At 35.3% G+C, this 72,089-nt stretch overlaps 5 protein-coding genes and 1 non-coding gene across 12 annotated transcripts; 4 read left to right on the forward strand and 2 right to left on the reverse strand.

Annotated features, from left to right (window-relative positions):
- The first annotated feature begins 20,435 nt into the window (after positions 1–20,435).
- On the forward strand, positions 20,436–21,768 carry LOC110904097 (protein transport protein Sec61 subunit gamma). Its single transcript, XM_022149915.2, has 3 exons — positions 20,436–20,596; positions 20,683–20,800; positions 21,533–21,768. Exons 1-2 carry the CDS (start codon positions 20,503–20,505, stop codon positions 20,796–20,798), a joined length of 210 nt encoding a protein of 69 aa, XP_022005607.1. The 5' UTR covers positions 20,436–20,502; the 3' UTR covers positions 20,799–20,800; positions 21,533–21,768.
- Positions 21,769–21,858: 90 nt separating this feature from the next.
- Positions 21,859–27,033, forward strand: LOC110904096 (pentatricopeptide repeat-containing protein At4g31070, mitochondrial). 3 transcript variants are annotated; one of them, XM_022149914.2, is made up of 3 exons: positions 21,859–25,310; positions 25,932–26,470; positions 26,530–27,033. In XM_022149914.2, exon 1 carries the CDS (start codon positions 23,230–23,232, stop codon positions 25,018–25,020), a length of 1,791 nt encoding a protein of 596 aa, XP_022005606.1. In that variant the 5' UTR covers positions 21,859–23,229; the 3' UTR covers positions 25,021–25,310; positions 25,932–26,470; positions 26,530–27,033. The 3 variants fall into 3 exon arrangements, with proteins under 3 accessions (XP_022005606.1, XP_022005605.1, XP_022005604.1); XM_022149913.2 differs by having other exon boundaries at positions 26,536–27,033; XM_022149912.2 differs by having other exon boundaries at positions 25,932–27,033.
- Positions 27,034–28,185: 1,152 nt separating this feature from the next.
- On the reverse strand, positions 28,186–30,435 carry LOC110904095 (50S ribosomal protein L27, chloroplastic). Its single transcript, XM_022149911.2, has 4 exons — positions 30,277–30,435; positions 29,904–30,198; positions 28,681–28,782; positions 28,186–28,589 (listed from the first exon to the last, which is right to left on the reverse strand). The coding sequence occupies exons 2-4, from the start codon at positions 30,192–30,194 to the stop codon at positions 28,392–28,394; spliced, it is 591 nt and encodes a 196-aa protein (XP_022005603.1). The 5' UTR covers positions 30,195–30,198; positions 30,277–30,435; the 3' UTR covers positions 28,186–28,391.
- Positions 30,436–38,581: 8,146 nt separating this feature from the next.
- On the forward strand, positions 38,582–39,496 carry LOC110907508 (probable methyltransferase At1g27930). The gene has a single exon (XM_022152482.2). It carries the CDS (start codon positions 38,582–38,584, stop codon positions 39,425–39,427), a length of 846 nt encoding a protein of 281 aa, XP_022008174.1. The 3' UTR covers positions 39,428–39,496.
- A 667-nt stretch (positions 39,497–40,163) lies between these two features.
- Positions 40,164–40,244, reverse strand: TRNAL-AAG. The gene has a single exon. It is a non-coding gene; the product is annotated as a tRNA-Leu (tRNA).
- Positions 40,245–58,560: 18,316 nt separating this feature from the next.
- On the forward strand, positions 58,561–62,465 carry LOC110904093. 5 transcript variants are annotated; one of them, XM_022149905.2, is made up of 11 exons: positions 58,561–58,911; positions 59,121–59,175; positions 59,288–59,474; positions 59,555–59,641; positions 59,934–60,079; positions 60,292–60,326; positions 60,408–60,704; positions 60,805–60,856; positions 61,536–61,613; positions 61,710–61,862; positions 61,962–62,465. In XM_022149905.2, the coding sequence occupies exons 8-11, from the start codon at positions 60,818–60,820 to the stop codon at positions 62,277–62,279; spliced, it is 588 nt and encodes a 195-aa protein (XP_022005597.1). In that variant the 5' UTR covers positions 58,561–58,911; positions 59,121–59,175; positions 59,288–59,474; positions 59,555–59,641; positions 59,934–60,079; positions 60,292–60,326; positions 60,408–60,704; positions 60,805–60,817; the 3' UTR covers positions 62,280–62,465. The 5 variants fall into 5 exon arrangements, with proteins under 5 accessions (XP_022005597.1, XP_035839231.1, XP_022005601.1 ...); XM_035983338.1 differs by having other exon boundaries at positions 59,934–60,326; positions 60,533–60,704; XM_022149909.2 differs by lacking the exon at positions 60,292–60,326 and having other exon boundaries at positions 60,533–60,704.
- The last annotated feature ends 9,624 nt before the right edge of the window (positions 62,466–72,089 follow it).

Genomic DNA, 72,089 nt, shown 5'->3' on the forward strand with positions numbered 1-72,089 from the left:
GGAGTTTGCATTCATACATCATCATTGTAATCGTGTTTGAAATAAATTCAATCATTCGGTTCTTTGTGTAAAGATGTTTGATTAAAGTATTACTCTCATTTGATTGTATGAAAAGTTTGTTATCATTTCAATTCCGCTGCACAACTCATCCATTTTCCATTTTAACTTCAAACAAAAATACAATCAAAAGGAAACTCAGATCCAACATTATAACTTTTAAAATAATTTGGAGTTTTGTAAAATAGTTGATAAAAAGAGAATGACTCACATTGCAGATTTAACGAGCAGAGTATAAGCCTACTGATTAGCCTCGATTAACCTAATTTAACACAATGCACACACAAACGGGTTAGTAACTAATACAGCAGTTACGACAATTCACGAGATTAAACCCTCACAACGATTAATACGGTGCAATACTGAATAATTCAACGGATTCACGACGAATAACAGAGCATAGTCCGAATTCGAACAGCACTCAAATATTCAAGTCGAAATCACGACGAATAATCAAAGTATAAGCTCAATTTGAGCAGCACTCAAACAATCGTTGGATAGTTATAATCGATCGGACGTTGAATCGTAATAGCGATCGAGTTATTACCCTGATTGCGGCAGCACTTCGTGAATCGTGTGTGTTTTGGACTGATTCTACTGTAACTCGACGTACACAGAGAATTTTTACGTCGTTTTAATCACAGAATGCAAGTGCCAATGTCGGCTATTTATACTGATTTTTGGACACGATTACGGACCGTAAGCCATATCCCTTACGATCCGTAAGGGATGCAGTCTATTTATAGGGTAGCCAGGTTCGGGACTAGCTATGCTGAGTTGACAGTTTTCAATTTTTAAAATTTGACAACGAGATTTATTGATAATCGTTACTAGAGTTTAACCCCCCTGAGTTTTAGGGGCCCTGATCCTGATTCCGATTGTTCTGGAAATTTTAGGGTTTATGCAGAATTACTTGGGTGTTTAATTAGGGTTTCCTTAATCGACAATTATCATCCTAAGTATTAATTTTAGTGAGAGTTGTTACAGTATTAACCCCAAATGAACTACACAATGTGGACCATCAAATCCACCAACTATTACCCTATAGATTATATGGTTTTTTTATAATATTTTTTGCAGATTTTTTATAAACTTTGCAAAATTATTGTAGAATTTTTTAATATATTTTTGCAGATTTTTTGTGGATTTTTCGTAGATTTTTTTTAGAATTTTTGCAGATTTTTTTTGAATATTTGCAGATTTTTTTATTTTTTTACAAAAAATAATTACTCATATTTTTGCTGATTCTAATTCTATGAGTAATCTAATTTTACTTTGAGAAGAAAAATAAAAAGAATGTATAAATTAGGTAAAAAATTAAAGAGATACAGAAAAGTATCCAAATAGGTAAATATTTTTCAAAGTACCCAAATAGGTAAATACTTTTTGTATCTACACTAGTTTGGGAAAAAAACTCAGCTTATGTTCGTCTTGTGACTCTTCAGTTCGTTTCTAGTGGTCTTTTTTATTCAGGTTTAAACAATTGATAATACTAATTGAGTCTTTAATTCATTATTGGGTTAAACATTGGCTTTTAATGGTTTTAAGTGGGGCTAATAGATGGAAATGGGCTATATATTAGATAGAGTTAAGTAATTAAGCTTAACTAATAAACTATATTTTTTTAGTAAAAGGTATATATAACTTTTTTTCTTAGTAATAAACAAAATTGCAATTGGCAGCAAAAGTGAACACTGATTAATAACTTCTAGTTTGATTTATTAAAATTTTATTTTATTTATGTTGGTTTACTTTGAACTCTTGATTATTGCAATGCAACAGTCAAACATGACATTAGAGATAGGGTGATGGCTATAATTTAAGATTGTCAAAGTCGAATAGCAAATAATTAAAAATATTGAAGGAAATTGAAAATGATAAATCGGTTACAATCACAATAAAGAAAGATATCAGTATCTTTTTACATTCAACAATATTATCTTTATTCATACAACTATATAAAACATTTTCTAGAAATATAATTTCGCTCACAATATATAGCCCCACTACAGGAGTTCTAGGTGGGGCTATATATTATAGATGGAATGGGCTATATTAGGGCTGTAAATGAACCGAACGAACACGAATAAGGCCATGTTCGTGTCCGTTCGTTAAGGAAATTAACATGTTCGCGAACTGTTCATGAACGCATACCGAACATAAGTTTATGTTCATGTTCGTTCGTTAAGGAAATTCAATTGTTCACGAACAGTTCGTGAACACTGATCTCGAACACAAACGAACGGAAAGAAATAAAAATGAACGCAAACGAACATTTAACTTAAAAATAAAAAAGTGAAAACATTGGATATAAGTAGTTAAATACAACCATCAAATGAAAAATCAAAACACAAGAAGTCTACCACACCACCAAACGAAAAATAAACTTATGTTCGGTATGCGTTTATGAGAGGGAGTGGGAATACAACCGCAGGTATGAATACATGGAAAAGATGAGACGTTACTTCGATCAGACTTCAGGTCAGGAGCACCAACCATGTCCACAAGGTTACTTCTCAGCATGGTTGCCCCTTCAGTCTCATCCTTCATCACGCACTGGGGAGGGATCGGGCTCCAGCTTACAACAAGATCCTTCCAACATGCGAGCTACACACATGAGCTTGATGGAGTCTTTATTTCCCCCTTCTCACTCTCACCCAGGTCATGATGCGGGTGGCAGTTTCCATTGATTGTTTCAATCAGGTGCATGTTCCCTTTCCATTTTGTTTTGTGTTTGCATGAGCATAGTGATGTGATGGTGTCCGTTTATTTGTTTTTGTGTGTGTTGCATGTAGGAACATAGTAGTGTGGTACGCTAGTTTGCATTTTCATGTAGTCGCATTTGTTTCAAGTTTCTAATAAAGATGAACTCAAGTTGCTAAATGTCACACATGCTACGTGTTTGATTGATGAATGAATGAGTTAAGTCCTTGAAAAAGTGTTACACATAAATGGGAAATGATGAAATTCTGGCATGCGATACTTAGGCATGAAGTTGATCCGAAAAGAAGGGATAATAGGATTTGTGATGATTGTACAAAAAAAAAAAAAAAAAAAAAAAAAAAAAAAAAACACATTCAAGTAACTGACTTTGTACATGCAAGTATGATTAGGTATACAATTCATTGCATGTTATATCCGGTGAATAAGCATAGGTCCTTTGGCATGGTTAGCCCTTTAAGTTGCTTGATAGAGTACACTTTGCAAGTTAAATAGATAGAAATACCTAATTAAGGGTAATATGCCATATGCTTGTCAAAACATGTTTCACACGTTTACCCATATCCTTCCATTTTTGTGAGAATTTGAGCCTACTCGAGCACATTCTTATATATCATGCTCTTTTCTTTGTAGAGGGTTACCCAAAATTGTACATTATGGTAGAACTAGTGTAGTTATACATTCCAAGATCTTGAACTGAGATTTATGCAAAAGTGATAGAGGCGTTAGGATACCCTTTCTTGATTAAAACCATTTCATTTGATTAACCCACCCTACATTATCCATTAGATCACCAATTCGAGCCTATTCCTTCCATTTGTTAAACCCACAAATATTCACCCAATTTACCATTAAGCCATTTCTACCTCTTCTTTTAACCTTTTTGATGAAATCCGGGTCAACGTCGATAGTTTGTTTAGTTTATTGTGATATCCATCCAAAAAAAAAATGAAAAAAAAAATGTTGCTATGCATGAGAGGTCAATTGACCAAAGTTCATGGTTCCAAAAAAAAAAAGATGAAGATATGTTAGTTCTTAGTTATTGTGTTATGTTGTAGGATCCGGATTTCTTCACCTTTTAGCCATTTGTCCAACATTAATTCCAAAACATTCACCCAAGCCAACCCATGAAGCCCTCTTGATTTGCATTTAGTCTTTTGTTAATAGGTGGCGGTTTGATTTCTGTACTAGCATATGCTAATAATGTTGCAATTGTGGGTTGAGCGTTTCAGAAAAATTACTTTTACCATTTTTACTAGTCCACTAAATAACCCGAGGGGAGTGATACATTGTGAGGAGTGTGAAACCCTATGTATTAACAAGTTGAGGCATATTAGGTTTGATTAGGTAATTCGTACTTATTTGCTTGCTTGGTTGTAAACTCTTGATTGTTGTAAGTCTTGTGGGTTGGGTATGCCTTATGACCTTAGCTTGCATTGGTGAAAACATGTGTGTGTTAAAAGCTGACCATTACCCAAGTGTTGCATTGAAAGTTACTTGACATTTGCATCTCATAAAAATGTACAACATCTATCAAGCCTATTTTGAACTTCTCGGGGAGACGAAGTGTTTTAGAATTGCAAACCAATCTGATCCCATTGTAATCTTCTTTTTCGGGACGAAAAAGATTTAAGTTGGGGAATTTTGATATATGTTTCCGATGTATAATGTTTTTGCATGTCAAGTCTCGTTTTTTTATCATTAAATGCATGTAAAAACAAGTTACTTTGTCAAGTTTATTTGTGCAAGTTTCAGATGATGATTGGAGGAATTTTGGATTGATATAGCATCATGGAACAAAGCGGAAACATGCGGGACAAGAATGGGAAGCAAAAGAGGCAAAGCAAGGTTCAGGTGCCGTAAAATCCGCCCCTGGCCGTATTTTCCGGCCCTTCCTGGCGTTAATTGGGAACGTATCCAGTACTTGGAGCGGAAAATGAATTGGGCAGAGCGGAAATTCCGCCCTACGCCGGAAATTACGGCCTATTACGGTTCTATGACGGTTTTTCACATTTTTGGACGATTCTAAAGGGAGGAGGTCATATTTTTTCATCTATTCTGGACCATTGGAGGCTAGGAGACATCAAGGAACAAGGAATACTCATTCATAAAGTGTTCTAACATCAAGATTTCTCCAATTGCAACCGAAATCGCAACATATCTTCATCAAACATGATCATGTGTGGCTAAAACCCTTGTGATCACAACCAAGGGCTAGGGTTTGTATGCCATTTAGTTCAATTTGAGTTGTTTATCTATGTTGGACATGAATTCATGGTGTTTGTTAGAGATCTATGACATTTGCCAAGTTTTTATGTGTTATTTCATGTGTTGATTGTTCCTAAACGTTGTTTTCTTGAATCACTTCATCTATTTTGAGTTAATTGGTGTTTAATCATTGAATGTCAAGATATATGATTGAAGGTTATGTTAACATATTTATATTTGATGGTGATCATTTTGTGATAGCCTAATTACATCGGTGTTCAATCGTTGTAAGCTTAGATACACAAGTATAGGTCTTTCAATACTCAATCCGCATATGATGTCACAAGATTATGTCTATATAATCTACCAAACCAGATTCGCAAACTTAAATTACTAATTGTGCTATCAAACTTGATACTTGGTTGTGCTCATTGTTATTTTATTGAATTTACAATTGTAGTTAATTCTAATTTCTTAAATCAAAACACAAATCCAATTTTAAGTTTTTACCATGTTTTGCAATCGATTGAGATCTTACACCAACCACTAGCTCTTCGTGGTTCGACACCCTATTTGCCACTACTAATTTAGGGTACTTAGGAGCATATAATCTTCTTATCTTTGATCGGTACTTCGACGTCGATCAAATTTTGGCGCCGTTGCCGGGGAGCACGTGCGCTTGGTGTTTGTTTTTAGTTGATTGCTTTTCTGTTTTTGTTAAATATTGCTAAAAATCCAAAAATATCATAAGTCTTGTATCTTTTTACCCTTTGTTACGTTTGGTGTGGTGATTGCGTAGGTAGGAGTTTCATTGCATGCACACTAGACATTCTGGAAGATCATCACCATTAGCATTTGTTTCGGAGATAGGAAGATTAGAAAGGCATAACCGAATTGTCCATAGAGCAAGGTTGACTTCAAGTCCAATCTCTTCATACATTTCTGATTCTGAAGAAAGCGATACCGAAAGCATAAATATGGCAGGTGGTGAAGGTGATCTACCACTACCCGGAGTAGACACTCATTTCAGGCCGACGATCTTTAGAAACCCATCTCCAATTGTTACACCAGTTTTAAATGGGAGAGTATTTGAAATCCGGCCTCAGTACTTGGCTATTTTACCAACCTTTAGGGGAGTTGCATCAGACGAGCCTTACTCACATTTGATTGACTATGCAGCAATATGTAGCACCATTGGGAAACAAGGCTTTACACCCGAAGAGGTAAAATTACGTCTTTTTCAATTTTCACTCAAAGATAGAGCTAAACAATGGTTTTCAACTTTACCATCCGATAGTATTCGAACATGGGATGAAATGCAAAGAACTTTTCTTGAGGAATACTATCCGATGAGTAAAACTAGTGAAGCTCGAAATGCTATCAAATCTTTTAGTCAACATGTTGGGGAAACATTTCATGAAACCTTCAAACGTTTTAATGAAATGCTTAGAATGTGTCCTCATCATGACATCCCTAAATGGGATTTGGTCAAAATTTTTTATGATGGTTTAGTTACCGAGGATCAAAAAGTTGTTTTTGCATGTAGCGGTGGAACCTTTTTAACTCATGATGAGAATTATGAATGGAACTTTTTAGAAACTTTAAGTAAAGGTTTAAAAATTCAAGCTTCCGCTGATCGAAGTGTTAAACCACATCAAATTAAAGTTGTAAATGACCAACCTAGTAATGAAAGGTTTGATGCATTAGAAAAGAAAATTGATATGGTTTGCCAAAAGTTGGGAAAGGATGTTTCTCTTGTTTCGCAGGTACAAGAGTTATGTGAAATATGTGGAGATATGGGGCATGTTGCTTTTGACTGCCCTATGAATTTTGGAAGTAACGAAGAAGTTAATCAAATACACGGGGAAAGGAATATGAATTCTAACACGTATCATCCCGGATTGCGGAATCATCCAAATTTCCGATATGGCAATCCCACGAATCAAATGAATCCTAACTTTCAAGGATCAAGCCAACAAGGTGGACAACAACAATTCCAGCCTCGTCAACAAAACTTTCAAGGTAACTATCAATGGGGGCAATTCAATCAAGGATTTAATCAAGGTGGGTACCAACAAGGAATACCTCAACAACAAGGGTACTCAAGGAATTTCCAACAAGGTCAAAGTCAAAATCAAGGCCAAGCAAGTTCATCACAAGGAAATGCAAACAGTGAAGGTTCAACCAAGTTAGATGAGATTTTAGGAATCCTAAAAGGGGTGGTGCAAGAACAAGAAGTTCAGGGTAAGACCGTAGGATCTCTAACCCAACAAGTTGGTCAACTAGCGGAAGAAGTAGCTATAAGACGACCGGGAAAGCTTCCAAGTGACACAACAATTGATCCACAACATCAAGGATCATCATCAAAGAGCAACAAAAATGCACACGTCAATGAGGTATGTGTTCTTAGAAATGGTAAGTCTTATGAGAACAATGTTGAAACTCCATCACAATTTGTTGAAGGTGTGGTGGAGGATGTTAGTGACGAATCCGATAATGACCAAGAAATAGAAACTCATGTTACTAAAACTCAACCTCATCAAACTTTTAAAAATTCAACAAATCAAGAGGGTGTGGGTAACGAGTCTACTAAAGTGACGGATAAGGGTGTGGAGACTAATACCGCCCCATATCCTTCCGCTTTAGTAAATCTGGTGAAAGCATCGATTTATGGGAAAAGGGGACCCCAATCTGAGGAAATGTGGGATGTATTTAAGTAAGTCAAAATTAACTTACCGTTGATTGATGCGATTCGTCAAATCCCTTCTTATGCAAAATTTTTGAAAGATTTATGTACTCAAAAACGACAACATAAGTTACCTAAGAAACTCGATTTGACAGCTAATGTAAGTGCAATTTTGTCAAGTTCTCTCCCACAAAAACTTAAAGATCCCGGGGCACCCCTCATTTCCATCCAAGTGGGTGATGTTAGCATTAAACGAGCACTATTAGATTTGGGAGCAAGTGTTAGTATCCTCCCGGGGAGTTTATATGACCAACATGACTTTGGTCCACTTAAGCAAACTGACATTACTGTTGTAATGGCGGATATGTCACCTAAACTCCCTAGGGGAATGCTACATGATGTAATTGTGAAAATTCAAGACTTTTATTATCCCGTTGATTTCTTAGTGCTTGATTCCACATCAAAACAAGTAGATAAACAAGCTAATGTGATTTTGGGAAGACCTTTCTTGGCTACAGCCAATGCTCAAGTTGGTTGTAGGGATGGGACTGTGGATCTCACTTTTGGAAATAGGAAATTAAGATTGAATGTTTTTACTAATGCTACTAATCCTTTTTCTGAAAGTGAATGTTTTGTAGTGGATGTGATTGATGATTGTGTCCAATCCTACACTTCATGTGTAGAGGAGGATAACAACACCAAGGAGAAGAATTTTGTTTATGACAGGGATGCTTTGGAAGAAATTAGAAGCATGATGGATGATGAATGTCCCGAAGTGGTCATGGCAATTGAAGAAAAAAGACCACCTTGGACCGTACAAGTTGAAAGCCTGCCCGATCATATTGATACAAAGCTTAAGCCATCTCTTGAAGAATCACCTAAGGTAGAGTTAAAAGAGTTTCCTAAACATTTGAAGTATGCATTTTTGGGGGAAGGGCAAACATTACCGGTGATTATTGCTTCAAATTTGCAACCCGAGCAAGAGCAAACCTTAGTGGAAGTTTTGTCAAGGTATAAATCGGCTATTGGATGGACCATAGCTGATTTGAAAGGGATTTCACCTTCTATTGTCATGCACAAAATCATCACTGATCCAGATGTCAAACCAAGCCGAGATGCTCAAAGGCGACTCAACCCAAATATGCGTGAAGTTGTTAAAAAGGTAGTTCTTAAATGGCTAGATGCGGGTATAATCTACCCAATCTCAGATAGCACATGGGTTAGTCCAACTCAAACTGTTCCCAAGAAATCAGGTATTCAAGTTGTTAAGAGTGAGGATGGTGAGCAAATCGCTACTCGACCCGTAACCGGGTGGCGAGTTTGCATTGATTATAGAAAATTAAATGCAGCAACATCTAAAGATCACTTCCCACTTCCATTCATTGATCAAATTGTTGAGAAGCTATCCGGTCAGAAATTCTATTGCTTTTTAGATGGTTACTCCGGGTATAACCAAATAGCGATTCACCCGGAAGATCAACAAAAGACTACATTCACATGCCCGTACGGCACATTCGCATTTAGGCGAATGCCGTTTGGGTTGTGCAATGCCCCCGCTACATTTCAACGATGTATGATGAGTATATTCTCTGATATGGTGGGCGAGTCTTTAGAGATCTTTATGGATGACTTTTCGATATTTGGTCATACTTTTGAGGTTTGTCTCGTTGAGTTAGAAAAAGTTTTAAAAAGATGCACCGAGACAAACCTTGTGTTGAGTTGGGAGAAGAGCCATTTCATGGTTCAAGAAGGAATTGTGCTAGGCCATGTGATATCTCAAAGAGGAATTGAGGTGGACCGGGCCAAAGTACAAGTCATCTCTACTCTTCCCCCACCAACAAATGTGAAGGGTGTACGATCATTCTTAGGACATGCAGGTTTTTATAGACGATTTATAAAAGACTTTAGTGCCATTTCAAAACCATTGTGTAATTTACTGCAAAAAGATGCACCGTTTGTTTTTGATGAAGCATGTCTTAAGTCCTTCAATGCATTAAAACAACACCTAGTTGAAGCTCCCATTTTGCAATCGCCCGATTGGTCTTTGCCCTTTGAGATAATGTGTGATGCGAGTGATCATGCAATTGGAGCTGTCCTAAGGCAACGGGTGAATAAAAAGCCCGTTGCAATCTACTATGCTAGTAAAACCCTTTCCGATGCCCAACTTAATTATACGACCACCGAAAAGGAATTACTAGCCGTTGTTTATGCTTTGGACAAATTCAGATCGTACATTTGGGGTAGCAAGGTAATTATATTTTCTGATCATAGTGCTGTTCGTTATTTAATGGAAAAGAAAGATGCCAAACCAAGATTGATCAGGTGGGTGCTTCTGTTGCAAGAGTTTGACTTTGAAATTAAAGACAAGAAGGGTTGTGACAACGTCGTCGCGGATCATTTATCAAGGATACCCGAAATTAAGGAAGACGATACAAGAGAGATCAATGAAGAATTCCCGGATGAGCATTTATTTGTTGTTTCTAAATTACCATGGTTTGCTAATGTTGCTAACTTTTTGGCCACAGGTAAGACACCGGATTCATGGTCGACAAGGCAAGTGAAACATCTTAAATCCCAAGCCAAACAATTTATTTGGGATGAACCGGATCTTTACAAGGTTGGAGCGGATCAAATCATAAGAAGGTGCATACCGGATGAGGAAATTCAAGAAGTCTTGGCCCATGCTCATACATATGCATGTGGTGGCCACTTTAGCGCTAAGAAAACTGGACATCGGGTTCTTTCTTGTGGTTTATATTGGCCTACTATTTTTCGTGATGCCTTTTTGTTCACCAAGCAATGTTCTAAATGTCAACAAGTAGGTGGAATTTCCAAAAGAGATGAAATGCCCATGAATCCCATACTTGTGGTTGAAATTTTTGATGTGTGGGGATTGATTTTATGGGGCCGTTTCCCAACTCTTTTGGAAATTACTTTGTCTTGGTGGCGGTTGATTATGTATCAAAATGGATTGAAGCAATCGCCACTAAAACAAATGATCATGCTGTTGTGTGTAAATTTGTCCAAGCAAATATTTTCACTAGATATGGTGTTCCTCGTGTCATCATAAGTGATGGAGGGACTCATTTCAAAAACTTCAAGTTTGGAAAATTACTCAAACAGTATGGTGTTTGCCACCGAATTGCTACACCTTACCATCCACAAACTAGTGGACAAGTAGAGGTTTCCAATAGACAAATAAAAGAGATTCTTCAAAAAACGGTTCGCCCGGATCGTAAGGATTGGTCCTAACGCTTAAATGATGCTTTGTGGGCTTACCGAACGGCCTTTAAAACACCTATTGGAACCACCCCATACCGGCTAGTGTATGGTAAGGGTTGTCATCTTCCCGTTGAGATTGCTCACCGCGCCTTATGGGCGGTGAAAGCTGTGAATGTTGATTTTGATGCCGCAGGGAAGGAGAGGAAATTGCAACTTTGTGAACTTGAAGAATTGAGGAATGAAGCTTATGAATGCTCTTCAGCATACAAGGCGAGAATGAAAGCGGTTCATGATGCCAAACTAAGGGCAAAGACTTTTGAAATGGGACAACAAGTTTGGTTATACAACTCAAAGATTAAGTTCTTTCCCGGTAAGCTAAAAAGTAAATGGTTGGGTCCTTTCACCATTGTAAGAATTGGGAATCATGGTGAGTTTGAGATTGAAGACAAAGATGGTAAGAAGCAGGTGGTGAATGGTCACCGGTTAAAACCGTTTATCACGATGATTGACAACGAAAGAAAACAATTGGATGTGGTGAATTTTCTCACAAATTCACCATCATATGAAGCCACTTAAGGGCCAGGTATTGTCGGCTGATGACATTAAAATTAGCGCTAAACGGGAGGCAACCCGTTATTTATTTGCATGTTTAGTTCATTTGCATTTGCACTTGCATTGTGTTTCTCATGTGTTGCATCATTTAGAATCACTATCATCACATCATTTTCATGCATCATTTCTGAAAAATAACTAAGTTGGGGAAGGATGAACAGGGTTTTGATTGTCAGTTTGAAGGCGTAGCCAAGACTTGTGCATTGGGACAATGCATGATTAAGTTGGGGAAGGGGTCTCCATTTTCAACACTAAAAAAAAAGAATTAAAAAATAATAATAATAATAAAACAAAAAAAAAATAATACAAACGTTTGTTTAGTAGTTGAAAATGTTGGGTCTTTAGTGCATTTAAAAAAAATTAGTAGTAATAATAATGATAATAGAAATAAACAAATGCAAAAAATGACGTTTTATGCACATAGTCAACATTGGTATGATTATCCTGGCACATTCCACCGAGTATGTTGAGAGATGAAACATAATTTTGTATTTGTCTCACATGTCATAAAAAAAAAACTTTTTGAGAAGCACCAGAATTTACGCCATCTTTGTACGCCCCTCTACTGTCTACGCCCTTTCATCCCACCACCAGACATCGGAAATTACGCCGCATAACGTATTTTACGGCTGGTTTGGTAACTGACCACTTATTTCCAGTTTTCCTTTTTACTCCAACCAAATCTTGCAATTTTGGTATCAAAACACTCGTGTGTACAAGGAGATTCAGTCCTACGGTTTCGTTTTGCAAAAATCATTCACGGATTTGACGATTTAGGCACCAAGGGTTTCATATATTTTTGGGGTTTTTGTGCAAGCTTGCATCTTTTTGCATTCACTACTACACAAGACAACGAAGGTATGTAACTATCCACTCTTTGTTGATTATTTGTATATTATGTTAGACATTGGGGTGGAATTCTTGAGTGAGATTCGTTTTATCTGATTGAGTTAAGAGTTATTAAAAAATTGTGATTGTGGGTGGTACTTTGTTAGATACGTGAGAGATGTAAGTGTGCAATGGATATTGGACTTTGGTTTTTCCATTAAGAATGAAGAGGTTGATAATATGGGCACTGTTGATGGAAAATGGAAAATATAACAAAAATTGGGTCCTAGCAATTACGATATTCCATGTTTGGTCACTATGGAATTATGTTGTGAATTATATGTAGTTCACAATATAAACAGGGGATGCTGGGTTTTTAATGCTAAACAAATGGCTTTGAATTCGTTCATGTTTCAGTTATTACTATGGCAGCTAATGGTAACTTTTACTTTGTTTCGTAGGATCATGGGCAAAAGCAAAGAACTTCCAGGAAAAGAAAAGGCAGGAAAGGGAGCCGCCACATCTTCAAGATCAAATAAACGACCACGGACAGAATCGGGATCAAGGCAACCACAGGGCCCATGTCCAGATTGGCCGAAGAACAAGAAACTACTTGACTTTCCAGAAATGTGGCGTGAACAACTATACCGGAACAAGGTGGCAGAACTTAAACATGAAAGAAAACTCATTGTTGCGGAGAAGACGGGTAGCACGTCGGATTTCAAGCATTATGGGGTGGTTGAATGCTTTGAACGCCTCGGATGGCTTAATGCCTTCACACTTGAAAAGTTTGACCAAAAGCAAATTTATTTGGATGAAATAATCACGTGGATGGCAACCTTGAGAAAGGTCCCGGGAAAAAAGCCACCTACCACTACAAAACTGATTGGAACTGTGGGAGAGACAGAAATTGAGTTATCTTTTAATGCGTTAGATAAGATTGCAGATTTTGACACCGGTGCCATAAACCCAAAAAGACCTTACGAGTATCTATCAACTGAAGTGATTGCTTGTAATGATGATAAGTATAAGGGAGACATGTGGGTGGAGATGCTTCGTGAGTTATTTGATGTTCCTCCAAGTAGACTATCAATCAAGATGACATTGGATAGGAGTGATCTTAGACCGCTTCCAAAGTTGCTTTCTTCTCTCACTTGCTGTAATATACTTCCTCGAACAAGTGATAGATCTCAAATAAGGAATTGCGATGTTCGAGTGTTGCACGCCTTGTGTACCGGATTCCCTACCATGTCCTTTAAACAGTTGGTGTTGCATAACATTTGGCAAGCGCGAATAAGTGGTGATAGAAAGACGATTCCGCATTGCAAATTAATAACCGCATTATTAGTGAACGCTGGTGTAATTACTGAAACTTCTAAAGGCTACAAACCCGGTGTCACTCCTTTCTCTAGAGATCACATTCGTGACACTGAATTTAGATTCATAAAGTCAAAGTTTGTGTATATCTTGGAAGATTATAAGGGTAAACGAACTTATGAAGTGCCTCGTGAGGATCAAAGTGAAGGAGAGGAGGATGATGAATCTGAAACGGAGAATGATGAAGATGTCGAAGAAAGAGAATACGACAGGTTAGAGCGAGGTGGGGATGAGGAGATGCAGGTGGAGAGGCCCCCCGACTTGGGGAAATTGGACCTCATATGAGAGGGAAATGTATGATCAACAAGCCAAGGAAATAGCAGCTGCTGCCAAATGGAGAGCTGCGCAGGAAAATAGTTTGAAGACATGGCAAGAAGAGCAAGCCAAACTGGCCCAAGAAAGGCGGGAGAAACAAGAGGCTTATGAAAAAAGCCGAATTTATGAGAGGGAGTGGGAATACAACCGCAGGTATGAATACATGGAAAAGATGAGACGTTACTTCGATCAGACTTCAGGTCAGGAGCACCAACCATGTCCACAAGGTTACTTCTCAGCATGGTTGCCCCTTCAGTCTCATCCTTCATCACGCACTGGGGAGGGATCGGGCTCCAGCTTACAACAAGATCCTTCCAACATGCGAGCTACACACATGAGCTTGATGGAGTCTTTATTTCCCCCTTCTCACTCTCACCCGGGTCATGATGCGGGTGGCAGTTTCCATTGATTGTTTCAATCAGGTGCATGTTCCCTTTCCATTTTGTTTTGTGTTTGCATGAGCATAGTGATGTGATGGTGTCCGTTTATTTGTTTTTGTGTGTGTTGCATGTAGGAACATAGTAGTGTGGTACGCTAGTTTGCATTTTCATGTAGCCGCATTTGTTTCAAGTTTCTAATAAAGATGAACTCAAGTTGCTAAATGTCACACATGCTACGTGTTTGATTGATGAATGAATGAGTTAAGTCCTTGAAAAAGTGTTACACATAAATGGGAAATGATGAAATTCTGGCATGCGAAACTTAGGCATGAAGTTGATCCGAAAAGAAGGGATAATAGGATTTGTGATGATTGTACAAAAAAAAAAAAAAAAAAAAAAAACACATTCAAGTAACTGACTTTGTACATGCAAGTATGATTAGGTATACAATTCATTGCATGTTATATCCGGTGAATAAGCATAGGTCCTTTGGCATGGTTAGCCCTTTAAGTTGCTTGATAGAGTACACTTTGCAAGTTAAATAGATAGAAATACCTAATTAAGGGTAATATGCCATATGCTTGTCAAAACATGTTTCACACGTTTACCCATATCCTTCCATTTTTGTGAGAATTTGAGCCTACTCGAGCACATTCTTATATATCATGCTCTTTTCTTTGTAGAGGGTTACCCAAAATTGTACATTATGGTAGAACTAGTGTAGTTATACATTCCAAGATCTTGAACTGAGATTTATGCAAAAGTGATAGAGGCATTAGGATACCCTTTCTTGATTAAAACCATTTCATTTGATTAACCCACCCTACATTATCCATTAGATCACCAATTCGAGCCTATTCCTTCCATTTGTTAAACCCACAAATATTCACCCAATTTACCATTAAGCCATTTCTACCTCTTCTTTTAACCTTTTTGATGAAATCCGGGTCAACGTCGATAGTTTGTTTAGTTTATTGTGATATCCATCCAAAAAAAAAATGAAAAAAAAAATGTTGCTATGCATGAGAGGTCAATTGACCAAAGTTCATGGTTCCAAAAAAAAAAAAAAAAGATGAAGATATGTTAGTTCTTAGTTATTGTGTTATGTTGTAGGATCCGGATTTCTTCACCTTTTAGCCATTTGTCCAACATTAATTCCAAAACATTCACCCAAGCCAACCCATGAAGCCCTCTTGATTTGCATTTAGTCTTTTGTTAATAGGTGGCGGTTTGATTTCTGTACTAGCATATGCTAATAATGTTGCAATTGTGGGTTGAGCGTTTCAGAAAAATTACTAGTACCATTTTTACTAGTCCACTAAATAACCCGAGGGGAGTGATACATTGTGAGGAGTGTGAAACCCTATGTATTAACAAGTTGAGGCATATTAGGTTTGATTAGGTAATTCGTACTTATTTGCTTGCTTGGTTGTAAACTCTTAATTGTTGTAAGTCTTGTGGGTTGGGTATGCCTTATGACCTTAGCTTGCATTGGTGAAAACATGTGTGTGTTAAAAGCTGACCATTACCCAAGTGTTGCATTGAAAGTTACTTGAAATTTGCATCTCATAAAAATGTACAACATCTATCAAGCCTATTTTGAACTTCTCGGGGAGACGAAGTGTTTTAGAATTGCAAACCAATCTGATCCCATTGTAATCTTCTTTTTCGGGACGAAAAAGATTTAAGTTGGGGAATTTTGATATATGTTTCCGATGTATAATGTTTTTGCATGTCAAGTCTCGTTTTTTTATCATTAAATGCATGTAAAAACAAGTTACTTTGTCAAGTTTATTTGTGCAAGTTTCAGATGATGATTGGAGGAGTTTTGGATTGATATAGCATCATGGAACAAAGCGGAAACATGCGGGACAAGAATGGGAAGCAAAAGAGGCAAAGCAAGGTTCAGGTGCCGTAAAATCCGCCCCTGGCCGTATTTTCCGGCCCTTCCTGGCGTTAATTGGGAACGTATCCAGTACTTGGAGCGGAAAATGAAGTGGGCAGAGCGGAAATTCCGCCCTACGCCGGAAATTACGGCCTATTACGGTTCTATGACGGTTTTTCACATTTTTGGACGATTCTAAAGGGAGGAGGTCATATTTTTTCATCTATTCTGGACCATTGGAGGCTAGGAGACATCAAGGAACAAGGAATACTCATTCACAAAGTGTTCTAACATCAAGATTTCTCCAATTGCAACCGAAATCGCAACATATCTTCATCAAACATGATCATGTGTGGCTAAAACCCTTGTGATCACAACCAAGGGCTAGGGTTTGTATGCCATTTAGTTCAATTTGAGTTGTTTATCTATGTTGGACATGAATTCATGGTGTTTGTTAGAGATCTATGACATTTGCCAAGTTTTTATGTGTTATTTCATGTGTTGATTGTTCCTAAACGTTGTTTTCTTGATTTCACTTCATCTATTTTGAGTTAATTGGTGTTTAATCATTGAATGTCAAGATATATGATTGAAGGTTATGTTAACATGTTTATATTTGATGGTGATCATTTTGTGATAGCCTAATTACATCGGTGTTCAATCGTTGTAAGCTTAGATACACAAGTATAGGTCTTTCAATACTCAATTCGCATATGATGTCACAAGATTATGTCTATATAATCTACCAAACCAGATTCGCAAACTTAAATTACTAATTGTGCTATCAAACTTGATACTTGGTTGTGCTCATTGTTATTTTATTGAATTTACAATTGTAGTTAATTCTAATTTCTTAAATCAAAACACAAATCCAATTTTAAGTTTTTACCATGTTTTGCAATCGACTGAGATCTTACACCAACCACTAGCTCTTCGTGGTTCGACACCCTATTTGCCACTACTAATTTAGGGTACTTAGGAGCATATAATCTTCTTATCTTTGATCGGTACTTCGACGTCGATCAGGCTATATATTAGATAGAGTTAAGTAATTGAGCTCAACTAATAAACTATATTTTTTTTAGTAAAAGGTATATATAACTTTTTTTTAGTAATAAACAAAATTGCAATTTACAGCAAAAGTGAACACTAATTAATAACTTCTAGTTTGATTTATTAAAATTTTATTTATGTTGGTTTACTTTAAACTCTTGATTATTACAATGCAGCGGTCAAACATAACATTAGAGAAGGTGATGGTTAGAATTTAAGTTGTCAAGTCAAATAGCAAATAATTAAAAACATTGAAGGAAGTTGAAAATGATAAATCAGTTACAAACATTGTTATCTTTATCTCCATCTTGATACAGTAAAATATAATAACCTGTCTTTTTATAAAATGGAATGTACTCGCCAGTATTTCTTGTTGATAAAATATTTTTCAAACGCGTTTCTGGTAACTTGATGTGAAGTTATTAGAAGCCAGCTATGGAACACTGAAGGCTTAAATAAAGTAGCTATAAGTTACCTGAATAAAAGAAGAAAATTATGTTTTTCAGCAATTAGGGTTTACCCATATAATTATATTATTAATGGAATATGGGATTTTAGCCCATTTGTTTAATATTAAAAAATTTGGTGTTCTACAAACTCTGAAATTATTTTCTAATTACGATCCTGATGAATTTTTCCGCTGCAAATTTAATAAACACCGATACCAATCAGGCTCGCGACACCCGCTCCCAGGGTGGGGCCGGGGGTTGCGACAAATGGTCGCACCCGGGCAGTATAAATATTTATTGGAAGCGCAAAACTCATTCGACCCGTTTGCTTATAGTAGCCCATCAATTCAATCACTAGATAGAATGTTGAACGCTCGCTTCCGAGCTACGATGACAATGAAGACCAAAATGTTGTCCACAAAACGCAAATTTTGGATGAAGATAGTGGTAAAGATAAAGAGGAATATAAAATGGAAGACGAAGACGAAGATGTTGGTGAAGCAAGTGAACCGAAAGGCAATGAAGGAAAGATGTAGCGTCAAAATTGGACGAAGAAACAAGAAAATGCATTAGCTAAGACATGGGTTCAGTGTTCTTTAAACAAGAAAAAAAGGTAATCAACAAAAATCGGACGGTTTTTTGAGAAAAATTCTCGAGCATTACAACGCGACGGTCGGCGCAAGTACCCAAACCATTCACCAAGTGTGTTCAAAATGGCTCCCTATGTTGAGGCAGTTCTTCAACGGCCTTTGGCATAAAGCAGTGTAATTTTTATTTTTTAACTTTAGAACTTTATATTTTCTATAACATTATTTTTGTTTAAATTCTTTAGTTTATATTTTTTATAATATGTAGGATCATATACGTGGTAGTGGGTGTGATGATATTGATGTGATGAAAAGGGCTTTAAGAGATTACAAATCAATATCCGAGTGGTTTTCATCATATTGAGGCATGGGAGGTGTGTAGAAAACATGACAAATGAGCCCCAATACCATTGTTGGGTGAAGATAGTAGTAGTTCGGGCCAAAAAAGAAAGTCGTCAGATTCAGGTAACTACCATGCGGGTACATCGGGGATAGAATTCACTAATTCTATACCTGACATAAACATAGACCCTCACCAACAAGACCACAAAAGAAAGATAAGAGAGCCGCAACAACGTCCGATAGCTCAACGGGTTTGTCCGAGAAGCTCGAACTATACACCCTTATGAAAGAAGCAAAACAAGCACAAACGATAAAGTTGGCGAATATAAGAAAGAAACATGAGGAAGACACCATAGCGTTAGTGGCGGAACAACACGAGACGGTGCAACAACTTTTGTATGATCGGGATATGGAGACGTTTACTAAGTCACATAACAATGCTTCACCCGAAATATTGTCGTTTATTCTAGCCCGAAAACACAAGATCGCGAAAAGATATAATTGGCCATTCAACTTCTAATTTTTAGTTTTATCGTTTAAGTTTTTATTTTAATTTAGTATACTGTCTTTTTTATTATAATTATAATGTAATTTTGTTCGTTAAAAAATATTTTAATTTATTGATGCATAGCACCCCCTTACACTCTAATGATACAGCGTCGTATCGTCGTAGATAAGGAAAAAAAAAAAAAAAAAAAAAAAAAACAAGTCAGCGGTCATTAATGTGGTTAGTGGAGAATTTAGCCAATGAGGCGATGCCAGCGAGGAAAGGATGACGAAACCCCCCTTCCACGTCCAACCTCCCAAAAAACCAAAAAGAAAAGGTGTATTGCAAAAAAGGTCTCTCACTATTATACATTAGCAGTTTCAGTCCTTCTATATTTAAATTTGTTGTTTTGTAGTGAAAAGGTAAATGAATCAAATAGACTAGCTAATGAAAAATATTCTTTAAAATTTTAATACTAGGCCTTGGTCTGGAAATTTATGTCACGAACCACTAAGACCACATGACTGTATAAAGTTTAACATGTTAGTATTTGGGTATGTGGGTTCGGGACATAAATGGGTCAACAAACGTGTCTAAACATGTTTAATCTAGTTTACATGTTTATGACACGCGTAACACCTTTAATTTGTCATGTTAGACATGTTAATATGTTGACACGATACATCTATTACCCATCTACAAAACAATGCAGTTTTATTAGTTTACGAAATAATTAAATACGTATTATAACTAAAAATGTATTGCAATTTTGCGGAAACTTTTATTTTATGTGTATCTTATTACTTTTTAATCTTATTAAACATGTCTTGTTATTGAAATGTTTATACTTAACCATGTTACATATTTCATCTCTTGTCATTCGTGTCATTGACCGCGTTACTTTTCACCGTGTTGAACATGTTGTGTCGTGTAATCTGCTTATTTAACATGTTTGTGTTAGTGTTTAAAGAAATGACACATTTAGTTAAGGTTTTCAGTTCATTTTCACTGGTCTTGTTAAATGTGTTTACACCATTTATTAATTTACTAATCACGTTTTTTACTACTTGATAATTCTCATACTCATTAAAAAAATAAAGAGGTTGAAGGTTGCAAACCCCTTGTTAAAGAAAAATTGAAAACCACATGTCTAGGGATGATAAATGTACATATTTGAACAATAAGGGTCAATACGTAACTGAGCGGATTGATTTTGTGTTCAACGCGTATAAGTGACCATCATCTGAAATGAAAAGCCCTAATTATTGTCTCTGCAGGCAGATCTGATTGATAATGGATGCTTTAGATTCAGTTTTCGAGCCATTGAGAGAGTTCTCAAAGGACAGCTACCGTCTAGTCAAGAGATGCCACAAGCCTGATCGTAAAGGTACAACAATCTACACGATTTCACTTTTAGTTTATTCGATTCAATTCCTGATCTTGATCTGTTGTTGTTGATCTGATTGTTTTCAGAATTCTCGAAGGTAGCGGTTCGTACGGCCATCGGTTTCGTGGTGATGGGATTTGTAGGGTTTTTTGTTAAGCTAATCTTCATCCCTATCAACAATATCATTGTGGGATCTGTGTAGAGGTATATTTACAAATGATTGATTTTGATTTGATAGTTGTTAATTATATAAATCGGCTTTTGTTAAGTGTCAACTTGATTAGTAACATAATTTACTTGTTTCAATAGAGGTAATATATAGTATATAGCTAGTAACATGATGTCTGTCTTTTATCACATATGTGTTACATATTTTCATAAGATCTCATGGTGTGGAGGGACATGAGTGTAATTGTGTAAAGTTGGTAGCTTTCTAAGGATTTTGATTGTAGAACTCAGGATCGTTTAGCAGGAAGGAATTACATAAGTATATTGATTGGGTCATAACATGGTAGATGTATTATATATTGTTCTGCATTTTATTGATTGGGTCATAACATATGTGATTTCTGTTGGCAATTGTCTTTCACCTAGAGTTATCTGGTTGCCCGGTTAAAGCGCACAAACTAGACGCTCGGGTTTTTATTTCGCATAAGAGGCATGAGTGGGTGTGTGTAGTTGTTTTCTAGTGAAGAAAATTGTTGCTTGCATATGATGTATTTGGAAGGAATAGTTTGGACATTGACTTGCAGTTTTATTGTGTATGACCACCTTGTGTTCCAAAATCCAAAGTGACATTTAAAGTTTTGTGTTCAGGTTCTTTGCTAGATTATGACATTTTAAATATCGTGTCTCTGCTATGTTGGATCGACAATGCTTCTTATACTGGTTTGGTTGACAACGTGCATTTAACAAGTGTAATTTTGGGCATTTCAGGTCATGCAAGTGTTAAGGAATGCATGGGCATGGAGGATGTGCAAAATCGTTTAAAAAGTGAAGCATGATGTATTGTAGGGAGCTTTTTTGGTTTTCTGTTCTAATAGAATGAGATTTGTTATTTGATACTTTAATGTTGAGAACTCATCTTAGTTTTTACATCTTGTGATCGTTCTTTTCACATGCGCTTGAATGTGCCTCATTGAATGATTGTATGTACCACATGCTTGATGTCATATAGTGACTCTATTGTTTTGCTAGATTGATTATTTCCCATCCTTATGTTTAATCACGCAAAGATAAATGATATAAGATTTAGGTGCTAGACCGCACAAACTAGCACCTAAATCTACTTTGTGTGTTTTCTATGGATACCCCCGGCACCTACTGTGGGTATTCGTTGTCTGGACCCATCCATGGGAAAAACCATTTTATCTCGTCATGTAACCTATCAAAGACGTAACCAATCCACTACAACAGCCCCAACCAACACCGCTGCTACTACTATCACCACCCCTACCGAAACAGCCACTTCCCAGCCTATAAAAACCGAAACAGTCCCCACCCCTATTGCAACTGCCCCTATAAACACCAAAACAGCCCCTGCCCAGCCTACTCAGCAACCTAATCACAAAGCCACCAACCCATTCCATCCCGCTACAGCCTACCAAACCGCCACCCCTTCCCTGCGACATCCAATGACCATCCGCTCACAAGCCAGCATTAAATCCAAACAACCTCTCTCATTCCTCGTTAACACTGCCCCGACTATCTCCCCCATGCCCAAATCTCCCCATATTGCACTTAACGACCCTAACTGGCACTCGGCTATGACCGATGAGTATCGAGCTTTAATAGAAAATGAAACATGGGAATTAGTGCCTCGACCGAAGGATGCCCATGTTATACGTTGCATGTAAATATCATGCTAACGGCTCGCTACAAAGCACGTCTTGTTGTTAATGGGAAATGCCAACAGGTAGACATGTTTGTTAATTGCTAACAATTTTTATCTGTCTCTCGTGTAAGCCTATATAGGCATGTTTGTTTATTGGGTTGTTCATGAATGAAAAATTATGAATTGAATCTGAATTCCTCTCAAGCTTCGTTCTCTTTTCTTTTGGCCAATGATTAACCGTTGAACTACATTACCAATACCACTCAGTCGGGCGAACACATGTTTGTGTGGAAAATATGGATCTTAACTGTGCTTGGCCTGCATAGCAGTGAATTCCACAAGTGTACTCATTGTAGTGATATCTACAGTCATCCTCGATAGGCGCCATTAAGTTTTACTGATTACACTACGTTATTGAGCACGACAAGCGAGTTGGAAAGGATGGCTTAACTCCCAAATTGTGAGGGCAGTCCACAGAAATCTGATTTGTTTAATCGTGATGTCTTAGCTCCATTAAATTAGGCTTGACCAATGGAATAATATATGGCTTACAAGCCCATACTGCATTCTAGAAGTTAATGGAAACTCACCCTGCTCGGGGTTATGTCCAAGGTCGACCCTTGACCGCCATGAGACCGTGCCGACCGTGCCGCTAGTAAGGGTTGGCCAATTTACCACTAGACCAAGAGTTCACAGGACGTTTTTATATATTTTTTTATTCCTTAATCTTCAATATAACATCAACTCAAGACTGAAATATTGAAGATACCAATCTCATGCAAAAGATTTGTTTGAGACAATGAGTATTCTGGTGAAGAGATTCACCTCAGTTGAATCAGATTCCAAACTTATCACAAATATCAAAGATTTGATCTTACAAAGACGACATGTTGAAGCTTTTCAACTCTACCGAAATCAACCCCATTTAACCTCCATTCTTCCTTCACTCATAAAAGCATGTTCGCTCTGTAAAACCCACTATGCCTTCGGTCTTCAGCTTCATTCTCACTCTCTCAAATTGGGCTTTCATTCAGAACTCATACTTTCAAACTCAATCATATCCTTCTACTGTAAACTTCACGATTTTAAGTCTGCCCACAAGGTGTTCGATGAAATGTCTCAAAGAGACTGTGTATCATGGAGTGCCATGATAAATCATTCAGCTCGAAACGGGTATTACGTGGAATCGTTGGAGATGTTTAAAGAGATGTATGAATGTAGGTTTGTAGCCAAACCGGAGTTGATTGCTAGTGTTCTTTCTGTAGCTGCTCGGTGTGGGGGTACAAGGGTGGGGAAAATGATTCATGCGCTTTCGGTTGTTGATGAGAGGTTTGTGAAGTCGGTGTTTCTATCGACTGCACTTGTGGACTTGTATTGGAGGTCTGGAGATTCGTTGTATGCGATCCGTGTTTTTGATGGAATGGTGAATAAAAATGAGTTTTCTTGGACTTCCATGATTGCGGGATATGTTGGAATCTGTGATTATTCGAAGGCTTTTGATTGTCTTCGACAAATGCAGTTGGCAGGCATTAAGCCTAATAGAGTGACACTAATTTCTGTTTTACCAGCATGTGTCGAGTCAAGAGCCATTAATCTTGGATACAGCATTCATGGGTATGCTTTTCGTCATGGGTGTGATTCGGATATACGGCTGTTATCATCTCTAGTTCACCTGTATTCGCAGCACGCTGATTCATTACCTCTTGCAAAACTAATATTTGAAACTATAACACAAAAGGACGTCGTGCTTTGGAGTTCCGTTATTGCAGGCTGCTCTCGGGATAAACAAAATGCTGAAAAGTCGATATCACTCTTTAACCGAATGCAAAAAGAGGGAATTCAGCCCAACGACGTAACCCTATTGGCGGTTCTCACCGCTTGTACTAGTATACCATCAATAAACCTTGGAAGTGGAATTCATAGCTATGTGCTAAAAGCAGGTTTTGATTCTGACTTGCCTGTTACAAACTCTCTTATCAGTATGTACTCAAAATGTGGCTCTTTGAAAGACTCACATCGCGTGTTTCAAGAAACGGGTACACCGGATCGTGTTTCTTGGAGTGCGCTTATTAGCGCGTACGGTGTCCATGGTTATGGCGAACAAGCTTTACAACTATTTACTGAAATGAAAGCAAAAGGAATAGAATATGATTCGATCACTATGCTTGCCGTTTTATCAGCATGTAACCATGCGGGGCTTGTTGAAGAAGGACATAAACTTTTTTCTGAAGTTGTGAAGGATGAAAATTTATTAGTAAATATGGAACACTATGCTTGCTATATTGATCTTCTTGGAAGGGCGGGAAAGATTGAATTAGCTAGTGAAGTATTGAGGACAATGCCTATGAAGCCTAGTCCCAAAATTATGAGCTCTTTGGTGTCGGCTTGTAAAACTCATGGAAGATTAGATGTTGCTGAAACTTTGTTAAGTCGGTTTATAGAATCGGAACCTGGTAATGCTGCTAACCATACGTTGTTGAGTATGATTTATGCTGAATCTGGTAAATGGTTTGATGTGGACGGGATTCAGAGGAATATGAAATCAAGGGGATTGAAAAAAATTTATGGGTTCAGTAGAGTTGAAAATTAAATAAGATTTGTCATGTAAGTATGTAACTAATGTATTTGCAAAAGTCATTTGGTTTCAAATACGTGCATGGTGCAAAAACTACCTCCTACCGACTGCAATTCGCTTTAGAGAGATGCTCGACGTCCCCAAACAAATGTCAGTATAAGCAATACATAAGAAGGCGTTACATGCAATCTTTTTGACCACGTAATGAAGGTTAATAACAACCAAGCAATCTTTTTTTCACGCTACCATCATCACCTGCTGTTGCAGATATCCGTGCCTCCTAACCAAGTGGCTGTTGAAGAGAGGTTAGATGTTTGATTAATCCTATATATAATATATGCTTTCCTTAGTTTTACTATTTCTTAGTAAACATGGACAAGTGCAGTTTATTGAGCTTAATAACTTCATTGAGCTAAATCAAGAGTTCAAGAGGATTCTAGATTTTTGAATAATCTGGTTGGTAGTCAGGTCAGGTAATATTAAAGATGGTAAAATGGGTTGGCATGTTGGGTCATGGGTCAAAAGTGGTAAATCTTAAGTTAACTCAAACCACGCCCCATAAACATAATTTTTTATCATGTTTTTGGAATTTTATAGATAAATAACGGAACTATGTTATCACAAAAATACTAGGTAGTCAAAAGCGAGGGCAGACTCAAAAGTGCATACCGAGACAAATTAAGCTTTGATAATAAAATAATTTAAAAATATGTAAGAAATATAATACTACTTCTGATATTATAAAAAACTAAACTTATTACTTATAATTATCCAAAATTCAACCCTTTACCTTAGAAGTTTCAATTTATCTTTGATGTTTTGTGCCTCTTTTTAGTTGGTTATTTTGCTAGGTTTATACCCTTTCTTTAAAAGTTTATTGATCATAAGCATTGGTCCATTATTGACCCTTATAATCAATTCAGCAGATGTGCAGTGTTCTTTAGGAACTAATGTAGTCAAAGGAAAAATGGATGGTTAATTCGAATGCTATAAAAAAAAGTCAGCAGTGGAGATGGAGTCAATTTGATGGTCAATGATCTAATTGGAATAATGATGTATGCTACTGTTGGAATACGAGTCTAATGCATGAAGTTAAAGTCTAGGTCATCAATTTGGATGTTATTGTATGTTGCCATGCCATCGATCCAGATAGTAGAATTTGCTTCCATGTCACTGATCCATAGTGTGTTTATTGGGAGTTTCAACTCTTCAAATGAAAGAAAGTGAGACGGTTGCAGATTCTCTGTCGATAGTCATGAAGAACGCTAATAAAAAAGAGCTTATGGTGAGGACGTTTCCGATCAATTGGTGGTGGAAAAAGTTCTTCGAAGTCTTCCTCCTCGTTGGGATCATGTCGTTACTGAAATCGAAGAATCAAAAGGTCTATCAAGGGTGTCTTTGATCAACTAATGTGTCATGACCCACAAGAGAACCGATAAAGTTGCTTGTAGAGTCCCTATGTCAGGTAACAACACATTTCCGATGAGCATAATTACATAACAAGGTCTAGTAATATTGTTTTAGCTGCAGTAAATGAGGAATCACTATTATGGCATCTTCGTTTCGGACGTCTTCATGAGCATAGTTTGAAGAAACTAAGTGACAAAGGGTTGGTCGCTGGTTTACCGAAGATAGCGTCTTGGTCGGTGTGTGAAGGTTGCGTGATGGGGAAACAAACTTGTTGGCCATTCACTCGACATGCATGGTGAACATCTAAAGTCTTGGAGTTGGTACACTGATACGATTTACGAACCCAAACAATCTAGTTCCTGCTCCACATCAGTTTCGGACCCCACCTTTTGACCCGGGACCAAGTCAGTTTTAATTTAGGAAGTGCGGGGTAACCGACGAAGTCAGAAAGTGGGGACAAATGTTCCCAACATATCTTAGTTTTAAGTATTGATGTTTTATGTTATTTTTCTCCGTCTTGTTTTTATCGAAGTTGTTAAAGTTATTGGAGATTTACCCATCTCGAACAAGGTTTTCCTTTGTAATCTTTTTAGTGAAGTTAATTTCAGTTTCAGTTTCTATCAGTGGTTCCATTGCCGGGAAATGATGGCACCTTCCACCCGGAGCACCACCGACCCCGATCCCATCGCTGCCCAATTTGCAGCCATTGGCGCCCTCCTTGAAGCTATGGAATCTCTTAAGGATGACATATAGCATCCTTGAAAGCACACTCTTTCTCAGAAAACAAAATCTCGTAGCGATTCCGGCCGATTTGATGATGGCGACACCTCATGGAGGAATCACCATAATTTCTCCCTACAATAAATCGATTTTCCTACCTTTAGTGGCGGGGATCCTTGTGGGTGGTTCTTAAAAGCTGAGAAATATTTTCGGATGACAGACGGAGCCTCGATGCCCTTGGAAGGGGATGCTTTGGATCTGTTTTCGTGGCTTTCTAGGGTCACTTGACCCGTTCAATGAAATTACCCATTTGACCCGTTATATATATATATTATATATACACACAACAATTTACAATGTGGTAGTCGTCTAATGTTAGTTTAACTAAGAGGCTGTTTGTTTACCTTTTAATGAGATTCTTAATGGTTCAGACCTCTTCCTAGTTTAGCATTTAATGGTTTAGACTGTTTGTTTCACGAGCAGATGTCTGAATGGTTCAGACATTTGCCTCTGAATGGTTAAGATTTATACAGAGTCTGAATGGTTAAGACCTCTAATCTGAATTGGTCAGACATTTGTCTCTGAACGGTTAAGCATTATACAGGATCTTAATGGTTCAGACTTTCTTACTGGTTCAGCATTTAATGGTTCAGACCTCTTACTCGTTCAGCACTTACTGGTGGTAGTCGTCTAATGTTAGTTTAACTAAGGCTTTTTTTTTCTTTTGTTTTGGACTTCAGAATTTTAGCTTTATTCATATGATCAGTGTTTAATAGGGGTAGAATTAACGTGGTATACAATTAATTATATTAAAATCACATAATTGTAAGTGGTATTTAAAATTTTAATACTCGTCTAATGATTATAATTGTTAACCATTCTAGGTATTCTTATTATATTTTGGAAAAAGTTTTGTGTCTAGGCTGTCGGCGAAAGTTACAAGTTAACTGTATAGACGAAATGGTTAGAAGAAAGCAGTATAGGTTTTCAACTTTCAGAAAAGATTAATGGTTTCTCATTTTCATACCCTCTAGATTTAGAGTATTTAGATAGTTTTCAGTCACCATAAAAAGCTACAACAAACCACAAATTTATCGTTTACATGTAGGCGTATAAAGATACATAACTTAACATGCCAAGCTTTGCTTCAAGGTAGAAGAATTTCAGTACTTACAGGCAACATCTTGACAAAACATACCAAAAATAAGTGATGCTTGCGAAATATGAAAGAATCCAATATTCAACAGTACTGGGAATCAGCAATCAGGGTTTTCAACAGCCGTTTCGGTGACATCAGTGGCTGAAGCCAACACCAACAGAGGCTCAGCAACACCGCCTTCCCTGAGCTCCTTTCGTGCTTTTCGGCGTTCACGTTGTAACCTGAACGATTCTCTCTTCCTGTTTCTATAACTGTTTGGGTTTTCCGGCTGCACTTCACGTGGGTAAACACTCACCTGTTGTTTTGTATCCATTTAAAAAAACGTCAAATCAAAGTGATTATAACTTATAACAGTTAATCTTCGTGTTTCAGATATTAAAATTCACCTTTTTCCTGTCCGGTCCAAACTTCTCGAATTTGACCAATCCATCAATAAGAGAAAAGATGGTGTGATCTTTACCAATGCCTACATTCTTACCTGGATGTACCTGTAAATTTTGACAAGAAATCAAAAGTCTGAAACTATTGTTTTATGTTTACAAATACATAGCTAACGTGTGATACAAAGGTCTACAAAGATTAACTTAAGCTAGTTTAAACTCACTTTGATGAAAAAACGATAAGCTACTGCTAGTAACAAATGAGCAGTATAGTAACACGTCTCATATCAGTTTTACTACATTAAAGCTCGAAGCAAATCGAGATGACTCGCACAGGCACAGAACGTGCAAATTAATGACATAAAAAATCTTGATTACCGACCACCAAGGCGCCAAATGACGTATGATTTGCTTAATTCCCCATTTCTAAACATCTAATACAGTGCACCAAATTCAAGTTGCCAGAAGGCCCATAACTAAACACTTCAGAACACATACTGTAATGTGCAACTAGATCCAATTATCCAAACAGTCAATTGAACCAACTATGATAGGCTTATAGCCACATAACTTGTTTATAATTCAGTGTTTGATGTAACTTGTAAGAAATTACAAAATATTATCATAGTCACATATGGAAACCTGATTCAGTTTAACATAAGCCAGACTAATCATAGTTGTTTATGGCGAATAGAGACAAATAGCGATAAGGTACCTATATGCTACATAACGAATAGCGATAAATAGCAGGCACTATTTATAAAAAAAATTATATGTATATTATATCAAAATACCCTGGTATATACGCTATTTTACATGTATATTTAACAAAAACCTAAAATCCAGCTATTTTGTAGCCATATTTAATAGCTATTTCATATTTAAAAAAAATAAAAAAATAAACTGAAATCCCGCTATTATGGCTACATACCCTGTAGCGACTCCGCCCTATACGCTACGCTATTCTCTATGGCGACCGCTATTGACAACTATGAGACTAATTCAATCAAATGACAAATTAACCACATAGTTATGAACGAAAATGAGAAATTTAATAAAACTAAGTTTTACACACTGAAATTCCACATTTGTTCCAATAATTCTAATGAAAGTGCAAACTTTATTCAGCAGTTCTGTGCTTTTTTACAGATGTATAATGAATCTAGGGCTTAATTCTAAACTAATTTCACACAATTGCAAAGTAATTTAAGTAATCAAAGCTGAAATACCTTGGTTCCTCGTTGTCGAATGATGATAGCACCAGGCTTGGCAACCTGGTCACCGTAAATCTTAACACCGAGCCTCTGACCTCGTGAATCACGACCGTTCTTGGTACTTCCAGCTCCTTTTTTGTGCGCATTCTGTATCGTTAACGGGGTTTTCACCGGCAGTAAGAATGAAACCTTACGGGCCGTAGGAACAGATCCAAATTCTCCTTTTAAGAAAGAAGATGATGAGCTTGAACCAAACGAGAGGCCTTTGAAAGCCCCAATCAAATTGAAACTAACAGCTGTCGCCATAATTCTGCAAAACAAATGTTGTTTTAAGATGCAATTACTGGTAGAGCAAGTTAGGGTTAGGGTTAGGGTTTGGTGTTCTTACTGGGCGAAAATGAAGAATGTTTGTCTTCAATGGAGGAGGAGTGGGGAAGATGAAGCTGTTGCTACAAGTAGTGTGAAGGTTATGTTGTATCTTATCCTTTATGTATGTGCGTTCATCAACATCAACGTATTTTCGTGGATAAATTCCCTGATCTTGCCACGTTTGCTGTGTAAGATTAAATATATTACGTATTAATATTTAATCTATAGCCATCATAATCATTTACATTATAGAGATCAAAATATATTAGAACCTATTATTTAATTAGTTGGTAATTGTTGATGGACCATATTACCCTTAGTAACTAATTAGGTTTCCTCCTGGGTGCTTATATAAGGAGAGTTATGTGGAGGTTTAAGGGTTACTCAGTTTCACAATTCACAGACCCCATAAGCCATAACATCATCACGAAACCTCCTCTCCATAACCGATACCCCTTTTCGGTTCTCTAAGTCCCCATCATCAGTCAGCACCCTAAGGAGGAACCAGATCAAGATGACAGGCATGTCGAACTCTATTACTGGATTCTCCTCTGCACTATCTGCTGTGACAGGTATGATTTGTATTGTTTTCCTTCATGCACAGAACTGAACCAACATGTGGTATCAGAGCATATGTTGATTAGTCAGTTCTGTTTTCGTATCCATAATTCTGGGATTGAAACTTGGAAAACGGAATTTTTCTTTAAAAAAACCGTATGACCTTAACAGCCGGTTTCGAGTCATAAGAATCGACTCGAAATCATGATTTCGATGAAAAGATTAATTGTTTTGTTCACCGAATTAACTGGATTATAATTTTTAGCCGAAATCTGTTTAGTAAAACTATTAAAATTCAGGTTTCGGGTTCCAGAATTTTATTTTTTATGATTAGGGTTCATCATGTTCATGTGAAAATTCGAAAATTCTGTTATGATTTGGAATAATTTAGGATTAATGGGTGTTTTTCCATGATTGATCTAATTCTATCTTTTAATTTTTATTCGAAACTGTTATTAGATAAACAGTTATTATTTTCGAAATATGTTGATAAAATTAGATCACTTTAAAACAGGAAATAATATCCCATAATCCCTTAGATTTCGAATTTTCAGTTATGTCATCACAATTAACAGCTGTAACAGGAAGTTTCGAGAACATGAGGTTGCTACTCGCAACCATGAGGTTGCTACTCGAGACCACGAGGTTGCTACTCGCAACCATGAGGTTGCTACTCGCAACCATGAGGTTGCTACTCGCAACCATGAGGTTGCTACTCGCAACCATAACGTCATTAGTCGAGACCATGAGGTTGCTACTCGCAACCATAACGTCATGACTCGCAACCATGAGGTTGCTACTCGCAACCATAACGTCATCACTCGCAACCATGAGGTTGCGACTCGCAACCATAACGTGAGTAGTCGAAACCGTAGTTGCGACTCGCAACCATAACGTCATTAGTCGAAATCGTGGTTGCGACTCGAAATCTCATTATTTTAAGCTGTTTAAATGTGAACTAAGGAAAAAAATTTTTTCGGGGCTCCGCCCCGAACCCCGGGCGGGGGCACGCTGTCCCCCGCAACCCCCAGCGAACTCACCGCGGAGTTCGATCCGCGCTAACGGGTGGTTTGCTATTAAATTATTGGTTTTTGTAATTATTTAGTTAATTAATGAGGATCAAATAATGTTTTACAGAAACCAAAATGGCTTTACTTGAATGAGCTTCTGATGCATCATTTCTGGCCAAAGCTGACTTGATGCATCTACTTATCATCCAAGTATTACGAAAAGCTATGTTGTGTGTGCATCATAAGCATGAATGTCTTTATTTCTGGCCAAAGCTGATCTAATTCATTCATAGATGGCATATTCAACAAGTGCATAACTAAAGTGTTTGTCTCAATTTCTGGCCAAAGCTGATTTGTTACAACCACTTTGCACATATGCTTAAATGATTACACTTCTGGCCAAAGCTGTTTTGTCTTCGTTTAAGTAGAATTTTAAGTAGTCTATTATTTTGATGTTAGTAATAGACGTATCACAACCTCTTCACATAATGATCCTTATATTAATGATCCTCAATTAATTTTTGTGATCATTTTGTCTGCCTTATTCTTAGTACCCATAATTTTACTCACTATAATTTTTCTTCTATAAATCTATATCTCATCCACTCTAATTCCTAAGCCTAAAATGTTTTGCTTTATTTAAAGTTTCTATAAGAATTAGCTCTTAAATTAAATCCTTGATTATCTCTTAAGACACGATAACCTTATTGCTCTCTTCTGATAAGGCACTACAGAAGAAAAGTAGAGCATGATGATTAGGATAAATCGAACATGATGTCTCTTATGATAATCAAGAACTCTCTAACATAATTGCTATCACTAAAGTTATTCCAGATTAAGTTTTTCCTAAGACTAGTCTATAATTGTGGAACAATTACAAGAACTCCTAAGGTGCATGTCTTTATTTAACTAATTATAAATTATATGGTTAAGTGGTATATGTGAATATATTATAATGTACAATACCATGACCCGTAAAGTTAAGGGCTTACGCATGGAAATAAGTACATTTTCCAGTACATTACATACTAAGTTTTATTTCTTCATTTGTACAATTTGATGCATTATAAATCAGCTATAACACTCAAAAGTACCAAAGTATAACGAGTGTGTTGATAAGCAACATATGTACATAGAAATAAATGTTTGAAACTGGAAAATAAGATGTTATTCACCTTACAACCACTAAAACCTTAAGAGAGGATTGTTCTAAAGTCCATAGACAAATTACAAGTGTTAATCCCAACGTTAAGGTTCTTCAAGGGAAAATCTCACTGCATAATTATGTCATTAGACTAGGCATAAGCAACGAGACTATCCATTATTCTAAAGAACAGTTGGATAAATTAATTAGATAGAAACTTACTAATGATATTTAAGTCTGATAATTTTAATATTCCAATTAACACATGATTAGTTGACTCTAGTTCCATACGTTTCCTTACCAGAACTCGACAAATAACTAACATGAGAGTTAGTGACAAAATTAAATGTTAAGACTATAAGAACCATAATGAACAGTCTTCCAACAACGCTTTTCGATACCTTATATATTCTGGAGATTAATCAGAATACAGTATCATAATTAAGCAATGTTATGAAGGTTGTGAGGTTTGCATAGTCAACATAAAGTCACACTTATCCTAAACTCTCCTCTTATTTGTTCTAAATATCTGGATAGAAACATTACCAAGATGTAACTAGATGATACCTTATTTTTCACAACCTTTGTCATCATGCTAACGAGAATTTGACAAAAGGAAAATGAGACTTATAAATTTCATCCATTAGAACCAAAATTCATGAGAAATCATGACGTGGTTAATGAGGATGATTATTCATCTAATCTCATTTTAAGTGATTTTAAATCATGACGTTACAGCCCTAAATATTATTTGGCTTAAGGAATAAGTATGGGTCCATCATAAGTCATTCATTGACATTCGTGGAACTTATTCCAAATGGAATATTCAGACATAATTTATTTATCATTTAAAAGACTATTAACTTGTATCTAAATTTTGTCGCATATGGCCTACGGTCTTAGAAGAACTCTATTCATATATGTAGTTAATCAGATTTCTATTAAATATGTCCTTCAAGTTTCTTATGATATCTGGACATTAAAGAAATCAAATAAAGTCTAACATATATGTGATAGGTTCCCACGTCACGTAGCTCATTGAAACTTCTCTTGTAGCATTCTAGAGATATTAAAGATCAGTGGGAGCATTAAGTGTCTTAATAATAACTTGCAAAAGTTGCAAGAGGTGGGGAAGAGTGTCATTAAATTCACACCTCTTGTACAAGACATCGCTCCATCACGACACTGTTCAATCAAACCTTATCTCTTTAAATCTAATGCTACTCTTACAAAAGTTTCATTGTTGCTTAATTGTGGGCGCACTTAGATTTCTTACCTAAACTAACATAATCCTCAACAAGAGAAACTACAACGACTAATGTCATTAATTTGTTTTCTCTATTAGAATTTGTCGGTCGTTAAGTATTGACCCTAAGCATGCTGAGTTCCTAAAGATTTCTAAGGTTAGTGGGAGCAGTCAAAGTCCTTATTATGACTTGCAAGGAATACAAGAGGCGGGGGGAAGAGTGTCGTTAAATTCACTCCGAATTTAACTCCGATTACACCTCTTGTACACTATACTGCACCAACTCTTACAAACTTAGAATGAAAATGATAGCAACCTAACCAAGGGCTAATCCAGATTAAGTAGAAACTTCTAATGAACCCAATAATCAACTCAGGAGGTCATCTAGGTTTAAAAGCCTACTAACTTTGATGATTACACAACCTCCCTAATTGAAGTTGAAATGGATTTTGGAAATGTTTACTGATCCTATCTCTTCTAATTAAGCCATCAGTGTCAGTCAATCTTCTAAATGGAATAAAACAGTTTTTCTAGTAAAACTGATTTTATGTGTTCGTGTAACGTTTGGGTTTTGATTGAATTACCTAAGAGTGTTCATAAATAAATCAAATCCTGATATAAGCGTTAAGACACTAAGAAGCATGATTGATTGTCAAAGGTTATACTTAGGAAGAGATAAATTATCAAAGTTTTCTTTGAGGATCATCACTGTTCTAGTAGATTATAATAGTTTTAAGCTACATTAGATGAACATTAAAACGATTTTCCCTAATAAATGGCTGACACATTTACATGTTCATTAGATAACAACCTAAAGTTTCAAACTGAAGGTTAAAGAACACTTTGTTTGTAAGCCAATAATATCCATGTATGGGTTAATGCAAACATCATCATGTGATGAAAAGCTAACGTAATTATTTTCATCAAGAATCAAGTGGATTAATGTACCTACCTCAAGATGAGTGGGAGCAACTAAAATAAACTTGTCTATATAGATGACATTCTTTGACAAGCATATGTTACATAAGTCAAAGCATTGTTAACACAAACTTTGATATAATAAAACTCAGAGATATCTCTTACGTGATTGATATCATAACATACTGAGATAGACCCAATGGGATATTAGTTTCGTTCCATAAGTTTAACATTAAATGGGTCCTTACATATGTAACAATCAATATTGCTCTCCTTTAGAGGACAATAGGATAAATGAGATTATTTATTTATGCTTCATTAATTAGAAGCCTTATGTAAGTTTAAGTCTATACTCGTTTAGATATTACTCATATTGCAACACACTAGATATGTCTAGATTAATGTGTAGCATCTAATGGAGTATTACAATATCTTTAAAAGAAACGAGAGACTACAATTTAAAGAAGAAGTGAGAATTAAAACCAGTTTATTACTTTAACTTTGAGATATTCAAAGATTATAAAATGCAGTTTCGGGTATATCTTTATGTCAGCAGACAAAACCTATTTCATGGAGGAGTCATAATGCACTGATATTAACAACCTAAGTTATAACGACATAACATGGTCACTAAATGTTGTTGGAAATTTAATCAGTGGACTCATAAGTTTATTAACTCCATATAATGTTTTGAAGAATTAGTGTGATAAAGTCAGCCACCATAACTCCTTGAACAGTAACAGTTCAAGAGGTGCTGCATTAAGTTTCGATACGCAATTAATTATTCGTTTATGAACGAATTGAGGAAACTAAGTTTTGTATCGAATACATTCATGATATGCTTAAGGATCCTATAACTGAAGGGCTATTACCCATAAGTCTTATTAAGAGAGCTCATAGACGGGTATTAATTAATGGCCATGCGCAACCGCATATCGTACTATGAATGACTAAGTATTAGTTAATTTTCCTCAAGTTTGATTTTGTATGTCTGTTAGAATATGTTCAACCGGTATAATGGCATATAGACAAATAAAAGTTACAAATCAAACAAAGGGCTTACGCGTATTTTGATCATGATGATTAGGTTTTAAATTAAGGCTATAGTATGATTAATGGGGGTCCTGAGTCGCATAATGATTCAACGGCTGTATTTTTCTGCTATAGTACTTGTTTAAGGCTAAAATGAGTGTTAACTCCTGATCAGGCTTATCTAATACTCATAGTAAATGATTACTCGGCTAAGTGGGAGAATGTAAGATTAAATATATTACGTATTAATATTTAATCTATAGCCATCATAATCATTTACATTATAGAGATCAAAATATATTAGAACCTATTATTTAATTAGTTGGTAATTGTTGATGGACCATATTACCCTTAGTAACTAATTAGGTTTCCTCCTGGGTGCTTATATAAGGAGAGTTATGTGGAGGTTTAAGGGTTACTCAGTTTCACAATTCACAGACCCCATAAGCCATAACATCATCACGAAACCTCCTCTCCATAACCGATACCCCTTTTCGGTTCTCTAAGTCCCCATCATCAGTCAGCACCCTAAGGAGGAACCAGATCAAGATGACAGGCATGTCGAACTCTATTACTGGATTCTCCTCTGCACTATCTGCTGTGACAGGTATGATTTGTATTGTTTTCCTTCATGCACAGAACTGAACCAACATGCTGCTCTACGGTAACTATGGAAGACCGTCTTATACCGGATACCTATTAGAGGGTGTTTGGTTATGGACATTTGAAGGGTGTTTGGGTAATGGATACCTTTCAGAGGGTGTTTGGTTATGGATATTTGAAGGGGGTTTGGGTATGAATAATGAGTAAATTACCTAAAGAAATTACGGATTCTGTCTTTTATATTTACTAGTTTTTAACATGTTATATCCTTTAGACCTAATCTAATAAAGTTTTTTGGTTGACGATAATTAGATCCCTCACAAACTACATATGATTTCAAAACTTCTTTGAACAATGCTTGTGAACAAATGTGTTTTTTTAACAAGACGTTGCCTCACATTTTGAGGACCCATCTCTTCTAGTTCCTTAATACAACTTTAAAAGATCATGGTGAAGTGAATTCTTCAACTATGCTTTTTCATGTTTAATACTTTGATAACCTTATTACTAACGAATTCACCGATACTAACCAGTCATTACATTATGATCGAACCAAGATCTAAATCATTTTTCTAGTTACTTGAAAATGATAAGATTTTGGTTTCCCCTCTTTAAACAAATCTTGCATTATGAAATCAACGTCGTGCGCTAAATTTTAAGCAAAATCTAGGAAATCTACAAAAAAATTAACCATGTCATAAGCATACTTTCTCCATGATGAATCATGAGAGAAAACAAGTTTGAGTTACTATCTATGAATAAAAGAGAAGCAAACAGTCAGGGGTATAAGGAAGTTCCATTATTACATTTTACTCAACAAACATAAGCATATTTTCAAAGCATATGCTTTGAGCAATTCTTTACTAAAACATAACAGAAACAAGAACGTAGAACGTGTATACCTGATAATCCTGATATTACAGACATAGAGGTAAACATGTTCCTAACTGATTGAGTTTTCATTTAGGGTGTATAGTTAAGTTGGATAAGGTGATCGTGAAGATCACGATTTAGAGAGGGGGGGGGGGACGAATTGGTGTTGATGTTGATGATTGTGTAACCTTTAAATGCTCTCTACTAATCTCTTTATATACATGCAAAGGAAACCGTATGTTTATCTAGCAGGGTAATTACATCCATTGAATAATTACCGTATCATATATATAATACGAATATATTCTTACATATATGCGTACATTCCCCTAACGTGACCAATCTCTTTGCTAAATCTCCCTTTGTTATGATGGATTTACATAAATTTTCGACGACAAAAGTATGATTTAGGTACGTGGAATGAGGACAACAATGAATAGAAGGTGGGAACATAGATCCAAGACACATAAATGGATCATGAGTGATACAGAGGTTGAAAATAGACATGGAAATTAGAATAAAACACCCTCATGTGTGACAATTTTTCCCTACATACAAACACTCGATTCACTCCAAGGACCTAACATGTTACACAAGAGTATGAATATAACTTTTGGACAAAATGACCAAACCCAAACCCACACTCACACTTCTAAGCTCCAACACACTCACTATCAATCTTTGTAATTTTCATAATTGTAAAGTTGTCACTTCTAAGCTCCAACACACTCACTATCAATCTTTGTAATTTTCATAATTGTAAAGTTGTTAATCGTATAAATTATTTTCTACATATGTTGATACAAAAAAATACAATAACAAATCACGATTGGGGGTAATATAATCAATCTTATATATTACTCAATCAAACCCTAATTAACCTCACCTCTCCCACTTCTTACACAACAACACCAATCAATCGTAACTCTTCCTTAAAACAATGAGAAATCGCATCATCATCTCCGAGAAACCACTATTCTTCACCATCCTCATCGTCGTCATAATCACCGGCGGCCTCACCATCACCAGCCTCCACCGCACCGGCGGCACAAACCCCACTTCCATCCTCTGCACATTCGTCAACTCCCACTCCCAACCCAACCCCAAACAACCCCCCACCACCCACATCTCCGCCATCCTCCACTACGCCACCACCCGCACCACCGCCCAACAAACCCTCCCGGAAATCAAAGTCGCCGTCGACGTCCTCCAAACCCTAGCCCCATGCAACCTCCTAGTTTTCGGGATCGGTCACGAATCCGTCATGTGGGCCTCACTTAATCCACGTGGCACTACTTTATTCCTCGAAGATGATCTTAACTCAGTCCATAAAACCCTAAACGACGCGCCTTCTCTGCGCGTGCACCACATATCCTACGACACTCAGTTATCTGATGCTGACTATCTTTTAACCTCGTACAAAACATCCCCAAAGTGTCTCCCTACACAAGTGTACCTTAAAGGGAACACACGGTGCAAGTTAGCGTTGAGCAACTTACCCGAAGAGGTGTATAAGAGGGAATGGGATGCGATTATTATCGATGGGCCGAAGGGGTATTATGGTGAGGCACCAGGGAGGATGATGGCGATATTTTCGGCTGCAGTGATGGCTAGACGGAGAGAAAGAGGGGGGGATACACATGTGTTTGTGCATGATGTTAATAGGAAGGTGGAGAAGGAGTATGCGGAAGAGTTTTTGTGTAAGAATTATTTGGTCACGGCTGAGAATAGGCTATGGCATTTTAGAATACCGCCTTCGGCGAAAGAGAGTCCAACATTTTGTTAGTGTTTGTGTATTTTTGTTTTGTGTTTAGGTGTTGTTTAATGATGAAATAAAGGTTGTAGTTTTGTGTTTGTTATATGAGAAAGAAAAATGATGGTTTAAGTTGGTTAAGATAAGTTTGAAATTTTGTAGGATTGTTTGATGTGTAGGTAAAGACAGTGGCGAGCCTAGAATTTTTTTATGGAGAGGTCGTTTCTAAACATGTGACTTGAATTGGGGTTGGGGTTACTCTTCGTGTTTAAAGCCGGAAATTGGATACTCAGATAACAGCAACAATTTTGTTATTCAACCAAACATGTGACTTAAGGTATATGTGTATATGTAATTGGGGTTGCAAACGATTATACATTAGAGTTGTTTGAAATCACAATCGTTTGAAAAAATTGTCCTAATTGAATCTAAACATAACCTCTTGGATCTATTTTTGACCCTAAAAAAATCCCATAGCCTTCATCTCCGGCATAACGTTTGGATTTTTTGATTGAAAATAAGGTTGTTTCGCGTCTTCCAAATAGACCAACATGTCAAAAACATCACATTTTGAGAAACTCTTTAATTGTCTTTTAGCCAAACTCTTAAACTAAACGAGGTGAAGCTAGAACTCATTTTGAGATAGTCTACCTAATTGTATCAAGTATTGTATGAATATAGACGTTACATGGTGGTGGTAAGTTAAAAGAAATGAAGAAAGGAAAAAATGATGTGAGCTGGTAAAGCGTTTGATTAAAAAAGCAATATTTGTCGAGAGTGGGATTTGAACCCACGCCCTTTCGGACCAGAACCTTAATCTGGCGCCTTAGACCAACTCGGCCATCTCGACTTGATAACTTTTTTCTCTCATCGTAATATATTAACGTAGAACCAAAACCAGTTTAAACCTCACTGTTATCTAACTTTATCACTGCTTTTGTTCTAGGAACCATATATTATAATTAATTCATATAGGGATCAAAAACATTTTACATTGTATTTGCTATTTGCATTAACAGTGGCAGTACCTTTTTATTGGTCGGGCAGTCGCATTGTAGTATTTACTTATACGAACTGTGTATTCGCTACCTTTTTTTTCGGTTGATGTACTAATCCTATAACGATTTGAACTTGCTAAATGATAAGCTAGGCGTTTTTATCAATCAAAATATTTGTTTTAAGTTTTTCTTATGCATGTAACGAACAAACAAATTCCCACCCAAACTATAAAATAATACGTCTCTACATCAGATTAAATAATTTATTACATAGAAATGGTAAGAAAAAATTACACCGTTGGTCCTTGTGGTTTCTGTCAAATTTCAATGTCGGGTACTAATAGTTTTTTTGTTTTAAAAACAGGTATTAACATTCTAATTTGTCACAATGTTTAATACTAAGACCAAACATTGTCACAATGTTAAGTACTATGTCCAAAGTTTGTTAATTTTTTTTGTTAAGTCTTGCTAAAATGACTAAAATGCCCTTTCATAACTAGAGATGATATTTTTCAATTAATTATATTTGACCAAAATAATTTAAAGTAATGTCTTCTGTTTTATTTATATTTTTTTATAAAATTAAATGGATTTGAAGTTTGAGTTTATAAATAGTATACTAGTAAAATAAACTTTTTACCCATGGCATTATAGCCTAGTGGTATCTTGGTGGTGAGATAAGGCCTATGACCATTAGGTCATGGGTTCGATTCCCACAAAGGGGTTTTTCCCAGATTTATTGGGTTTCCTCCTGAATTGGTGTATAGGCATTATATTGCCTAGTGGAGATGGATATGATCGGGTGGTTCTGCTGGTGGCACGATAATACTCCAGTGGTCCGTCAGTGATCCAAATTTGCCGTTCAAAAAAAAAAAGTAAAATAAACTTTTTAAGTTAATCCAAACAATAAACCAGGCTTTTATTTATACTAGAATTAAAAATATAACGGATCGGGAGGATAATGGGAATTTCGAAGTTAAACGGGTAGCGGATAAGCATAATTTGCAGTTTATACGTGACACAAATGAGTTGATAGTTTTGATTATGAAAGTGATAAACATTAACGAAAAAAACGAGTTAAACAGACAAATTTTGCTGATTCGATATGGTCGGAATCCGACGACTTTGCCGCAGAAGACCCCCTGATAGGCGGGTTTTCTTTTTGTTTGATTTAACAAGTTTGGTTATTTAATACATATAGTCCCTGCGGCTTCTAAGTTTTACAAAATGACTAAAATCTTTAATTATTAAAGGGCATTTTAGTCATTTTAGTAAAATTTAACAAAAAAGTTAACAAGGTTTGGCTTTAATACTCAATATTGTGACAAATTAGAACGTTAGATACTGAAATTTGGCAGAAACCACAAGGACCAACGGTGTACTTTTTTCAAATGGTAATAAAGTAGTTAAATAAGATAAAAGCATTAAAGAAAGAACAAAACCTAGATAATATAAAATTATTTTTATTAGGTTTTGTTAAAGTAACGAGTTAATGTCAACCCGTGCGTTTATTAATTTAAGGGTATTATTTAAAAGGTGTAATGTGAAAAGACACAACTACTAAGTTATTCAATGAATGGTACCCGAAGTTACTTTCTTTAGGGTTATATAATGTATCAAACGAGTTAACGTTATGTCACGACCCCCTGACCCCATCTAGCCGGAATCGGTGCCGTGAGCAGTCCAGTGGTACCGGTGATTATTTTAAAAACATTGCAGCGGAAATTTCATCAGGACCGTGAGTTAGGAAAAATATCAGAGTTTAGAAACACCGGATTTTATTTAAAAAGATGGAATAAATTCCATGTTTTACAAAGGTAGCTTTTAATAAAAACAATATTTCTTAATTTGAAAATAAGCCACTTCTTGAAGTCCTTCAGTGTCGGATCCAATCCTTACTCCAATCTATTGTAATTACCTGAAACGCGTTTTAAAAAGATTTTGTCAGCGGGAAATACTGAGTGAATTATTCATTTTACTGAAAACGACACATTTGTTATAATTCACAGTGTTAAGATCTTTTACAATGTTTCTGATATCAACCAACTACCCACAGTACTTTACCACTCGACCCATTGGCCCATATGTCCAATGGTGTCTGTGATTATGGTCATATCACCCAATGGCTGCCCCAATGGTGAAGATTATCAAGTAATGTGCACAATACCCCACATACTGGCTGTAATTTGGTGATTCACATAAACTTAATCACTGTAAGTTATAATTCTGAAAATAATTTGGAGTATTGTAAATAGTCACAAACTGTGATAAAAGAATTTATAAAAAGAGAATAACTCACAAATCAGCATGCAGGATTGAATTAACAAACTTCTTGATTCTACTTTTCCCGATAATTAAGCATGTACTTTATTATTCTGGATCTTCTGATGATTTAATAGTTTGTTTGATTGTAAGGGTGTAGTTGGGAGTGTTTTTGGTAGTTTAACAGAATAGAATACGTATTGGTGTAAAACCCAAATCAAACCCTAACGGTAGTCATGAGATTCGAACCTTAACGAATTTCATAAAAACCGGGTTAATGATCAATACAGCTTTTACGATAATTCACGAGATCAAATTCTCACAATGAATGTCAAAGTGCAATACTTCAACTCATTTATCGTATTAACGACAAACGACAAAGTATAGTACTTCAACTCATTATCGAATTATCGACAACGACAAAGTACAATGCTTCAACTCATTATCGAATTATCGACAACGACAAAGCATAACCCAATGTGGGCGGCACTTAAACATTCTTTGGATATATTGATCGCTCGGAAACTGAATCGTAATAGCGATCGAGTGATTATTGGTTAGAACACCAACGTATAGAGAGAAGAAGAAGAGAAATGAGCAAAGAAAAATGAATCCTAAGCTTCTTATTTATAGCAAGCAAGCAGGCAGCTCAATTCCTGGGACTCAAGTGACGTGCTTGCTAGCTAGCTTGACGTGCTAGCTAGCTAGCTTAGTTATTTTATTTCAGCTGCTTAACTCGTTTTTCTTGTATAACTTTTAAAATATAACGTTTTATAAAATGACGAATATGTCTTTAGAACGAGCATATTTTTATCTACATTTTAACCTAAGTTTCATTAAAAACGGAGTAAGGAAAAAAAATAATATATTTTATTATTAATATTAAACGTTCTTATACGACCTCATATATATCTATTTTTAATAGACCTTACTTAGCTTAATTAATCTTGTTAGCTTAATTAATATTGATTAACTGATTAATTAATCATACTAGACTTAATTAGGGTTTCCTTATTGCATAATTATCATACTAAATATTAATTTTTTAGTGAGGGTTGTTACATCCTCCCCACCTTAAAAAAAAATCTCGTCCTCGAGATTTGAACTATGATATTTTCTTGGGGTTATGTTTCTTCTTTTAATTAAGAGGAATAATGTAGCGTTGAATGGAATCAAAAGATATTTTGAGGGGTATGGACATTTTAAAAATAAAAATGATTTGTTAATGATTATCCGAAAATCAATATTGTTTACTTAAATGGTAATAGATAACAGGATTTAGTGTATTGTAATCTGAGTACATAATTGTACCAAGAATATGACAAATCAAACGAATGACTCATGAATAGGGTTTAACACAGGCTACAGCTCTATTCGGATGCTACAAGGTGTTTGTAATGATTTGAAAGAATTCAATAATGATGACCGAATAAATTCACCGTTTTCGAAATTGTGAGTTTCAAGGAAGCGAATCTAGATATTTCAAAAGATGAGATGTTCAAACGAATGAGATGAAATGGTATAGTTTTTCAAGGTGATTGGGTTTAAGCCAAAAGATATATGATCTATAGATTCTTAAAATGAATGTGAAGAATTTTTTTTTTTTTTTTTTTTGGAATTGGTAAAATTCTTTGTCAGAAGAAGACTTACCTTGATTGGTACCTAAGGAAGACTTAGAATTGACGGGTTCAAAAGGAAATAAAAGCATAAAAATGATTTTTCAAACAGTAAATTATGATATGAGAAATTCAATGTGTTGAGATGAGTGAATTGCAAAGATACACCAAAGGACAATAGAGTTAGTGTATTAGAGTTCCAAATTGTTTTAAATGGTGAAATAATGTGATAGTACCTACTATTAGTGACTATATTTTTCATGCTATGTCCTAGAGATGGAAATATAATAAAAATAAGTTGTTTTGACATGACTAACCATTATATTATATTTTGTAAAGCCAATGTAATATATATTATTTGTTTCGCATTTTTTTACTATATGTAAATGGTTACTACTTTCAAATAAATATTATTTTAGTATTTATTATACTATGTAAAATAACTTATATTTATTATGTAATATAGATTACAAAATACTGTAGTGAAGTTATTACATTTACAAAATATTTTAGTATTATGATTTTGTAAAAGATTCACTATTATTTATAACTTTTAAATGAAAGTTGTGAATAAAAGGGGTAAAAGTATTTGTAAAATATTTTATATAACACTGGGTCAATTCTATGTGATTACTTATTTTTATTTTGAAACCATATAGCGTTGTAAAATGTAGTTACAAATGTTATGGTGACGATTCTTTATGTATTACAATGTTCTTCTAACCCAATGTAGTCGCTGACTACTATATTATTCTTACATGGTTATTTTCTTGCTAGAGTGTTATAGTACATAGTTATCACAAAATATGTGATACATAATTATTTGTATATTTTTATTCGTCCCTCTAATTCTGGTATTGTTTTATAAAAATATGTCTTTTCTTTTTAGTACAAAGTAAAATATTTTTATATATAATTAAAATTTACTAAATAAGTATGATGACTTAATTAACTAGTCATTATCACGGCGGATATTGGTTAGTGCTGCCTTGTTTAAGCATAGGTGGCCAGTCCATGCCTAACTAAGGCTAGGCTATTCAATACATGCCCCTGATAATAACTTTAGTATCTGAAAATAATACTAACACTATTATTATTAATATATTATTACTAATAATAAAACTAATATTAATTACCAATAATAAATGCATAAACTTAAATGAGAATATACTTTAAACAAAATTTTATACGTAAAAATATAATTTCTTTACCTTAATGGTTTTAACAAAATTTTTTAATTACAGAAATACTATATTGTAAGTTTCTATATATAATCAATTAAGTTTATACAATGTTTTTCGATTAATGAAAGGTAAGAAATATCACGAAAGGCTCGATTGGTTGTAAGGACTACGGAATTTAGGACATGAAATGGTGGAGCATTATTATAGCACATAATTGTGTTAAGATTGCTTTTATAAAATAAATCAATAAAGCGGATTCAATATAAATAAATAATTAAATCTTAGATTAGCGTAATCTTTAATTTTGTGAAAATGTCATCACAAAGTGATCGTGATCAAAGAGATGATTTGATGAATTAGAAGACTAAACAAGCATATTATGGTTTTAAGAGAATTGAAGTGCTTGTTAGGATTATTTTGAATATGATGGTTTCAATCCATCATATGGGACTTTGAATTGAGTACGTATTGCGAGCAAGTTAACTGGGTTTGGATAAAACGAGTTTTAATAAGAAAGTTCAAACATGATCACAAAGAAACCATGTTTCCCTTTCAAAAGAAAATCGAGTTTTTCAATAAATTCATTGATTCGATATTAAAGAGTCATTGCTTGGTAAAAACGCGGTTTACAACGCAAAGATCAAGTATAGCGGAACGATATTTGAACTTTTGATAAAACAACAAATTGAAAGGATGCCTTCCTAGGGTCTTATAACTCAAATGAACCACATGCGCAACAAATAGTGCATGTGTATCGTGTGGATTTACACAAGAACGAAATGGATCAATATTTGCTATTATGAAAGAATTCTTTATGGTATGATGACCATTAAAAGAACACGAAAGTCAACTTATTATAGGCAGAAGTTAGAATTGCAACGAAAGAAATATAAGAACTTCTTATCTGAAATTTCGTGTGATAACTATTTGTTAAATAACATTATCAGAGAATGTCGAATGAAGTGAAATGAAATCAGGGATTTGCAAAAATATATGACTTCTTTTGTAGTGCTAATAATTATGACTCAGGTTAGACTATGCACCGATGTTTGTGAAATATTGTTCCAACGTACCTCAGCGACATTTTGATCGTTTGTAAGATCATGTGGCAAAGTGCCGATTTTTGATTTAGGAATTCTTTTACTGATGGAATTAGTGTAGGTATCATCGTGCCTAATTTATATTTTTCAAAGATCTTGCCTTTGGAAGTCGTGTGTGATAAACTTCGACATCTGTGGATGTATAATTTAAGTTTCATGTGTTTTCTTGTGCATTAACTTTACCAGCTTCTTACTGGCGTTAGTAGTTTATGGTAACGTATTGGAAATTCTTATATTTTTGATGGTGTCCCAACTTAATGGGTTTCCAGTATTATTTTGTTGCACGATGTAACGCCCTGCGTTTTCAAACATCCTACATTTAGAAACCTTACGTGAAATTCTATCTTTGGAAATCTTGTGTTCTTATAACCATTCTTTCATCGTAATCGTTGTAAAATACGGGACTTGCTTCGTAAATAAAACTTGTACATTACACTTTTTACCTAGTTAAATCATGTTTTATTTCATATTTCACCTTGTTACAAGTTAGGGGAAACATTGTTGCATATTATTACACAACTTAATTAACAAAATTACTCATTATAATGTTTTAAAAAAATAAAAAAAAAATAAAGAAATATGGCAGCCCAATTCAGCAAAATTCAGCCCCATATAGTTGGGTTTTGTGGGCTAGTTTCAAGGTGTAACCCCTTCTAAACACTTCCAAAGCCCAACCCATTGAAACCCTAATCCTTCCCCCTATAAATACCACATATAACCAGCCTCCCTACCACTTTTGCAACCCTAAAAACTCACAAAACATCCACCAAACCGTAGCTGAAAGCAAGGGTTCGAGTAGATTGACACCCCTTCACGAAAATGAGCATAACTCACTCAATTCTTATCCGATTCACTCGATTCTTTTTCCTACTTGCTTGTATAATCATGGGGTTCGATTCCTAGACTTCTCCTTGGAGAAATCAGACCTGGAAATGCCCCGAAATAGTCCATAAACTTTCTGTTTGTTTTTATGTTCATCAAAAACTTGTTTAAACCTATGCAACTTGTGTCTAACACATCTCATACCTATGTCCTAATGCTTACAACTTATCTCATGGTTGGTTAAGCTTAAAAACAAGGTTGAGACATTTAAAATCAGAGGATTAAACCTCATAAACTTGGTGTTTTGTTTAGGGTTTTTAACCCACAAGTCATGTCAAACTTTGTCTTTGATACATGAGTGATTATGGAACAACTTGGGTTGTCACAACATACAATCCTCACATGATTTGATGATTTCTCTTAGTTAGTGTGTATATTTCTTATTCTTTATTGTATGTTCATGACCCTCCTTGGTTGTTTTTTTTACATCAAGTGTAGTGGTGAACACATAGAGGTGCCTAAATGGAAGACTTGATCTTCCTACCTCCTACATGACTTCTATGACATTTAGAGGTACCAAAATGAAGATTTTAATCTTCTACCTCATGCTTGAACTATTGGACATATATTATATAACCTAAATATATTATTCGAATAATCGAATCTTTGATGATGAACTAGTGTTCATATGTCGGGGTACTAGATTACATCATCCTAGACTATGATAACTTGTCACGATTCTAATGGAACCTTGTTCCATGAAAACATCTAAACTCCTTCGAGTTTCCTAGTGTCAAGAACAAGCATCATATGTACTAAATGATTATTTTCCATGTTATTCTCATATCTTATTTTTATGTTGTTTTAAACACCGAATCTCGACTCTAAACATACTTGAACCTTAACCCTTATACATTCGGACTCTAAATCTCTACTCGTCAACAATTGGATAATCGGAAAACATATGCAAACTTTGTGAGTATACTCGTACTTATCCCCTTTTTACTTTTACCACTTTTGGGGCGTAACATGTTTACTTATTGAAACTTACACAAGAACTTTTGTCTAAACACATGAACATTCCTATAACATGCTTGTATATGTGATGGCTTGATACTTTAAATTTGGGTGATTCTTATGTGTTGAACTTATCATTAACTTCGTACGAGCCAAACCTTGACATATGTAGCGCTATAGGATTAACGACCCGCCTCTACTGAAACTTTGGTTATGTCATGAGCAAGTTGCGTTTTCTTGGTTTGATATGTTATACACATGCCATATTTAATGTTTATCTTGAATCGCATGCTTGCTATGAGGAATTGTTCACATTTTTATCTTATGCTATGTATGTACCAAACTTGTATACTCGCCTTTGCTTTTGCATTGAATTATTTTAAACATGTTACAGGTTGATGAGGACGATGCTAAGAAAAGAAATAGCGTTGATGCCTAGATACACATATAGACGTTAGGGTTTAATATGTTGTATCAAATTTTGTTATGTTATCATGTTGTTTAGTTAAACTTGTTGTATTTGAATTTCTTGTAATGTTGACTATTTGAAGTTATGAAATGAAATGAAATTTGGATTTTCTAAATATTGTCACAAATAGCGTTATGATGTCTCTAGCAATCTTCACACTTCGTCTCATCCCGATGTTTCCGCCATTGGTTGGGGTGTGACAGATTGGTATCAGAGCCATAACTATAGGGAATTAGGAAAAGTAGGAATGATTTAGCCTAGTCTATAGTTTTAGAACCTTATTCGTATGCTTTGCTTGGACTACTACATGATACTTTATTTGTTACTTATATATGCTCTTTTAAACATGTATGTTACTCATGTGTAATATTCGACATGTTATTCTTACGCATTAATGCTTGTTTTATTATGTGTTAACACTTGTTTCGTTGTTCGATTCTTTATGTGTTATTCTTGACATATTTCTCTATGTGTTAATACTTGTTTTATTTCATTATTTAAGTATCATCCTTGATATGCTTTCTTATGTGTTTATACTTGTTTGTGTATCTCCTTCGACATACACTTCCCTCATGCATTTTACTCGATTATTCTAAATCCGACAACACTCATATTGTACAAATGAGACGAATTCACCAAAATAGGCGTGAAACCCACAATTTGGTGAACGACTCTCAATCTACCTATTCTTTTTTTTACACGAGATATCGCGATTAAGCTAGGAGTGAAATCCACATCTTAATGGTAAATCTCAAATTTCAAGTTCTAGTGGACCCTCGTCAACACGTCGAAATTAAATTTTGACCTGACGAGTACCAACCACACTTAGGATACGAAATCGTCAAGTTATGGGTGAAACCCGCACCTTGTCGACTAGTTCCACTCCTTGGCATTTTTTTCATAAATCCCGCCAAGTCTCGAAATTTCGATTGATTTGGGACATGTAGTAACCGGAAGGGTAAATACCGTTAACCGACTTGTCGGCGAGAGTATTTTACCTATTAGGCCAAAACATGCTCCTCAAATTCAAAAGACTTTTCGACCACTTTGGTTAGTCAAAGTTCCGTTTTGGAACACTCCAAACTTTGGTCAAACATGTGTTTCTATTGTTCATTTTATACGATGCAATCTTTCAACCTCGAGTTTACCTTTGATTTCTCTTTTCACACGCACAACATATCGAACCTTTTCGATGCACTTATATACGCATGATTTTCATATAATTTAAATTCATATTCCTTGTAACAACTAGTGGAGATGTATCATCGAGATTGGAGTGACTTCCTTACCTTGACGATTGACTCCACCCCTCTTCCCTTAAAACGACTTCACCAACGAGTTAGGGGTGATTCCCTTACTTAGGTGACCGTTACCCAAAACTTATCTTTCAAAACATTTTATTATGCAAACCCGATCATGTTTTATACCTAAATCATTTATCATTATTCAAAATACCTACTTATACCGATTTCAAAATACATTGTTTATCAAACGTACTTCTTATTCTACCATCCATTTTCACTCAAATCATATACACGAGATTCTTAATCATGTCTTTACCGTTTTACTACACGAATTTCCAAACCTTACGAAATGCTACCTATCAATTTAATCGGTCTAATGAATCTCTTGCCCATGAACTTCACATCTGATTTATTAACTGAAACACGTTCACATTATATCATCATACTAGAGACTTCCACTCTTAATCGAAATCAAACTAACCTTTCTCAATTACTTATAAGACCTCATAGATGTTATATGATCGTTTACCAAATACTCTTTCCAACATCAATAAATCCTTTGTTAAAATTATTTTTAAACAATCACTAAGTTCTTTTACTAAATTTCTTTTCTAAGGGTCGACGTTTTCACAAGAACTTTCAAAGTCCAAAATTTTCATGTTTTGATGCAAATGAAACAAACCCGTTATAAAAAAAAAAAAAAAAAAAAAAAAAAAAAAGCCCTTCTCTACAACGCTTAACTCGTCATCCAAATTTCAAAACACGTGGGCTAGAAGACTTCATGGGGACCGACAATTTTCAACATACGTGAACTCCTTTTTTTTTAAACAAAAGTAGCATTTCAATCATTACAAAATACGTTAAGCATGACCAATGAGTACTTTATGTTCCTTTACATATACAAACTATATTCTACCTTTCAAACCAAGCTCAATCTAATTTTGATTCGACAAACTCAACGTTTTGTTTAAACAACTATACATGCACATCATCATACACATTTTAGTCGATATCTCGCGATAACATCATTTATATCGTTCGTATCTACATACTTAACCTTTTTTTTCTCTACAATGTCTCAACGTACACCATATACGCAATATTTATTTTTCATACCTACACCTATGTTCATACGTTTTATGCTTGTACTCATACACATACTACTTATACGTTTTACGCTTCTGCTTGTACACATACTACTTACACGTTTTATGTTTATGCTCATACATACATGCGTATTCATACTTAAACTTATGCTCATACTTTCATCCTTACTCATGATTCGTACATTCGTACCTATACGCGAGCGTAATCCGAGGGATTCGCTTACGTGGGTCCCATACATGCTTAAACATAAACATGCTTACATACGACATTCTTCTACGTACACATTCTTATTTTCAAATTCATGTATACCTTGATTCATACATAACTAGTACAAGCTATGTGGATCATGCGACAATCAGTATAATCGCGGGTGCACACGGGATTATAGTGATAGGCGTATGAGAACCATTGAGTGTACTACTGTGTATGGTAAGACACGGAACGTAACATGACCCCAAGTAACGAAACGGACGTAATGTGGTTAAAACATGGTGGATACGCCGCTGGTACTTCCTATATATAAGTGTTTTCACCATGTTACCAAACTTTCGTAAAACGTGCCATGAGCAATTCAGTGTGTTGCAGACCTTTTGGACCTAATACAACTTCACGCAACTCACAAACGCATTATATCCGATTATTCATGACGAGACTTCATCCTTAACACACTACGTTCATCTATCCAACACTTATGCTATTCACATACTTGTACTCTTTAAGAGTCATTCGTTCATTCTATACTCGTATTATTTTATACAAAACTCGTTCGCAATCCAGCTTGTTTAAACATTTGAGTCCTAACTTACCTCGTTACCTATAAAATAGCCTCCCTATTCTTGATTCTTGTGAAACTATACTTAGTATACCTCTATTGCTTTATTTAAAGTAACAAACCTTTTCGTTCCTCTCAATAAACAGGTTTTACGAAAGTATGATTTTTTTTATACTATCCTTAAAAACTTCCCCTTGCAAATCTACCTTGACGTTCTCCAAAATTATGTACTTTTCAAAACTTTCAAACTTCCCAAGTTTCAATTCTTAATGATTACCTTTATGCCAAAAACTCTTTCAAGCCTTCCTCTTGAATAAATTTCGGGACGAAATTTCCTAAAGGAGGGGAGACTGTAACGCCCTGCGTTTTCAAACATCCTACATTTAGAAACCTTACGTGAAATTCTATCTTTGGAAATCTTGTGTTCTTATAACCATTCTTTCATCGTAATCGTTGTAAAATACGGGACTTGCTTCGTAAATAAAACTTGTACATTACACTTTTTACCTAGTTAAATCATGTTTTATTTCATATTTCACCTTGTTACAAGTTAGGGGAAACATTGTTGCATATTATTACACAACTTAATTAACAAAATTACTCATTATAATGTTTTAAAAAAATAAAAAAAAAATAAAGAAATATGGCAGCCCAATTCAGCAAAATTCAGCCCCATATAGTTGGGTTTTGTGGGCTAGTTTCAAGGTGTAACCCCTTCTAAACACTTCCAAAGCCCAACCCATTGAAACCCTAATCCTTCCCCCTATAAATACCACATATAACCAGCCTCCCTACCACTTTTGCAACCCTAAAAACTCACAAAACATCCACCAAACCGTAGCTGAAAGCAAGGGTTCGAGTAGATTGACACCCCTTCACGAAAATGAGCATAACTCACTCAATTCTTATCCGATTCACTCGATTCTTTTTCCTACTTGCTTGTATAATCATGGGGTTCGATTCCTAGACTTCTCCTTGGAGAAATCAGACTTGGAAATGCCCCGAAATAGTCCATAAACTTTCTGTTTGTTTTTATGTTCATCAAAAACTTGTTTAAACCTATGCAACTTGTGTCTAACACATCTCATACCTATGTCCTAATGCTTACAACTTATCTCATGGTTGGTTAAGCTTAAAAACAAGGTTGAGACATTTAAAATCAGAGGATTAAACCTCATAAACTTGGTGTTTTGTTTAGGGTTTTTAACCCACAAGTCATGTCAAACTTTGTCTTTGATACATGAGTGATTATGGAACAACTTGGGTTGTCCAAACATACAATCCTCACATGATTTGATGATTTCTCTTAGTTAGTGTGTATATTTCTTATTCTTTATTGTATGTTCATGACCCTCCTTGGTTGTTTTTTTTACATCAAGTGTAGTGGTGAACACATAGAGGTGCCTAAATGGAAGACTTGATCTTCCTACCTCCTACATGACTTCTATGACATTTAGAGGTACCAAAATGAAGATTTTAATCTTCTACCTCATGCTTGAACTATTGGACATATATTATATAACCTAAATATATTATTCGAATAATCGAATCTTTGATGATGAACTAGTGTTCATATGTCGGGGTACTAGATTACATCATCCTAGACTATGATAACTTGTCACGATTCTAATGGAACCTTGTTCCATGAAAACATCTAAACTCCTTCGAGTTTCCTAGTGTCAAGAACAAGCATCATATGTACTAAATGATTATTTTCCATGTTATTCTCATATCTTATTTTTATGTTGTTTTAAACACCGAATCTCGACTCTAAACATACTTGAACCTTAACCCTTATACATTCGGACTCTAAATCTCTACTCGTCAACAATTGGATAATCGGAAAACATATGCAAACTTTGTGAGTATACTCGTACTTATCCCCTTTTTACTTTTACCACTTTTGGGGCGTAACATGTTTACTTATTGAAACTTACACAAGAACTTTTGTCTAAACACATGAACATTCCTATAACATGCTTGTATATGTGATGGCTTGATACTTTAAATTTGGGTGATTCTTATGTGTTGAACTTATCATTAACTTCGTACGAGCCAAACCTTGACATATGTAGCGCTATAGGATTAACGACCCGCCTCTACTGAAACTTTGGTTATGTCATGAGCAAGTTGCGTTTTCTTGGTTTGATATGTTATACACATGCCATATTTAATGTTTATCTTGAATCGCATGCTTGCTATGAGGAATTGTTCACATTTTTATCTTATGCTATGTATGTACCAAACTTGTATACTCGCCTTTGCTTTTGCATTGAATTATTTTAAACATGTTACAGGTTGATGAGGACGATGCTAAGAAAAGAAATAGCGTTGATGCCTAGATACACATATAGACGTTAGGGTTTAATATGTTGTATCAAATTTTGTTATGTTATCATGTTGTTTAGTTAAACTTGTTGTATTTGAATTTCTTGTAATGTTGACTATTTGAAGTTATGAAATGAAATGAAATTTGGATTTTCTAAATATTGTCACAAATAGCGTTATGATGTCTCTAGCAATCTTCACACTTCGTCTCATCCCGATGTTTCCGCCATTGGTTGGGGTGTGACACACGAGTTACGAGGTAGATGATCAAACGAAAGAATGTTTGATATCAAAATTAAAGATATATGCGAAAGATTTCTGATAAAGAAATCTATATACATATGCTTGTGCTTTATTCTTAATTGACTTTTGGAATTCCTTATAGATATACATATCCATATTATATATTTCATATGTTGTAATATACATACCTTTTATATGGTCAATGTATTTATCAGATTCATATTTCCAAAAACCAGTCAGATATTTGGTCATGATACTATTTAGGGAAATCTTGTTACTGGTTTGACATACCATTTATCCCGTCTTATCCGGTTCGCGCTGGAGCGGTAATTTCAGTATATCCGGACAAGCTGGAGAGTCTGCTACTCTATACCCAGTTTTGCCGGAAAAAATTTTCTATTTCCCATAAATAGTATCTTTTCAAGATTTTAAAAGTGTCTCTTTTATTAGGACTTTTATCCAGAATCAAGGAAATTTGTATTCCCAGAACATATCTTTATTCTTGACCAAGTAATACCAATAAACAAGAATAAATAGCAATTAAATGTTATTGCCTGCTAGTCGTTATTCTTATTGAATACCAATTATACTTCTTTATACATAAGTAATTTTATCTTGAGGCTTATATTAAGACAAAATTCTTAAGTTCGAGTCTAAATATCATTCAAAGTGCTATCAGATAATATTGAGTTTCTAACTTTCCGTTTAAGCTTAGGTATTATTATAACACCTATTTGTGTAAACAAGTGGCTTAGCTTATACTAAGGCATCTTTTCTTATGTTCAAGTCTAAATACTATCAGATGTGCTACCAGTTAAGTTAATAGCAATTTCCTAACTCTTATATTTAAGCTTAAGTATTGTTATCACAACACTTATAGGCTTAAAGCAGTGGCTTAGCTCTGATACCACCTTCTGTCACGACCCCCTGACCCCATCTAGCCGGAATCGGTGCCGTGAGCAGTCCAGTGGTACCGGTGATTATTTTAAAAACATTGCAGCGGAAATTTCATCAGGACCGTGAGTTAGGAAAAATATCAGAGTTTAGAAACACCGGATTTTATTTAAAAAGATGGAATAAATTCCATGTTTTACAAAGGTAGCTTTTAATAAAAACAATATTTCTTAATTTGAAAATAAGCCACTTCTTGAAGTCCTTCAGTGTCGGATCCAATCCTTACTCCAATCTATTGTAATTACCTGAAACGCGTTTTAAAAAGATTTTGTCAGCGGGAAATACTGAGTGAATTATTCATTTTACTGAAAACGACACATTTGTTATAATTCACAGTGTTAAGATCTTTTACAATGTTTCTGATATCAACCAACTACCCACAGTACTTTACCACTCGACCCATTGGCCCATATGTCCAATGGTGTCTGTGATTATGGTCATATCACCCAATGGCTGCCCCAATGGTGAAGATTATCAAGTAATGTGCACAATACCCCACATACTGGCTGTAATTTGGTGATTCACATAAACTTAATCACTGTAAGTTATAATTCTGAAAATAATTTGGAGTATTGTAAATAGTCACAAACTGTGATAAAAGAATTTATAAAAAGAGAATAACTCACAAATCAGCATGCAGGATTGAATTAACAAACTTCTTGATTCTACTTTTCCCGATAATTAAGCATGTACTTTATTATTCTGGATCTTCTGATGATTTAATAGTTTGTTTGATTGTAAGGGTGTAGTTGGGAGTGTTTTTGGTAGTTTAACAGAATAGAATACGTATTGGTGTAAAACCCAAATCAAACCCTAACGGTAGTCATGAGATTCGAACCTTAACGAATTTCATAAAAACCGGGTTAATGATCAATACAGCTTTTACGATAATTCACGAGATCAAATTCTCACAATGAATGTCAAAGTGCAATACTTCAACTCATTTATCGTATTAACGACAAACGACAAAGTATAGTACTTCAACTCATTATCGAATTATCGACAACGACAAAGTACAATGCTTCAACTCATTATCGAATTATCGACAACGACAAAGCATAACCCAATGTGGGCGGCACTTAAACATTCTTTGGATATATTGATCGCTCGGAAACTGAATCGTAATAGCGATCGAGTGATTATTGGTTAGAACACCAACGTATAGAGAGAAGAAGAAGAGAAATGAGCAAAGAAAAATGAATCCTAAGCTTCTTATTTATAGCAAGCAAGCAGGCAGCTCAATTCCTTTTCTGGGATTCAAGTGACGTGCTTGCTAGCTAGCTTGACGTGCTAGCTAGCTAGCTTAGTTATTTTATTTCAGCTGCTTAACTCGTTTTTCTTGTATAACTTTTAAAATATAACGTTTTATAAAACGACGAATATGTCTTTAGAACGAGCATATTTTTATCTACATTTTAACCTAAGTTTCATTAAAAACGGAGTAAGGAAAAAAAATAATATATTTTATTATTAATATTAAACGTTCTTATACGACCTCATATATATCTATTTTTAATAGACCTTACTTAGCTTAATTAATCTTGTTAGCTTAATTAATATTGATTAACTGATTAATTAATCATACTAGACTTAATTAGGGTTTCCTTATTGCATAATTATCATACTAAATATTAATTTTTTAGTGAGGGTTGTTACACGTTAACCCGCGCGTTGCGGCGGGATGTTAATTTTGAATGCAGTAGACTTGCATTGATGAAGTGCATTGTGAAGTCATTTTTTGGTTCTATGTTGTAGAAAGATTAATGTGTAGATGTTTTATGACTGTGCAACGAAGGTTACGATGCCCCCTTCTCACTTCTGTGTCAAAGCCCCCTACTTCTCTATTCTACATTAGCTATCACATCATTCACATCTGTCAACAGACCTCTTCAGATGTCCGGGTTATGAATGGTCTAACAAAGTATCTTAAAGTTTAATTAACAACATACCTCTACTGTTCATTTTTATTTAATGTAAATTTTAATATTGTGACAATCAGTAATTAATTGTATATCATTCTAGTGAAAGCGATGATATGTTGATGTTAAATATGCATCTCATCACATTTATATAATATTAAAGACAAATGTCGGTGGCTGTCAAATCAAAAGCCACCGACATTGTTTGTTTATATTAGTATTTGAAAGCAAAGATGTAAATGAATAGATAGTTGGATTAAATGGCTAAGCCATGTGGTCTGCAAGAGTTCCACCTGAGTTCGATTCTTCTCTTTTGACTCTTTAAATGGTTTCCTTCAACTGATTTCTTTTTTTTTTCTTTTCCTTTCACGACAAATTTTTTGCAAACATATCTTTTCCTGCAATATATATTCTCACTTTTTTCTTTTTGTTTTCTCTCTTTTTTTAAACTATTTACCTTTAGTTAAAATCACCTAAACATCTTTTTTGATAATTTTTAAAATGTTTTTCTCCTTTAACAATATAACGAAAATCAAATAAAAACCGCACACCGAAAACGATCGAGTTCACACCCGCCGCAACGTACGGGTCACACTCTCAAACTTTTGATATGAAACACTATTAACCCTCATCTTTAATAAGTTACACATTCACTTCTAACTTTTGGTAATTGACAAATTTGACCGCCAACATTTTCTACTTAATAACTTGACACTTAGTTTTATTTAAATTACTTTTACGACTTTACATTGTAAATGTAACGTGTGATACATTATTATGTTTTTTTATGCCTAACCACGTTAATGTCTAAATTACTTTTACTACTTTACATTGCTGTCAAATGACGTTAATGACACGAACGTAATGTATGTAACACAGTCCAAAACATCACGCCATGTGTGGACACCATACGTTAATGTCATCATCATTACGCGTGTTACCAAGTCACAAACGCGATTTTGCCGCCGCAACGCGCGGCATGGTCAAAATTCTAGTTTATAATACAGGAAACATTTATCTTCTATAATACTATATAATAAATCTCTTAGGTAAAAAAGGTAATTTCCTTAAAAATTTTAAGATGACAATCCAATAGTCATGCCTTTTCCTCTAATTTTTCATCTATTTCTTCTAAAATTGCCCCTGAGTTCACTGTATTTTGCGGTTCTACAATTCTGTTTCTTGACACTTTTATCACATTTAATTCAACCAAATTTAATGCGGAAACCGTAGAGCTCTCTATCAGTTTCAACCATTTCATTGCTATAACCCTAGACGACCAATCGTTCAATCACGCTCTTCGAAACAACGAAGAAATTCCACTGTCACTGACGATTGTTCTTCCTTCACTCGATCGATCATCCTATTTTTTCTGCTACCACGAAACAGATCGGTCCCAGATGATGGTGGTCACCAAACTTCGACTTCGTTTCCTGCTAAAATTGATGGTTTTGACGGCCTCTGGTTGATCGATTTGAGCAGGTGATTTTAATTATTGTTAGATCGTATCCAATTGTTTTCATTCGTTCAGATAAATTAAAGTTCTACAGAGAAATTGTAGTTCTGCACACAAGGTGTTTGATTTAATGCTCGTATGAGTTTTACATATAAATTTGAAGCCAGTTTTGGTTTTGTTGATGCTATATATAGATTCCTATAAAATAAAACAATTACATTGTTTCAATGAACAGGTGGAGCCAGAAGTTCGATTGATTATTCGTGTTCATGGGTGGCGGACTGCATCAGGTAGAACGCAACTTCTTTGACTTCTGATTTGAACTTTTATAATTCTCTGGGTTGCTTAACATTAGATAGTCAAGCATTAATGCATGACTTTTTTGGTCTTTTCCAATTGCAGCTTATGTTGGTTAATATCTTAGGTTCAAACAGAAAGAGAAGAGACTAAAACACAACATCACTGTTTTTAGACTTGGATTATCTTCATGTATTTTGTACGCTAGACCCTAAAATCAATGGTATAAGTTCTCTATAGAGATACGGGTTTAACAAATCCGAATGACACATGGGTGTTGCCATACCTTCAGGTTGTGTATATGATATTGATTCGTTTCTTAACTACTTTTAGTGGCTTGCGCAACCCATTAACACTTCATCTCTTTTGCAGTTTATTGTTGTAGAAATTCGGTTCCAATGTATGTTAAAGTCTCTGCAGTTCACGTCTTCATCTTTTTTGATTCGCCTGCAATTTAAGGTCAGAGATCTTCCTTATATATTTTGTATTGTACCTATTGTTTTGGAGTTGTAGATTTAAGTGGTAATGCTTCACTTTATAGTATTGTTGTATAAATATAAAAGGGGAATTCGAAAAGATTTAATCTTTTGTCTAAAGTGTTTTCTGATGACCAGTTCTTGTTTATTATCTTTTTAACCATTAATTGTCATATTTCATGTCATACCTGACTTGTCATCAATTGTTTTGACTTTCGAATTTGAAAGTTTACACATCCTATTATCAAATCAAGAATTGTCATTAATCGTTTCAGTACTACTACTGTATCTTCTTCGGTTGAAGGATCCAATGGCCAGAATTAAAGCGGAAGTTACAGAGTTTTGTTGCTGATCAAATCACTGATTCTGATACGACGTCATCATTTACGACTTGATCTGCGGTCTAAACTCTACTTTCTGTGTATGAATGAATAATAATCTTCGATTTATTCGGTTGTTATTTGCATATATGACTTGTTTATTTCTTGTTTGACGATATCCAGATGATTGTTATTCTTTTTTTATTATATTACGTTTAGTTGTTTAATAATTGTTTTTTTTTGTATTACGTTTAATAATTGTTTTTTGTATTACGTTTGACACGACGATGGCTATGGATTCCGGCAATGGAAGATGACAAGACATCTTCTCGAGTTCTCGGTCCAATGGTCTATCTTAATCTCTCTTTTCCAGTTCTTGGATGCGTTTATTAGTTGAAAATTTACATCTTTTGGATGGTTTGGAAACAGAGGACAGGGCCGAATCACATTGATATAATCATTGTTACCAACCCGCCCATTCTACCACTTCTATTTCCTTTGCAATTTCCGTGCACGTTTGAGAATACGTCACTTATCTACTCAACCATTGTTAGGTCTTCAACTTGACCCACTCTCAAACACGGATAAAATGGAATCCGTGTATTCAACAACTAAATGTGGTCTTCTAGAGGATTTGAAAATCCCGACGCAATGTCTTCTGATAGAAAGCTGATGAATAATAGCTCCATGGTATTCAGAGACACGAGCCTCTGATCCAACAACCGGGTAATAATAATAGTTTATAATAACATGTACAAAGTATATGCTTATTCTCTCCATTGACTTTTTAAGGATGCCTAATTTGTAACCAATGTTTTTTTAACAGGCTTAATCCTCAAATGGTAAATGATAATACTGCGTATTCTTCGGAAGAACAGGTATACTACATGGCTGTTTATAATTGTCAAAAAGGGTTGGGTTGATCTGAAACATAATAATTAGTGTGCCAAATATGGTTATAAAAATTGTGTTTCTTCAGTAATAATCTTATTTTTGAAGAAGATGATTTAAGGGGTTATAATCATAAAAAATATTTGGACACTTCAAGCTTTTTTTTTATTTTACTCGTTTGAATTGTTTGAGCTAAAACACAACCTGAAGCGACCCGTTTATAATAAAATTTGTATTTCCCATAGGGGTGCAAACGAGCCGAGCCTGAGCTCAAGCTTGATTAACTTATGAAAGCTCGAGCTCCGCTTGGTTTGTAGGTAGAGTTTCAAGCTCGAGCTTGGCTCGTTTATTATTTATCAATTATTTATATTAATTATAATTATTATTTTGTATATAATTTAGTTATATTTTCACAGTTTCATAACTAATAATTATTATTACTTAGATATATATTTAATATATTAATTAAAAATTATATAACTAACGGGCTCGTTTAGGCTGCAAGCCGGCTTGAGCTCGATAAGTGAAGCTCGGTATCAGGCTCGTTTACTAAACAAACTTATTTTTAGGCTTGGGCTCGAGCTCGTTTCGAACCGACTTGAGTAGCTTGGCTCGTTTGCACCCATTATTTTTCTCATACATTTTCTGTAATTGCTAATTTTTTAGGAACACCTTGCACGCTTGAAAGCTCAAAAGGAGGAAATCCAGTATCTTGGACAACAAATTACCTTAGCAAGTGTCAGGGTATGTTTTCTTCTACTTGTTTGCCATTGGTTTATTTGTTGTTTGATTTCATGTATAGAAATAAATATTTTATAACTTTGGATTTGATCGTATCAGGAACGGCAATTATTGAACGAAAAATACACGTTGGAAAAGAAGTTTTCTGAGCTACGGCTGGTTTGTCCAACCGTTGCTTCATCAACAGTGGTTGCTAAAACGGTTGCTATGGATTCAAACCGGTTGAAACTGCTTGTTTTGGAATCTGATAAGGTGAAGAACATCACCTTGTTTTGATAAGGATTGTTTATGTTGATTGTTTTGGCTTGAAAAGTTTAATTATGATTCGCTTTCGGTTTCTGTGAACTGCAGATGGAAGCCTCGGCCAAACATTTACCGATCAAGAAAAGGAGAATCGTATTCATGGATTCGTCACCGTCGCTTAACAACGCTTCATCCTCACAAGGGACTGAAAGTGTTGCGCAAGATGCTAATGCGAAAGCAGACGTGAATTGCCTGCCTGCTGCATCGTTGACGGTTGCTGACTTGCATCAAAGTGAGAGTAATGATAGTAAACTGGATGTACACAAGTGTGTGACGTATAGTAGGAAACGTAATGACCTTGAAGATATAAGTGGCACATCTATAGCGAGAATATGTCTACTAATGAAACTGCCATCAATATGTTAACGGTTGCTGAATCCAGGTTCATATTTAAAAAAAAATATATTCACTGCCAATAAGTTTTGATTCAAACAAGCTGCTGTGTATACATGTTAACAGCTGCTGAATCCAGGTTCACATCTTTCAGTATCCAGCTGCTGTGAATACATGTTTACGTCCTTTTTTATGAATGCTAATAAGTTTTGATTCAAACGAGACATCGGTGAAGCAACTAAGCGTGTAATAACAGTACTTATGGGCCGTATGATCACCAAAGTTATATTGTAAAAAAAACCCGACCCGACCCGAAACCCGTTCTGACCTGGACCCGTTCTGACCCGGACCCGTTTTGACCCGGACCCATTTCGACCCGAACCGAAGCAACCCTTTTTTATAATTGACCCGAACCCGTTTTGACCCATGACCCAACCCAACCTTACCCGTTTGCTAGGTCTACCTTATGGTAATGATCTTTCACGAACATAATATATGTACATAATCCTATATTTCTAAAAAAACAAATAATAGATTTCGAACCTTCAGTTCCAAGTTCTAAACCGTCAAACCGTTAAAACTTAACTATGAACCGGCCCATAAACCGGCCAAACCAACCGACTTTTTTTGGTATGCGAGGTTTGGTCGGCTTCGGCAGTTTATGAAGACCTCTAATTTCTTTATTAGTGTACCTATCTTTGATCCAATAAGCTTCTCTTTGGTTGTAAACACAGATAGAAATGGTTAGTTTACCTTTCTATGATTCAATAAGCTCCTATTTTTTACTTTGGCAAGTTTTGTGTCTTCTAATTGATATTTTGATAACAAATATACAAAATAAGTTTGTTCTTACTATGTTTTAAGCAATGTTTACAAGATCTATTCGGAACACCGAACCGTCTCTTTAATATATAATTCATAGTGGCTCATTTTCAGTTATACGTATATAATTGAAAAAGCAAATTGAATATGAAATCATTCAGGACACCCGCTGCAACGCACGGGCATTCCCACTAGTAATAAAAAAAGCATCACATTTAATCCATAATTATTTCATTTTAATCACTTCCCTTATGAACCTTGTTTCTCAAACCCCGTCGTCGTAAACGTAATGTTGTAAAATGCGGTTTTTAATTCGTACCGGGTTTGATATAAAAACGGTTTAACCGGATATATCAGGTGGTTCAATCGGTACAACGGGCTGATTTGAACCCGTTTTTAAAAAATTGCGTACGCGACAACCCAAGCGGCATGGCAAAAGTAATCTTCCCAACCTCCGTCACACAAATATCTGAAACTCTTACCAAATCAACAACCCTTCACTCTTCACGCCTGTCAGACTCGGCATCCGACGGTTCTCAACAAAAACCGTACGACACTTTCCGACTGATCGACGGAACACGTAATTCGTCTTCTTTTTCCAGCAAACCCACACGAACCCTGTTTTAACATATATTTTAACTAGATTATAACCCCGTGTATTACACGTGTTGAATAAATAAATTTTATATACTAAATAATAAAATAATATATATTTAAAAACCTTCTTTATTGCACGAGTTAAATAAATATAATTTTATATATTAAATAATAAAAAGTTATATCTATAACAACAATATTGTACAGGTTGAATAAATGTAATTTTATATACAAAATAAAAAAAAGTTATATTTTTAAAACCACATGTATTACACGAGTTGAATAAATGTAATATTGTTTACCAAATAATAAAATAATATATCTTTAAAAAACTCCATTTATTACACGGGTTGAATAAATGTAATTTTATATACCAAATAATAAAAAAATACATCTTTTAAAATATGCGTATTACACGGTTTGAATAAATGTAATTTTCTTTACTAAATAATAAAAAATATATATATCCTTAAAAAACCTCGTGTATTGTACGAATTGAATAAATCTAATTTTATACATCAAAAAATAAAATTACGATTTTGGCCTCGTGGTTATATCACTTTTATCTTTTAGCCCAAAAAAGAGAATTTTTTAACATCTATGCCCCCAACGTCTTTTTTTTAACCTTTTTGGCCCTAACGTCTTTTTTTAACCCATTTTGGCCCCTAACATTTAATGGATGGGGTTAGTGTTAGGGTAACATTTAATGGATGGGGTTAGTGTTAGGGGCCAAAAGGGTTAGAAATGAAGACGTTGGGGGCTCAGATGTTAAAAAAAAAATTTGGGCTAAAAGGATAAAAGTGATATAACTACAGGGGCCAAAATCATAATTTTCTCTAAATATTATTATAAATGAGAAGACAATATTAAACTAAATAATAATTATCTATAAGATATTAAATTAAATAATATTTAATAGGAGAGTTCTCTATAATTAATTTGAAAAAATTAAATTAAAATAATAGAGTAATTATCTATAAGAGATGCCTTAATATGATGACAAGTGTCTCAAAAATGATTTCTTTTATTATATAGTATAGATTCCAACTATGATATGAATTGCTTAAATGTTTGTGAGTTTTTTTATTCCAATATCATTATGATATGAAATGTTGAAAAATCTATATATTTTAATTCCAACTATGATATGAATTGTTCAAAAAACCTTGAATGCTTTTGATTTGAGAAAGTAAATTTCAGTTTTGATGATTTTTTCCCCACAACGGTAACTGTCTCTGTTCGTCGTTCCTTTGGATCGGGAATTCTTGAATCCATTATTCGTATTTAATCGATGATCAAAAAGTGATGTTCTTGGTTTTGGTTTGATGACTTCATAAAAAAATGGTTTTGATTAAGTGATGTGATGGTTGGTGCTAAACATTATTGATTGAACCGTTGAATTATGAAGTTGTTTAAGTGATACAATGGTTGGTGTTAAATGCTAATAATATTGTATGAACCGGTGAATTTTGTATTTGATTAAAAGATGCGATGTTGGTGTTATAAGAATTCTTAACTTCCTAGTCGTACCCGCTGGTATTTGTGTATGTAGAATAAGGAAACGACACAACCTAAACTGTATATATCTAGCCCTTTATTTCATATGAAATTATGTTTTTTAAGGTTTGATAGTTTAAAGGGTTGTTTAAAAGTTTTAACTTTTTGTATGAGATGTGATATATTTAGAATTAGTTGGAAGGATTGTGATTTTTTTGTGCATGTATATATATGTATATGAAGTGTTGGGTGTGATATATTTAAAAGTTGTGACTTTTCTGTAAAGAGTGTGATGTATTTAAAAGTAGTGACTTTTGAAAGGGTGTGATCTAAAACATTGTGTCTTAAGTTGATTTTTTATATATAAAATGAAGGGATGTGAGTAAAATGAATTAAAGGGTGTGACTATTAAACAAATGAGACATAACCCAAGTTGCTAATTGTATAAGAGTATAATATAATATAATGTTTCTGAGTTATCTTCCAAGCCCAAGCGTTTAAGTAATGTATCAAACTAGTGAAATTCCCCGCGCTGCGCGGCGGAGAATTTGAACGTTATCGATTCGTTTACACCCGTTCAGTTCGTTATTTATCGGTGTTTTACCTGTAAAAACCGGTACAATACCCGTTGGTTATGAAAATTACAAATTTAGAAGCAGAGAAAATAACGTAAAGTGAAAAGAAGAAGGCATAAATCACGGAAAATATTATTAAGAATAATAGATACTCAAACTTTTATTTAGCAGCAGGTAATAAAAAATTTTATTTCCCATGAAGGGCTTCGAACCCGAGACACTCACTATATTTGAATGTTCATACAACCAACTGAATTGCAAAAGTTTTTCTTAATAGTTTCGCGCAATAATAACTATAATATATACATAAAGTGGAAAATGACAAAAAAAAATGTAAATTTAAATTGAGGGCAAAATTGTAATGTGGCTGGAAGGAGAAAAACAAAACTAATTGCAAAACTGTAAATTTAAACGGGGCAAAACCGTAATTTTGAACCGTTGGCAAAATTATAAATTTTAGTTGTGGGCAAAAGCATAATGTTATTTTGAACTGGGTGTAAGAAAGTAATTTTGAAATGATGGCAAAATCGTAATTTTAAAGCGGGGATAAAATCGTAAATTGGTTGGGCCAATGGGGGAGTTCCAGGTAGTTGCCTCGCACCATGCCCCCATCTTGTGTTTATACTTATACACTGGGGGCAAAATCGTAATTTGGCTGGGAAAGCAAACAAAACCGATGAAAAAATGTAAATTAAAATTGAGTGCAAAATCGTAATTTACCTGTGAGTAAGAAAACAAAACTAATGGCAACACTGTAAATTCAACCAGGGCAAAATCATAAATTTGAACCAAGGGCAAAATTGTAACTTTTCACTGGGGGCAAAAACATAATTTTATTTTGAACTGGAGGTAAAAACGTAATTTTAAACTGATGGAAAAATCATAATTTTAAAGCAGGACAAAATCGTAATTTGACCGGGAAAGCAAATAAAACCGATGACAAAAATGTAAATTTTAAATTGAGCGCAAAATCATAACTTACCTGAGAGGTAGAAAACAAAACTAATGGCGAAAATGTAAATTTAAACGGGGTAAAATCGTAATTTTGAACCGAGGGCAAAAGTGTAATTTTTTCATTGAGGGCAAAAGCATAATTTTATTTTGAACCGAAGGTAAAAGCGTAATTTTAGACTGATGACAAAATCGTTATTTTAAAGCGGGATAAAATCGTAAATTGGTTTGACCCCAATTTAACAATTAATGACATATTTGTAATTTCAATATTTAAAATAATATATAGATACTGTTCATCAAACTTCCAAATTGTTATAGAGTTAAAGTTAATTAATGTTATAGAGTTAATAATTAATTAATTAATTAATTAATAATAATTAATTAATAATTAATTAATTAATTAATGTTTCAAAGTTGTCCTCCAAGCCCAAAGAATAGTTTTTTATTAGATTTTAGATTGGGTCACAAACTAAAACTTTAAAAGCCCATGTGATAGAAAAATTAAGGATAGGTAGTCTTAAATTTCTCTGGTCTTCTTCATTGAAATTCCGAACCTAAAAGTGGCACCCAGTAAAAAGAAGGAATAATTGTGGTCGCAACCTACTAGAAAAATAAATTGTCATCACCTTACCTTATCGGTATCACACGTCACTATTAGACCTTCGTTCAATATGAAATCTTATCAGTCGGAAGATAAACAGACCCCATGTAGCTCCTCTACTAGCATTAATAAAAAATAATTATATGGTAACAAATATGTGCCTTTAACTCATTAGAGAACTAAATTTAATATGATGTATAACTCAAGCTTAACTTGTATTATCATTATTTTACTTTATGTTACTGGTATATAGTTACTTTTGTGTATGTATTTATTTACAATAATTTGTGTATATATAAGGTTGTGAGGTGTGGTTTGATGCTCCCGACCACCCCCATCCAACGCCACATCACCTCCACCTCACACTGTCACACCACTTTCTCCTCCCCCTCTTCAAGGGGGTGGTGTACCCTTTCACCTTTCCCCTTCCCCTCCAGCCAATCAGCGTATGTTATACATGAAAGCGGGCTCAGGGAGACAGTGAAATCTTCTCGTGGACACTAAAGAAAGAATGGGGGCGGTGTTCCCCGTCAGGGAAGGAGGCCACATCGGCTCCTCATGCTCCTCATCGTTAACACACCCCACCGCCTGTTAAAGTCGGGGGTAAATTCCTTTGGGAGTTGAGTCGCTTCCTCATGCCGAACGTCCTGTTTCGAGCCAAGTAGTAATTATAGAACAGGGTCCTGCACACTAAACAACACCATTAGTCTTGTCAAAGGGAAGGGGGTCCCTGTGACCCGACTCTAGTGTGAGAGTAAGATTTCCATGATCATAGAGAAATATTGATTAAGTGAGTTTTTGGGTTAGTTTACCTTAACTGCTATGATAAATGCGCTAGTAATACTAAGGTGGGATTAGTTGGGCATTTAATGCCTGTGTTTATCTTCACATATCTTGGGGTATCAATCAGAGAAAGACGTCTCTGATGATTGATGTATGTGTGTACTTTTTGTGCTGGCGGTCTCATCAAATCTTGAGTAAGCCAAAGGTATGTTATTTCCTCTATTGCTTTCCCTATCAAAGGCATGCACCTCACTTTTTGTGGTGGGGAATTGTCTGGTGTTTATTAAATATGATCTATAATTTCCCTATCAAAGGCATGCAACTCCCTTGGGTAAGCCGAAGGTGTCAACAATACATGGATCAGAAATACTCAAACGATTATTCAGCAAAAGATATCGAAGAATACAACTACTACGACTGAAACAACAAATTCTCACAAGCAGATTATCAACACGATGATCTGCAACACTCGAACACTAAACCTGTTACGACGAAGACAAAAACTCAACAGGAGATCTTCAACAGACGAGCGAATCAACGAGCGACTTAAAAACCCTAAGAGAGAGAATGACCAGAACGATATCTCAGTTGTTATCCACCAAGTGCAACAAAGAAGCTTTAATATACACGGTCAATAAGTCTTCGAATCACTAGTCTCAAGTCTTCACAAGCCCAGTAGGAATAACCCATATCTTCATAAGCCTATGTCACTTCTTTTACAGCACCAAAGCCCACCTGTACATTAAAGAAAAAACACACAACAAAAAGAACAAAACTAAACTAAAAAATAACTTATAAATGATGAAAATGCAGTAACAAAAAAATATATTGTATATCTTTAACACCCCCCCCCCCCCCCCACAATTTCATCATTGAAACAAATCAAACAACTTTAACCTTTTACACAACTCAATATGTGTTTTTATTAATAGACCTTTAGTAAAAATATTTGTCAGCTGATTCACAGATTCTATACTTGAACAATTAATTATCCCTTTAGCTATACAATCTCTTAAGAAAAACAAATCTAATTCAAAATGTTTGGTCCGATCATGGAACACAGGATTCGCTGCAATAGCAAGTGCAGCCGTATTATCACAGTATAGATTAATAGGAATATTGACAACGATTTTAAGTTCACTCAGCAAATTTTTTAACCAAACAACCTCACACGCTGCTGCACACATAGCCGTATACTCAGCCTCAGCTGAAGACCTTGACACTACGGATTGTTTTTTACTTTTCCAGGACACAAGACAGTTGCCAAGAAACACACAAAATCCAGTGACAGACCTCCTGGTACTCAAACATTTAGCCCAATCAGCATCAACATATGCTGTTAAGTTAAAGGCATCTGATTTAGCAAATAAAATTCCTTTACCCAGAGCAAATTTGAGATATCGCAACAAGTGAAAAGCGATTTTTAAGTGGCCTTCAGTTGGGCTATGCATGTATTGACTCAAAAAGTGTACAGCATATGCAATGCCAGGTCTAGTATGCGACAAGTAAATCAATTTTCCTATTAACTGCTGATATCCTGTTGTAACACCCCGTGTTTTCGAACGTCAAAGTCAAAGTCAAAGTTTGACTTCTTTGACTCTATTTAGTCTATTTTCATATTTTGTATTATGTGGAGTAAGTGTTGTCTATCAAAAGAATCGAAATGATCGAATGTTTAATCAATACGACTGCTTATCGACCTTGAATAGTAGGAAGTAACAATGCGATAAAGTTAATCCATCAATAATCAAACAAATCGAATCAATCAAACTCGAAACTCGAATTATGCGAAATTGGTATTATATTACGTGTGTGTGTACCTTATGTGTTACTTGTGCATTTTTACTTTATGTTATGTGTGGTGATCAATCGAATCAATCGAAACTCGAATCGGAACTCGAATTTTGATTTCTAAATCTTGTACTTTCTTGATCAATACATGCTCCTACACCTTTCTATCTTTCAAATCTTGATTTCTAACCGTGAAATCATCAAGATCTAAGCATTCTAGGATGATGTCATCATGGTGTTCTTCAAGAACATCATGTTCGGCCTCAATCCACCATAAATAACTCGGATCTAACCGACTTCCACATAAACAAACTAAGATCTATCATAAATCTAAACATTTGCATGATGTGAACGATTGAAAGATGATTTTCAACTTTCTTTCAACTCTTTTACACTCAATGCCTTCAAACCGGTAGAAACAGAGCTTGAGCCAACTCACTAATCCTTCTAATGGTTGTGTGGTTCAAGATTCGGATTCTACCCACGAGGTTTACCGATTTTGGGTTAAACGTTAAACCACCGTTCCGAACCGTTCACCGGCCGGACTCGGGTGATTCCAGTCCGAGCAGGAGGAACAAGTAAGAACGAAGGTTCCATTGTTCAACTCGTTGTCAAAATACCTCGAAATAACATCAACCAATCAGAGCAGCCAAGTGTTAGACGAACATGCCGACCAGGTTAGGATGATGACCGATCGAACAGACTATTCGAACGAACAGCCCAACCGATCGGACATGTCAGTCGATCGACCAGGCCAGCCAATCGGCTAGCAAGTGGCCCCACACTTGACAGCTTTATGAAGTATGGTATTGAACGAAGTGATGTTCGATCGAACGAGCTGTTTGATAACATTACTCATCGGATCATGAGATATTATGCTTCAACACTTAATCGATTTTCAACTCGTTCGACGTATTGGAGTGCCACCCGATCGAACATGCCGTCCGATCAGGTGACATCCCACTGAGGATCCATTAACTGGAGTACCTAACCGATCGGTTAAGCCGGCCGATCGAACAGACCGTTCGATCGTTCGACCTGAAAGGTAAGGATACTTCAGTGTTCTCAAATACTACAACGAAAACTTCAAAAGGTCAAACCATCATACACAAACACATCTTACTCAAAGGAAGAAACGATCCACTCGAACAGTCCAACTGACCGAGCCTACCAGCCGATCGAACAAGACTGCTCAAACGGACTTTCAAACCAGACGAACAACCCGTCCGATCGAACCTACCGTTCGATCGACCAGGCTGTTCGACCCACTTACATTGTTTCCATTTTTTTACGCATTTCTCATTGTTATGCTATCGAACTATTCAGGCTAACCCTACTCCCAAGCGCTCCCTTCAATCCATCAATCAATCGATGTGAGTATACTCGAACCCTTTTTGCTTTAGCACTTTTGGGTGTTACATACGTTACTCATCAAAATCACAATCGATCACACTTCTCAATACTTTATGCGCTAAGCGTTCTGCATGTATTACGTGACTAAATGAATGCTTGTTGTTATGTTTACACGTGGAGTGCTATTTACCTGCCTTAAGGACGTAGTACTATAGTTTGGACTCAGCACCCGTTCACACGAGGGTTGTTAAGGACAATTACTTGCATGGATTACGGTGGTAATCGTGTATTGCGAACTGTCTCGGACAGTCAACCCGCAGTCATTGGTATCGATAGATCCATGTCAATAATTAACATGCTTCGTTTTCCTCTGTGTACGTGCTGGTTATGCGTAAACTATTTCGAACTCTATATGTTATTATCAAACTTGTATGCTCACCTTTACATTATATGTATTGACTTTATTTTAACGTATGTGACGGGTGTTTAAGGTGTTTACTTGCTAGGGAAGCGAGGCTAGAATAAGGATCTAGAGCCCCCAACAAATAGTTGTCTGTCATGATCAAGCTAGGGGTCTTTAGAAACAAAAGAACAATATTTATATTTTATTTAAATCTGAGTTGTCGGAACGGAATTATTTGACTGGTTGTTATCTGTAATAATTTCTTGTATTATTTGGGATACGGTATGGGATGTATCATTTAACTGAATAGTATTAATAGTTGTTGTGGAAACTTCTGGACAATCTGTTTCGCTCAGTGCCATGCCCCGATGATTCCGCCATCGGTTGGGGTGTGACACCTATAATATTTTCTAATGGACCATTATTACTGTTAAGAATAGAATTTACACTATGACTCTGTTCTATTG

The sequence above is a fragment of the Helianthus annuus genome, chromosome 14 (genome assembly GCF_002127325.2).
Source record: "Helianthus annuus cultivar XRQ/B chromosome 14, HanXRQr2.0-SUNRISE, whole genome shotgun sequence".
Taxonomy (NCBI): Eukaryota; Viridiplantae; Streptophyta; class Magnoliopsida; order Asterales; family Asteraceae; genus Helianthus; species Helianthus annuus.

What these genes read in the sequence shown, in the direction of transcription:
- LOC110904097 (XM_022149915.2), top strand. Translation starts at nt 20,503, where the DNA reads ATGGATGCTTTAGATTCAGTTTTCGAGCCATTGAGAGAGTTCTCAAAG. An exon ending in CCACAAGCCTGATCGTAAAG is followed by an intron (nt 20,597 to 20,682) that starts GTACAACAATCT and finishes GATTGTTTTCAG; the next exon opens with AATTCTCGAAGGTAGCGGTT.
- LOC110904096 (XM_022149912.2), top strand. Translation starts at nt 23,230, where the DNA reads ATGAGTATTCTGGTGAAGAGATTCACCTCAGTTGAATCAGATTCCAAA.
- LOC110904095 (XM_022149911.2), bottom strand. Translation starts at nt 30,194, where the DNA reads ATGGCGACAGCTGTTAGTTTCAATTTGATTGGGGCTTTCAAAGGCCTC. An exon ending in TTCGACAACGAGGAACCAAG is followed by an intron (nt 28,783 to 29,903) that starts GTATTTCAGCTT and finishes CAAAATTTACAG; the next exon opens with GTACATCCAGGTAAGAATGT. An exon ending in TTGGACCGGACAGGAAAAAG is followed by an intron (nt 28,590 to 28,680) that starts GTGAATTTTAAT and finishes ACAAAACAACAG; the next exon opens with GTGAGTGTTTACCCACGTGA.
- LOC110907508 (XM_022152482.2), top strand. Translation starts at nt 38,582, where the DNA reads ATGAGAAATCGCATCATCATCTCCGAGAAACCACTATTCTTCACCATC.
- LOC110904093 (XM_035983338.1), top strand. Translation starts at nt 60,818, where the DNA reads ATGGTAAATGATAATACTGCGTATTCTTCGGAAGAACAG. An exon ending in CGTATTCTTCGGAAGAACAG is followed by an intron (nt 60,857 to 61,535) that starts GTATACTACATG and finishes CTAATTTTTTAG; the next exon opens with GAACACCTTGCACGCTTGAA. An exon ending in TTACCTTAGCAAGTGTCAGG is followed by an intron (nt 61,614 to 61,709) that starts GTATGTTTTCTT and finishes TGATCGTATCAG; the next exon opens with GAACGGCAATTATTGAACGA.